Below are 72,089 nucleotides of genomic sequence, written 5' to 3'. Positions count from 1 at the left end.
AACGCAGATCATTCGGGGCAAAGCATTCACATCGCTGGGAGCAACCGGGTGTCCAGAAAGACTCCCCAGCCTGCAACATGTTAAAGGGAAAGAGAGAAGCACACTGCACTCAGAAATGTGTGTGGATCATCCTGGTCAAATCACATTAATGCCTGCTGTTAATATTTCAATCTGAGCTTTCATATTATTGTTGTTTTTCAGTATGCCATGGTTAAAATGTGTATGTATGTCATACCCTACCAAATAAGACAGTAAAGCCTCTAGCAGTGAAACCCCTGAGACTACACAGTCAGGGAAGGGTGGGATTTGTTGCTTAAAAATGCAACTTTTCATTTGTATGGGACATAATAGTTATCAAAAAGTTATGAAGTGGAGCTTTAAGTGGACATAGTGAAAAGAAAATATGAGGAACTTAATGGAATGCAACTTACCCCAAAGTAGAATCCGTCGTACTGGCAGCCACAGCGTTCCACAGGGACACACTGGCCTCCACTCCTGAGATAACCCTCATCACAGAAACAGCCCTCGGAGCACACTTGCTCGCAGCTAGCATCAATGCTGCTGGCACATGTGTGCCCGCAGTCTGTGCCACAAAGCTCATAATGGCTGTTTGCTGGACAATCAAGCCCTGCGAGGGAGAAAGTGAGGACGGTTTAGATACTGTTGAGTAGGCATGTTTCATACTTCCTATAAAGTAGGCTTGGCTGATAAAGTACTTCCAGTAACGAAGGCTTGTTTATTCTTCCGTCTGAAGGTATCTCAAATAAGCCTTGTCTGACTGCATTTGTAGATTTTGTACTGATATACTATAAAGTAGGCTTGGCTGATAAAGTACTTCCAGTAATGAAGGCTTAATGAAGGCATGTCTCTAGCATCTTAATAAGCCTTGTTTGACTGCATTTATACTGATATACTGATATAGCCCGCCTTCCTAAACGGGCAGGTGAGGAAGGCGGAGAGGGGGTGGAGGAGTTGGCTAAGGTGCGTACAACGAGGAAGCTGGATGCCATCATGGAGAATCCCTCCCACCCCCTCCACCTAGATATAGTGGAGCACCTGAGCAAGAGAGGAAATAACAAATTCACCTCCCCGGGGTGGAACTGTATGAGACAGTTGCCAGTTGCTTCGAGGATTTACAACGAGACACACAATGGTCGCTCTGCCAGGTTTACCGTAACAAAACTTGGAATATTAGATGTGACAAGGTCTCTGACCTCTAATGACATTCTTAGGATATGGTTATTGTACTTTTTTTCTCCACTGTAAACACTGTCACTTTCTTTTGCGTTGCACTGATTGAAATGGACACTTTTTCTGATTGGCATTGCACTGACTGTGGGACGGGATACGATGAGACACTGTAACCTAGTATTGTTGCTTTCCTGCATAGTGCTGGAAAAGCATTGCACTGACTGTAATGGACACTTTATCAGTGTATATACTGTACTATACTGTCGTTCTGTTCTGCTTCTTGTTTTCTTGTTCTTGCCTTGTATTTCTGTGTATACAACAGTGCTTTCTTTCTCTTTACCTCTCTTAACCTCTTTACCTGTAACTCTGTAACTCTTAACTGCTGTGTGCCTCTGGGCGACACATTTTCAGCTACTGTACATCATTATCTAGCTACAGTATCCATATACTATAAAGTAGGCTTGGCTGATACAATACTTCCAGTAAAGAAGGCTTGTTAAAAAAACCTGTCTGTCAGCATTTGTACTGATATTCTAAAGTAGGCGTGGCTGATTAAGGACTTCCAGTAAAGAAGGTTAATTTATTCTTCCGTCTGATGGCATCTTAATAATCCTTGTCTGACTGCATTTGCACTGATAGACTGATACGTACAGAGCCAAGAACAATATTTTACAAACATTTTGACCAGATGTCTTGGGTGCCAGAGTAAACCCATTAAAAGCGGGAAAGCATCTTTGTCATTTTAGATTTTAGCGTTGGCTATTCAGAAATAGCAGATATACAATCTCACAGCACTTCCCTTCGTGCCGTGCAGCGAGCTTGTACATCTGCTATTTTTGAACATTTAATGGTCTTAATGGTTTAACTTACTGCAGGTAGTGTTCTGCCTCCAAGGGTAGATTCTAACATTGGCAGACTGACAGGCGCTGACGTAAGTCTGGATAGCTCTGCACAGCACATCTTGGTCTCTGTTCCCCGTAATGCACACATCAAACACACAGTCATTGAAGTAAGGCGTCGGGTCCACCTCGCCGTGGCAGAAACTGAGGGGGCCCTCAGAGGCTCGGATCACCTCACATTGGGCCCTAAAGGGCGCCTCGTTGGGACAGCGCGGGCAGGACGCGCCGCACCCTTCACTGCAGGTGTGGTTGCTGGGCACCTTCCAGGCATTACCAAACTGAGTGGCAGATGAGGCCACAACTCCGTCGGCCGCGAGGAACTCGTCATTCCGGTTCCCGTTGAAGTTCCCACACAGTCCGCATGTTTTGCCACTGTTTTTGAAATGAGTGAAAACAAATGGTTTTAATCAGTAGAAAGATCTACTGTACTTTGTCTTGCAGACATTGAAAGTGGCAACAAAGTGTGATACCAGACAAAACTATATTATTATTATAGTTTTGAGTGACAGCGTGTCATGGTGTGTCAACGTGTGCAGCGAATAATGAAAAGAAAGATTTCAACTAGCAGCAGGAGATGCTAAATATTGAGCAACTACATGACCTATTTATTGGCTAAAATGAATAGGTTGCTAACAAACAAGCTGCAAGAGACTAGCAGCAGATTGTCTCTACTTCTCTTCCGCACATATCAGCTCTCTTATCAGGGCAGAGCATACGGTGCAGGTGAGGTGAGGTGAGGTGAGGTGAGGAACACAGCGACCGGAGCTGTCGCTGCTCCCATAAAACTGGGGATTTATGTAGGTTTGTGTTGTTTCGTTGTCTGTTGCTAATGTTTGCTAAATACTTTTACAGACTTGAATTGTTATTGTTTAAACATAGAGAGCAAGACATTTAATTAACAGCAAAAATATACGTGAAACATACCTATAGTTTGAGGGTACAGAGATGGACACCCAAGTTGACCCATCATAGCTGACACTGAGCCCAAAGTCAGTATCGACAAATGTGCGATGTCCACTTAGATAGATAGACACACGACCACCATCCAAGAGAATGGGCAAGTTTCTAGACTCGCCATTCACCTTAAAGGAAAGTTGAAATCATTTTGATTATTAACATTTTGGAAAAATAATATTAGAATAATAATTAAAATAATTCTAATGAGTTCTGTAATGGTACAAACATTGCAATTCCTCACAACTTACCTGCACCTCTCCACGTCTACCCCTTGACATGTGCACCTGGTAGCCCCACACACTGACAAACACTTCAGCCGTGATGGAAACACGGGAACCTCGCCATGCCTCATTCTTGGCATCTACTTGAAACTGGTGCAGACTGGTGTCATTGCACACGGTCGCCAGAACGTAGCGGCAGGTTCCCTGGAAGTCAAACGCTTTGCCATCAAAGGTGAGGTAGTGAGGGTCCCCAGAGGCAGAACAGGTGCCATGGGGACTTGGGTGGCAGCCATAGTCACCGTCTGTCACCCGGCAGGATTCCTGGGGAGCGCAGGTTCTGGGCGTACAGTGGACCGCGCCGGTGCGGCCGTTACAGCTACAGTAGCTCTGACACTCCTCTCCAGCCCAGAAGCTCTCACCGGCTTGCCGATAGCGGCCCTCATGCTGGCATCCACAGCCGATGGTTGGCACACACTGGTTGCCACTGAGGAGAAAGCCATCATCACACTGGCACCCTTCCTGGCACACGGTGGCACAGTAAAAGGGGAAGGACAGACTGGGGCAGGAGGAAGGGCAGGAGGTTCCACACAGTTCATAGTGGCTGTTAGATGGACATGTTTGCACTGGAAAAAGAGAAAAGCACATAAGTCATGAACATGATCAATATCAAATGAACAATGTAGTTGAAAGGGCAAGAACAATGTTCTTACCACAGCCTGTGGTGTTCCTCCAGTCCCCTAAGGTGATGCCAGTTTGTTGGCACAGCAGTGCATAATCACGCAGAGCCTCGCACATAGCTACAGTCGGATCTCTAGCCTCCCTCATGTCCTCCACACACTCCTCTACATGGTCGCGTGGGTCCACCCTGGCCTGGCATACGGCGAATGGCCCACTTGTCAATGTCATGACACCACAGTATTGAGTGGAATTGTAATTTGTTGCGTTGTTCGGATTCTCACGAGTCTGCCTGCCGCTTTCCACACAGTGTGCTGACAGGGAGCCGTCCCGCCAACTGTCACCAAAACTCTGAGAGCTGTTGACCAGAATGCCATTGGGTGTACGGAAGTCATCATGGCGATGACCGTTGTAGTTACCACAGAGTCCACCGAGTGAACCGTTGTAGACACTGGGCGCGGTGACACGCACCAAGTGAGGCCAGTCTGCTTGTATGACCACATCAAAAGAGGTGTGGATGATGATGCTGTTAACGTTGCTGTGGAAGATGCGGATTCGATTGGACGCAGTGGTAAATGGAAGTCCAATGACCTGACCATCAACCTAAGCAAAAAACAATATAAGAGGTTGAGTGTAAGGATTCACAGGGGGAATAACTTATTCAGGCATTACTTAAGGCAAGGACTCTACAAGCCCCTAAATATAATAATACAAAGCAGAATATGTCATTATGTTCTAAATACAACTGAAATGCTCACCTGTACTCTGCTGCTACCTCCTATGTCAATAGACACCTGGGTCCCCTCAGCCTCAAATTTCAACAAGCGCTCGAAACCATCTCGGCCTCTGGGGACCTTCTCTGCTGTCACCGAGAAGTGAGGGTGCTGGGACAATCCCATCACCCTGGCGAGGGTCAATCGACAAGCTCCAGGATACTCGTACGTCAGTCCATCAAATGTGCGATAGGACCGTGGTCCCTTCACCCAGCATGTTTCGTAGCTGTTAGGTCTGCACCCCCGTTCTCCATCCTCCACCCTGCAAGACTCGAGTGGACTACATCCGTGAGAGCGGCAGGTCATGGAGCCATGACTGCAGCGACAGCTCCTCCCGCAGTCATTGTCCAGGATGATAGCTTGTCCGGAACTGTAGTAGCGGCCTTCAAATGTGCAGCCACACTGAACGAGAGGGACACAGACCCCAGCACTGAGGACGTGTCCTGAGTTGCAAATACAGCTCTCTTGAGAAGGAATGGGGCAATTGTGGGTGGCATTGGGGTTGACGCAAGTCGCAGGGCACCCAGTGCCGCGTGGCTCAAAGTGACTGTTGGCTGGGCAGGAGATTTCTAGACAAATTAAGACAATCATTTATTGAGATTCATATCATTGACATGTTGCCCCAAGGGAAAACATTGTTGTGTGGTTGTGGTTGACATAATAAGTAGTTCATACATACCACAGAAGCCGCGTTGCCTCCAGGTGTTCACCTGGATCCCATGCTGTTCACACTGTCTGGCATAAGCACTGAGGCCCTGGCACAGGATAGGCTGGTACCCTCCTCCTATACAGAGATCATACACACAACTGTCCACATATGTCTGTGGGGGAATCTGTCGATGGCAATTAGCGAAGGGTCCGGATGGGTTCTGGAGGATGCCGCAGTGGTCATCGTTGCCGAAGAGATTTGTCTGAGCCGAGGTGCATGCAGCACAGTTCAGGCCTCCGCATCTGGGTCCACAACCAGGATCGTCATCCCCTGACGCCTTCCAGCTATTAGCGAAAACAACATCGGAGCTCACAACCTGGCCTTGGCGGGTCCGGAAGTCATCCTGGGCGCGGTTGTTGAAGTTCCCACAAAGGCCACAGGTGGCATTCTGGTAATCGTAGGGCACTTGGATCGTGACATAACTGTAGGCATCATAGGATACCAGCAAGCCAAAATCAGTGCTCACAACCACGGAAAATCCTGACTGGTAGACTTGGACGCTGTTGTTATGGAGGGAGAACGGTGTGGCAGTATAGCTTCCATTCACCTGCAGGTAAAAAAAAAATTGGATTTTTAACTGAAAATGTGCTTTTCAAATTCTTCGAGCTAAAAAAGCTTAACAAAATGACTAACCTTTGCCTCAGCACGGTGGCCCTTGACAAGCTCAATAACTTCATCATAGACAAACACTTTGACTAGTCGAGTCCACGACACCCGGGTGCTGCCCCTGTGTTCATTCTTGCCCTCCACACGATAGTATGGCAGATCACGGCCACACTGCTCAGATAGGACATAAGTGCAGGTGCCCTGGAAGTGAAATACTTGACGATCAAAGGTGTAGTAGTGAGGATCGCCAGCGATGGTACAGGTGCGTCTCTGTACCGTCTGGCAGGAGAACTGGAAAGAGTCACGACGGCAGATTTGGGAGAAGGAACAGGGTTGGTTGTGGCACTGCAGGCCCGCTGAGGTACAGGTGCACCTCTGATGGCAAGTGTTGTCACTCCAGAAGGAGTCACCCAACTGGACAGGGGAACCTTGAAAAAAAATCAAAAGGACAGGATAAGGTCAATCAGGTTTCATAACATTAAACAGACAACCTTGTATGTGGTAGATGGATGTCTAATGTCCAAAGCTAGGATTAAATCACTGACAAGTGACAATGTATTTAAAGTGGAATACATAGCCTACATCACACTAACATTCACAGTATATTACATAATCATCAGTGTTGGAACGCCAACTCAGTAGTAATAATAATAATAATAATTATAATAATAACAATAATAATGATAATAATAATAATACTGATAATAATACATCAAATTAATAAAGCGCTTTTCTTGGTATTCAAAGTCGCTTTACAAAACAACAAAAGAAACAACTTTATTAGGAGAATAACTAGTTAAAAAGCTAACAACTATAAGCAAAGAAAACGTTCAAATTAAAAGGCAGGAGGTAAGTAAGTTGCTTTCAGATTTGGGCAGAAGTTAGGCTGTGATTGTATTTGTGTATTCTCTTACCATTAAACGTACAGCCTCTGGATCCCTGGTCAACACGAAAAGCCCAACGACCAGCAACGCCGACATTGCTGCCGTAACGTAAATTTGAGAAGCGGTCAGTGTGGTTGTTGTTGTGAAAGGATGATCCAGGAATGGTGAAATGGTGTGTGGAGTTGATCGTGTCGTAGCCAGCCTGGGAATTCACATACAAATTTTAATTGGTTGAAGTTTTGTACAGGTGAATATTATCACTAATGTGCACACAGGTTCTGAACTAGGCGCTCATGTGTTGCTGACAGCAGCTGTGAAAGCAGAAAAGTAATTAAAAAAAGGAAAAATAAATAAATAAATAAAATAAATAAAAATGTAATTGTTCTACCTGTATACTGCGAGAAGTATTGGCTATAGTTCCATAATTCATCAGTAGAAATGAGTTCTGATCTCCAGAGATCAACACTGCTTGGAATGTTGTGCGCTGAAAAAAGAAATATTTCATATGTCATATTTTGTTAAGTAAATACATTTGTCATTAATTTATACTTGCCATTAAATCTGCCCAAATTATGATTGGTTTCTTCTACATTTTCATGATTGATACAGGAGGAGTATGAATTTTACCTTTCATGCAATTAATAATAATAATAGTAAAAATAAGGGTAATAATAATAATAATAATAATAATAATAATAATAATAATAATAATAATAATAAATGTAATAATAATAATAATAATAATAATAATAATAATAATAATAATAATAATAAAATACTTACAGATCCTGATCTGGGATAGTATGCCACCTCATACCATGTCGCAACAAACACCAAACGGGCAGAGAAACCCAGGCCTGGGAAGTATTGATTCATATCTTGTGTAGCCTGATTAAGGATACTGCCACTGGTGTGTTGCTGATGTGTGATTTCACCATTTCCTCTGTTGTCCAAATCTGTCCAGAATGGAGCAATTAGATCTTTCACCCCATACGGGAACCTTCGAGGAGTATACGAGCTAAAAGGATTGTTAAAGGTAAGGTGTCCATTGTGGTTAACCTGAAAACAAATTAGTGGATAAAACAAACATTACAAACACAATTAATATTTGACAGATGTGGCTGTGCTATTTTACATCAAAGACACATCCTATTAAAAACTGAAATATTTTACTTAATTAACACAAGTGTGTGCAGTGTACTGACTAGAACTGACTACAATACACTGCATTTAATGGCTTTATTTCCTTTTTTACATAATGTACACATTTTTACAACCCAATTTTAGTAGGCTACAGGAAGTTATTTGCTGATCACCTCCTGTAATCATTGAATACACAAAGAAAACATAATAATACTGTCACTCTTGACAGCAGGTCCCATACAAAAAATATAATGTTGCAAATTGCATAAATTGTATACGTACGTATATCTGATCATATCTTTGTCCAAAGTAGAAGAAGTGTCTTTGTAGGGCAATGACAGAAGAGCTCCCATCATCCACTCGCCGGAGTATGGTTCCATTTCTAGGGTAGAGTGGTACTAGGGTGTACAAAAATGAGGTGATATCACAATTAGGCTAATAACTTGATTACAAATATCTAAGTTTAGTATAGTGCTGAGTTGGGAAAGCTCTATAATACCATTGCTAATACGGTAGATACTACTGTTTTTGTACAAATCTATACTGTAACTTACTCAATATTGCATGGATGCCTAATTTCTTATTTACAGAGGAAATCAACATGATTCTTTCCTTGTTCATGGCTAAATCTCAGGCTAATAGATTGCAGTCACCTGTGTCTGATACCCTATCTGTGAGAATGTGTTGCTGCAGTCCCACAAACATCTTGTTACACCAGTTAAAATAATTCATCAAAACAAAACTTGCTTCCTCATATCCACATTTCGATAAAGGCCTGATCAAAATCCAAAACCAAACTTGCTTGCACATAACGTTCGGAAGAGGGAAATGTATTTTGAATGATAAATGTGAAAATAGTAACAATATACACTGTAAGGGTTAGGGTGACAATTTTGTATTTAATTTAGTGTTTTCCGCCCATTTCACCCCCAATTTAGTAACTTCCCCATGTGTGCTGCGGTTCCTATTGCTGTCAACCCCCACTGTTGGCCTGGGGACAGAGTAGCCTACCACGTGCCTCCACTGAAACAGTTAAAGTCTTATTTTTTAACCAAGCAAGACGTTTCACTGGGGAGAACCATGCACATACTTAGGTTCACACTATCTACCCCAGATCCCCAAGCAATCAGCAGGGGTTAGTGCAGTGACAAGTACAGTACATGATCACTTGCCAGCTTTCCAGGCGTGAATATTGAACATGGCTCTTTGCAGTGTTTGTACCCATCATATTTAACTTTGAACTGCTATAACAAGGAAAAGATAACATAGTGCTCCTACAACTGAACATTGTTGCCTGTCTGTTTTAGGATACTACTGATTACTTTTTGATAACTGTACTACTGTAAGTATGTATATACCGAGTATCAACTGTGATATGGATCAGTATATACATACAGGCATGTGTAATATATTGGTATATAAAGTATATTGGCATGTGTAATATATTGGTATATAAAGTATATTGGCATTGGTTCACAGAGTAATTTAACTCTGAGCGTGTACTGGAACCAAATCCAGTACACGCCCTAAATATAGGGGCAGGCCAACCAACCAACCACTTTCACACACTTATAAGGCACTTCATGACCTTGTACATTAAATTGTACATTAAACCTGCTTGTACAGGTTGTACATTAAATTGTACATTAAACCTGCCCCTATATTTATATTTACATTTATACTTAATTACTACCTACCAATACCACTATACTGTATATACCAATATACTACACATGCCTGTATGTATACTGATCCATAACATTTGATACGTGGTACACCTACCACAGTATATGCCCTTTTTACTGATGATAGATTGCACATTATACCACATACATACACACACACACACACACACACACACACACACACACACACACACACACACACACACACACACACACACACACACACACACACACACACACCTCTATTTCTATCTATCTAGCTATCTTATCGAAATGCCTTTCCATAATTTTTTTTTTAATGTTACTGTTTGATTCCCTTGATGTATATATCTTAATACATGTAATATTTTATCCTGTGCATAGTTCTGCTGGAATAGATTTCAACTTACCAGAGGCCACCATACCTGCAAAGTAAAGAAATAAATGAATAAATGAAAAGAAAATACACACCAATAACAGTAGTTTACTTTTCCAGAACAGTCAATAATGTACTTACTTATTATCCCTAAAAGCAACACTGGCAACATGATTGGTAGAATTGCAGCCTATTCACCAGCCTGCCAGAACATAAGTGTTCAAATTATTAGAATACATATTTTTGTTAGCATAGATCTTATAATCGAGGCTTTCAAAGCTAGCTCACCATAATTAGGGGATTGTCTCATTAATGTCTGCTGGCCATTGAGAGGTTTGAGACTATAGTTTTGAAGTATTCCACAGGTTTTCTTTTAAAGGTAGGGTAAGTGATTTTATTTTTGTTCAAATAAGTGTTAAATTGTTATATATTCTGATAATAATCATCGCTATAGAGTTGTTTGTTCACTAACAGGGGTCTCCCCGTCTGTCCAGCTCTTTGGTAAACAGAAAATGCTTTTTCAGGTCGGGATACGAATTTCATCCAATCAGGAGAGAGAACTCATACGGGATAAAGGATTAACAAGTGAAATTGAAGCGATGACACAAAATTGGAACTGGAACATTATAAAATGTAAACTGATAAATGGGTTCCCTCTCCTGATTGGCTGTAATTTGCAACCCACCTGAAAAGGTATTTCTTGTTTATTAAAGAGCTGGAGAGATGTAGAGACCCCTTTCACTGAACAAACACTCTATCACAATGATTACTATCAGAATATAGAGCTTTAATGTTTTAACAAAAAAATAATTTGTTTTAACCCCAAAATATCCCTTACCCTACCTTTAAGTGCCTCCAAGTGATGCTGCAGCTTTGATGGCTTCATAGATATATTTGACAGCACTATCATCAGTAATGATGAACAACTTGTGGCATAGAACAATAGTAATAATAATAATAATAATAATAATAATAATAATAATAATAATAATAATAATAATAATAATAATAATGATAATAATAATAATAATAATAATAATAATAATAACACTTACTACAACAACAACAAGAATTCATACATTAATTTGCTTTTCTCAGGCTAATAATTAAAGAGCAGTTACCTGTATTGTGTTCGAGTGAGCAGTCTTGCAGCCACTGAGCTGACAGAGCATTTTATAATAGCAGGTGGAATGCTACAGTCGCACAAACATCTTGCTAAACCAGTAAGAAGAATTCATTATAGATTCTCATCAGAAGGGATTATCGGAAACAAAAGCCAAATTTGCTTCCTCATATTCAATTCCCGTAAAGGCCTCACGAAAATCCAAAACTAAACTTTCTATAGTTCAAAATGTTCAGAATGAAATAAACAAATGTGAAATTAATGTGTAAATGTAATTTTAAGTATAGGTACTCAAGTACTCAAATTATAGATCGGTAGATTAGTGTGTGTGTGTGTGTGTGTGTGTGTGTGTGTGTGTGTGTGTGTGTGTGTGTGTGTTTGCGTGTGTGTGTGTGTGTGTGTGTGTGTGTGTGTGTGTGTGTGTGCGCACACATGTGTGAGCGTGCGCGCGCATGCGTGTGTGTGTGTGTGTGTGTGTGTGTGTGTGTGTGTGTGTGTGTGTGTGTGTGTGTGCGCACACACACAAATTTGCGTCCACGTGTGCTGAGCCAGCCTATGTGTATGTGTATGTCTTAAAGTGGCGCATGTGTTGCACTGTCTCCCATTTGTGTTTAATGAGTGTAATTGGTTACATCTTTGTGTTGCAATCAGGTGCACCGTGCAGCTGTTGATGCCGTGCTCGGACATAAGGACGGACAAACACACTCGGTCAAATGTAGAGCGGCTGGCACCGCTAAAAACACTTGGTGTAGAGGTAGGTTTTCAGAAGTGACTATAGCTGCACCGGCAATGCATTTCACAGCCTATGTGCCCGGGAGACAAAGGCCTGAGGAGGGCCTCATCTGAGGATCTAAGGATTCGCTCAGGCTTATGAGGGGTCAGCATATCAAAGATATAACTGATACGAGATGTATTTTCTCTGCTGGAGGTGCAAAAACAGAGAGGGACTTTTATCAATGTTTTTCCTATTTTTTTACGAACTCTCATTTACATGCTTTGGTCATGCAGTGTTGAGTCATCATTCTGGCACTCAGTTGTGAATGCAGTCCCACCTTGCTAAACCTTCTCGGACCTCCTTCATGGCCACGCCCCTTCCCGCTCCCTCAGGTCTAGCATGACGTTTGGGAAGTCTGCAAACATTTGTACACAACAGTGATTAGACTGAAATGCATTATATCCATTTCCTTTTATTTTCTCCCTCTTCTATCTGCACCTGTTTTTCTCTGTTTTTCCTTTCTCATTTTTCTTTCTGTCTTTATTCATTACTTTCATCATTAATAGATATGCAATATATTTAAAATTGCATATACTGTATACAAATTATGTATTGCTATTATAATTCTTAGTTATTATAGATTATATATGATTTGGCAATTATTGTAATGCATTTTTACTAACAAAGGCAGCTAGTAAGGATCCTACACAACAAACCTGTCCACACAATGGTGTCCACCAATGTGTGGATATGCCCTGGCGCTTGTCAACTACTGTCCCAGCTATAGGTAATAGGTAGTGTGAAGACCTATTGAAACTGCAATGATTATTAGGGCCCGAGCACTGCACAGTAGTGCAAAGCCCTATTGAAACTGCAATGATTATTATTATAATTCCGCTTCCCGATAATGAATCGGGAAAAGGAGGGCCTAAACGTACTCAAAAAGTTACGCAACATTGGACACACATTACCAGTGGCGAAAAATTACGTATTTTAATCGCCTCAAAAAGGGGCGTGGCCTAATGGCTCAATAGCGCCCCCTACAAACGTTTGTGCTTCAAGCACGACAACAACACAGTTTCACCTACATGCATGCAAATTGGTACACACCTGTATCATGTACCGACTGACAAAAGAATCTCTTGGAGCCATGACCTAAACCGTTCACGCCATTTTCACATGTTGTACTTCAACGAACTCCTCCTAGGCGGATTGTCGGATCCGCCTCAAATTCGCTCAGCGTACATAAAAGACCTTAACAATGAAAACGGCGTGACCATGGCGAAGCGTCAAACTTCAACGCCTAACGGGAAGTGAAAATAGCCGATCTACAATTCCTATTGGCTGGGCTTTAAACAGCCATTACTCCACTTCCCAGCATCAAAAATCTACTAAACTTGCAAGGCACATAGGGACAGCTGTAATTGCTTAAGCTATGTAGCCTAACTTTTCAGCTGATTGCCATACAGACTTTATCATGGACAGAGCTGCAAGAGCCGTTCATCGCTGCTTGCAGCTTCAATTAAGATTGGACTTTTAAGGACTTTTGACACAAAAATACACAATAGATTTTTTTTGTCACATTTTTGGCATCTATTGTTAACCACTCTGAGACTGCATGACTGCAGAGTGGGTGATGGTTGATCGAACAATAATAGTCTAATAATAAAGCAGTCACACCTGGCGTGAGTAAAACTAATTTGACTCTGAGCTGGGTGTGATTGCACACAGGCTAAATCAGGGGAACATGAGGGAACATAGCGCAATTAGCTCAATTAGACCCTGGCAACTACCGCCCTATTTCTATTCTTAGCTCCATCTCGAAAGTCATGGAAAAAATGGTCTATGAACAGGTCGATAAGTATCTTGCAGAGAAAAATCTAATCTACAAATTCCAATCGGGTTTCAGAACAAACCACTCCACTGACACATGCCTTCTCTATTTGAACGACTCTATCAAACAAGATGTCGACAAGGGCAAATATTGTGGCATGGTCATGCTGGACCTCCAGAAGGCCTTTGACACCGTTAATCACCCAATTATGATCAATAAGCTCAAAGCAATAGGTTTTGATGATACGTCAGTGAACTGGATGAGATCCTACCTGGAAGGGAGGGAGCAAGTGGTGGAAGTAAACGGCACCCAGTCCCCCCCCTCCCTGTGACTTGTGGTGTCCCACAAGGAAGTATACTAGGACCTTTACTGTTCCTGATATATGTGAATGACATGTCATCAGCCTGCGACTGCAAACTGTTCCTGTTCGCAGATGACTCTGCCCTGCTAGTCTCGGACAGGGACAGGCTGCAGGTTGAGAAAACTCTCAGCTCCGAACTCAACAAGATCTGCATCTGGCTCTCTGACAACAAACTTTCATTACAACTGGGTAAAACTGAATCCATCCTCTTTGGGTCCAGTCCTAACCTTAGCAAGGCAGAGAGTTTCATGATCAAAGTGGGTAATGATGTCATCAAAAGAAAGGATGAAATGACCTACATGGGCTCCATCTTGGAGGCAAACCTCTCTGGTAACAAAAACGCTGAAAAAGTGATCAAAAATGTCAACCAAACAACACGCTATTTGTGGAGGATTGATCGTTTAGTCAGTAAGAATACTCTGAAGATTCTTGCAGGGGCCCTCATCCAAGGTCATTATGATTATGCATGCACTTCATGGTATCACAACACCTCCAAGGCCTTAAAAACAAGGCTCCAAACATCCCAAAACAAACTTGTAAGGCTACTTCTTGGCCTCAATCACAAAACCCATCTAACCCCTGCTCATTTTGCTAGGATTGGATGGCTTAGGGTTGAGGACAGAGTACAGCAACTTGCTATGGGCCTGGTCTTCAAGATACACCACAACATTGGGATCCCCCTGTATTTGTCAAAATACTTCCAAAATGTTAATGAAGTCCATGATCATAACACCAGAGGCAGCTCCACAAATCATGTTCAACCCAGATTTGGCTCAACTAAGGGAATGAACTCGTTCTCATGCTATTCATCAAAAATGTGCCCTACCAAAAGGAGTAAAGGAGTGTAAAACCCTACTCACTTTCAAAACTGCCCTAAAGATACACCTTCAGGAGGCTGCAATTCGAAAATGGCCCCTGTCTAAGTCTTAACCTACCCCCCCCTACCCCCCCCCTCCCTTCATTTTCCTCTTTTGTATATATATATTTGTTTCTCTCTTCATACCAGTAACCTGAAAGCTGATTGTATGACATTCTGTATAGTAGTGTGTATATCTATCTGCCTCTTATATGTCATCATGATTTGTGTGCATGGGGTTCTCATCTTAAACAAGCTCAGTGCTTAATGAGAGTTCCAGTTTAGTAGACCTTGTATTGTGAATTTGTACTTCCATGTACTGTTATGTACTGTCATGTACTGTTCTCATGTCTTACTAAATAAACTACATCAATCAATCAATCACTCCTGTTTGATCTGTTCTTTATTTCTTTTTGGTGACAACTAGTCCACACGTACCTGGGTATTTTAAAAAACGTAGCTATATATTGGCCCATGTAAACGCATCTTTTTGAGAACTCCGGCCTCAGTGTAGATTTTTAAAAACTCTGTTTATGCGTCGTCGTGTGGACGACATAAATGGAGCATTTCACATTATAAGCATGCGCAGTGGGAGTAGGCTACTGTAATATAATATAATATGATATAATAATTAGCCTATAGCCTATATCATTTATTTAATATTCCTCACTGTCATTGCATGTTGACTGCATACACTTGCATTATAGTAGGCTAAGTTCTATAGCAACGAATTATATTCTGAATAAACAAAATTGCGTTTGTGGCAAGAAACATTTAGCAAAATTAATGTTACTCTCTCAATCATAATTAAATTAACAATCAAATCAAACGTGTAGACTCATCGCCAGGCCTGGAATTTCATCTTTTTAGGGGCAAGGCCACTTGGCCTTTGGCCTTGTAAATGTTTTGAGGGCACGAAGGCCAAATGCAAGGACAGTAAGGCCATCAAATAAAACACTGATATTAAGTCCACTGAAATGCCACATTTAATTTAAGGGTTAAGAAAGAATTTGTTTTAAATATGAAGTATAACTAGCAGTGAAATAAATATTCTTTTGTACAAACTCCTGAAAAGGAGTTCAGAAGTTCATACTGAGAGTCACTGGACTGGTTTGAGGATGGGGATGAGAACTGAGGAGGAGTTAAGAATTTAGAATCTTGACAGTGAAATAGATAACTGTAATTCTGTACTCTGTCTGATGACCTTATGTCCTGTAACTGTTGGCCCAAATAGCATCTGAATCATTCGTGCATGTGAGTTTATGTTCTGTTTGTCACGTACTCGGTGTCTCAGAAGTCACATAGACTGTCTGAGTTGTCTTTGCACCTGGCAGAGGACCTTGATGTAACTATTTTTGGTCATCCTTTTTTGTCACCCTTTTTGGCAATCTACGCTCTTGCAAGGGCCTAGTTCAGTTGCATATGTCCCTTTCTGACCACAAACGGTTCATGTCCTGCACGGTTCATGTCTGTGAAGACTACAGGAAAGAGACAGAGGAGAAAACTGTTAAATCAGCTGGAGGGCAGTGTGGATGGGGCATCAAGGCCACTGTGGCCTCAGGGCAGATAATCTTTTTGAGGGCAGAAGGCCAAACTGTGGGGCAGAAGGCCAAACTGTGGGGCAACGGCGGCCATGGCCTTCATGGCCTCCCTGAAATTCCTGCCCTGCTCATCGCTCCAGTAAATTTCATACAAGGACCTTTTCATGCTCCTCTTTTTAACCCAGCACCCCAACAGGTGATGTGCATTCAAATCTGCATTTTACAATTCAAAAATCGCCATTAATAGGCTACCATTAATAGGCTACTGGGTTGTGGGACATGTTGCGCTCCCGGCCCTCATTTATCAAATATTTCCAAGTGACATAATTAGGCCTACAAGCAATTAAAAACAATCTATCATATTTACAATGTTATAATTTAGATGCTTAATCATTCATCCATTTAAACAAATAACAGTCATGCTGAGCTGATCTATACATTTGTAGATTTGGCTCTGTTAAGACATAGGAGCGTGTACAAGCGGAAAGGATTTAGCTGGAACATTTTCATGGAGAGAGCGAGGTCTCTCAACGTGGGTAGCCTACAGGCCTACAGTAGGCTACTACGTCCTTCTGAGGATATAGGTTATGCAACATTGGTTAAGGATATAGACCGACATAAGCGCAGGAGCTCTTCTTCACGTTGTGGGTTTTTGCCCATGCACAGCGCTTCAGCGGGAGATTGGAGATAGGTAACCCCCACCAAACACCAGCCATTATCCATGAATGTTTAAGCATTCATCAATCACTCCATAAACGTTCAGATTGTGACATTCTGGCATCTCTCATGGTGTGCATGGTGTCACGGCTCGGGTACAGCACTTCTTTTTATTTGCAAAACAGCAGCAGTCAGGTTTCCACATAGCACGCACTGCTCTCTGTAATCGGTTAAATGAATATACAAAACGTATTCCATTCAGGACGATGTGATGGTATCATTCTTGACAAAGAAAGTTTATACCATCACAGAATATGGTAATCCCACTGGCAAACACTGTAGGACTATAATCAAAAATCAATAAGGTAGGAAGGTTTGCGATCTTGACCGAAAAGGCTTTACCAAAAGTTACAGCCAGGTGCGAGATGCCAGCAATGAAGTTGAGAAAAAATAGAATATTTTTGCATCCAAAGAGCCGCAACGTATTTTTGTCATCTGCGAACCTCTTCTTGTTTCTATAATTCAATAATCGCCATTTAATAGTGACTGTAGTTGCGGGACAGTTTGCGCTCCGGGTGGAGAGCTGCACATTGGACAGGAGCTAGCCAGTGATGCCCTGCGTCTGGTCGTTCTGAAGTAGACTATGGTAGTTTGTCTGTAAACCATCTATACAGTAGGCAAGGCTAACCAAAAATTGCGTCTGATATATTTAGGCGATAAATGGGCCATGTATTTGCTCAATAGCCACAGCTATTTTCTCCCTTCATCCAATCAGTAGCCTACGTGCTTTACCCTCACCACTTTTGTGGGTGCTATGCTATCAAGCACAGACAAAAATGCAGATTTGAAACACGACCAGCCGGCCCTGAGGAATTTGGTGCCCTGCAGGATTTTACCTGGTGCCCACATGGCATGTGACTGTTGCATGTGCATTGTGTGCACGCATGTTTGTGTACAGTCATGTTATTATACTTTGCTGTACCATGAAATTAATAAACCGGTTTCTGCACATTATCTAGGGATGAATGCAGCACTCCTTAAATTATCTGGAATGCATCCTTCTAACAATACAGGTCGAGTTATTTGCAAATTGAAACGGATTTGAAATGTCAAACATATCAAGCCTCGCCTCTGACATTTTTAAATATAGTTCATCATGCAACGCGTGTGTGTTATTTTTAACTCTATGGTTCCGCCCTCAGATCCATCTTATGGAGGCCGCCATCACCCCTGCCCGCACGCACGCACGCACGCACGCACGCACACACACGCACACACACACACACACACACACACACACACACACACACACACACACATACACACAGCTGACTCACTAATCAATGCACATTCATGAATTTGTTGATCAACTCTAACAGTATATTTTACTCATTGGGTACAATTGTGTAGCTTTACATTAACCTTGGCAATGGCTGCAGATAAATCATTCCCAGGGTCTGAAATGACTTCAAATGAAACAGTGTTAATTTTGAGAGCAAATTCTGATTTAGTCTTAAGTCTTAGTCTTTTGAATAACACACCATTTAGTTTTAGTCCTATTTAAGTCATCTGAAACTGTTTAGTCTTTTAGTCCAGCCTGATCGCCAGAGAATTAGTATACATTGCACGGATCCAGTGCATGTCATTCCGTGCATAGTCGCCTAGAAACCCCGAAATTCCGTGCATATGTACGGCGAGTCCCACGGTGGGCGTAACCAGTCGCAACCCGGGAAAACCCGGAAGCAGAGCAGTCCCCACAACAAAATTTACGATTCTGTGCCTATCGGTACAACTCAAACGGCGCTGAGTAGGCACAAGGGAATGTCGCAACGTTCGGGACGGCAACTTGCTCGCTTTAGCTCGCTCGGTGGCCCCTTACGTGGCGACAGTTCTCTTGAGACTGCGCGCCTCCGAAATGGTTTAGTCACAATGGGGGAGATGCGAGGCGGCTATGCACAGAATTTTGGGTTTTCCAGCTGTCTATTCACGGAATTTCATAAACGTTCAAAGAGAAGGTTTCCTCTGGCGATCGGGTTGTTTAGTCATCAGCAAAATTAACACTGAAATGAAATCATCCTGTTAAAATGACTTGCAATGCAAGTGCTACCCACAGTATCCAGCCGCACACGTGAATCAACACGTAAAATGATTTTTTTGACCTCCCTCTTTGGATACAACAAACCAAATTAACAGATAAACCCAAACATAATTATGATGGTGTGTGAAATAACTAACTATTAAACATAGACAAACAGCAAAACAACACGTGTGAGGGGAAGCAGAGGGAGAGATTAGAGTGCAGCAGTCAGACATACTAGCTCAGTGGTTCTCAGCCTTTTCAGGCAGTGCCCCCCCCCCCAGTGCCAGTGCCCCCACATAATCATATTTGAACTGGGGACCCCCCAAAATAATCATATTTGAACTGGGGACCCCCCAACACAATCATATTTAAAGTGGGAACCCCCTAAAATAATCATATTTGAACTGGGGACCACCCAAATAATCATATATGAACTGTGGACCCCCCACCCTGACAAACACTTGGAATGGTAGGAGTTGAGGCATTATTTAGTTTGACTCGGTTCCACAGATAAATATTTTGAAAATAGCTGATCTACAAGCTCACAACGCCTCGCATTCGTGAGCTTGTAGATTTTCTTATATTATTTGACAATTTGGCCAATGTTTGATCAGTTTTAGTATAGTTTGTTGATAACTTCTGATGCAGTAATGGTCTTTTTTAATTTAATTTATTTTCTTTGTATATTATTTCAACACATTCTCACCCCCAAGGCGTCAGGGGCATGACGCCCTGTCTGTGTTGATCCAGTTGCAAACCAGTAAAAAGAATTCATTACAGATTCTCATCATGAAGGGATTATCGGAAACAAAAGCCAAATTTGCTTCCTCATATTCAATTCCCGTAAAGGCCTCACGAAAATCCAAAACTAAACTTTCTATAGTTCAAAATGTTCAGAATGAAATAAACAAATGTGAAATTAATGTGAAAATGTAAAAAGTACTCAAGTACTCAAATTGTAGATCGGTAATTTTAGTTTGTGTGTGTGTGTGTGTGTGTGTGTGTGTGTGTGTGTGTGTGTGTGCGCGCGTGTGTGAGCGCGCATGCGTGTGTGAGCGTGCGCGCGCATTCGTGTGTGTGTGCGTGCGCACACGCACAAATTTGCGTGCACGTGTGCTGAGCCAGCCTACTGTATGTGTATGTTTATGTCTTAAAGTGGCGCATGTGTTGCAATCAGGTGCAAAGTGCAGCTGTTGATGCCGTGCTCGGACATAAGGACGGACAAACACACTCGGTCAAATGTAGAGCGACTGGCACCGCTAAAAACACTTGGTGTAGAGGTAGGTTTTCAGAAGTGACTATAGAGCGTCGCAGTTCCCGCCCACTTCCTGTTTTTTTGGTGCCGGAAGAAAAAACTCAATGCATTTTTCCATTGACATTTCCAAAAATATTTATATCTATTAATTTAAGCCTCGAATCAAGCCATCACGAGATGACATGAATCATGACCATAAAACGTTTTTTTTCTGTGATTTTTTTTTATTTTATATTTAATTATATGATATACTATATTTAATAAATACCCTTTGTTTTGCCGTTTTCAACAAAAAAAAAATCACAGAATCAAACGTTTATGGTCATGATTCATGTCATGTCATGATGGCTTGATTCGAGGCTTAAATTAATAGATATAAATATTTTTGGAAATGTCAATGGAAAAATGCATTGAGTTTTTTCTTCCGGCACCAAAAAAAACAGGAAGTGGGCGGGAACTGCGACGCTCTATAGCTGCACCGGCAATGCATTTCACAGCCTATGTGCCCGGGAGACAAAGGCCTGAGGAGGGCCTCATCTGAGGATCTAAGGATTCGCTCAGGCTTATGAGGGGTCAGCATATCAAAGATATAACTGATATGAGATGTATTTTCTCTGCTGGAGGTGCAAAAACAGAGAGGGTCTTTTATCAATGTTTTTCCTATTTTTTTTACGAACTCTCATTCACATGCTTTGGTCATGCAGTGTTGAGTCATCATTCTGGCACTCAGTTGTGAATGCAGTCCCACCTTGCTAAACCTTCTCGGACCTCCTTCACGGCCACGCCCCTTCCCGCTCCCTCAGGTCTAGCATGACGTTTGGGAAGTCTGCAAACATTTGTACACAACAGTGATTAAACTGAAATGCATTATATCCATTTCCTTTTATTTTCTCCCTCTTCTATCTGCACCTGTTTTTCTCTGTTTTTCCTTTCTCATTTTTCTTTCTGTCTTTATTCAATTCTTTCATCAATAATAGATATGCAATATATTTTAAATTGCATGTACTGTATAAAAATTATGTATTGCTATTATAATTCTTAGTTATTATAGATTATATATGATTTGGCAATTATTGTAATGCATTTTTACTAACAAAGGCAGCTAGTAAGGATCCTACACAACAAACCTGTCCACACAATGGTGTCCACCAATGTGTGGATATGCCCTGGCGCTTGTCAACTACTGTCCCAGCTATAGGTAAATAGCATGGGCAGATGATAAGCACTGCACAGTAGTGCGAAGACCTATTGAAACTGCAATGATTATAGGGCCCGAGCACTGCACAGTAGTGCAAATCCCTATTGAAGCTGCAATGATTATTATTATAATTCCGCTTCCCGATAATGAATCGGGAAAAGGAGGGCCTAAACGTACTCAAAAAGTTACGCAACATTGGACACACATTACCAGTGGCGAAAAATTACGTATTTTAATCGTCTCAAAAAGGGGCGTGGCCTAATTGCTCAATAGCGCCCCCTACAAACGTTTGTGCTTCAAGCACGACAACACGGTTTCACCTACATGCATGCAAATTGGTACACACCTGTATCATGTACCGACTGACAAAAGAATCTCTTGGAGCCATGACCTAAACCGTTCACGCCATTTTCACATGTTGTACTTCAACAAACTCCTCCTTGTCGGATCCGCCTCAAATTCGCTCAGCGTACATAAAAGACCTTAACAATGAAAAGTTATCAAAAGCTTGAGTTTTTGTAAAACGGCGTGACCATGGCGAAGCGTCAAACTTCAACGCCAAACAGGAAGTGAAAATAGCCGATCTACAATTCCTATTGGCTGGGCTTTAAACAGCCATTACTCCACTTCCCAGCATAAAAAATCTACTAAACTTGCAAGGCACACTTAGACGGCCTATAGGGACAGGCTGTAATTGCTTAAGCTATGTAGCCTAACTTTTCAGCTGATTGCCATACAGACTTTATCGTGGACAGAGCTGCAATGGCCGTTCATCGCTGCTTGCAGCTTCAATTAAGATTGGACTTTTAAGGACTTTTGACACAAAAATACACAATAGATTTTTTTTGTCACATTTTTGGCATCTATTGTTAACCACTCTGAGACTGCAGACTGCAGAGTGGGTGATGGTTGATCGAACAATAATAGCCTAATAATAAAGCAGTCACACCTGGCGTGAGTAAAACTAATTTGACTCTGAGCTGGGTGTGATTGCACACAGGATAAATCAGGGGAACATAGCGCACTCCTGTTTGATCTGTTCTATATTTCTTTTTGGTGACAACTAGTCCACACGTACCTGGGTATTTAAAAAAACGTAGCTATTCATTTGCGTTTGGGAGGGTTCATCCACACACAAACACGTTTTTGGCCCATGTAAACTAAACGCATCTTTTTGAGAACTCCGGCCTCAGTGTAGATTTTTAAAAACTCTGTTTATGCGTCGTCGTGTGGACGACATAAATGGAGTATTTCACGTTATAAGCATGCGCAGTGGGAGTAGGCTACTGTAATATAATATAATATGATATGATAATTAGCCTATAGCCTACATCATTTATTTAATATTCCTCACTGTCATTGCATGTTGACTGCATACACTTGTATTATAGTAGGCTAAGTTCTATAGCAACAAATTATATTCTGAATAAACAAAATTGCGTTTGCGGCAAGAAACATTTAGCAAAATTAATGTTACTCTCTCAATCATAATTAAATTAACAATCAAATCAAACGTGTAGACTCATTGCTCCAGTACATTTCATACAAGGACCTTTTCATGCTCCTCTTTTCATGCTTAATCATTCATCCATTTAAACAAATTACAGTCATGCTGAGCTGATCTATACATTTGTAGATTTGGCTCTGTTAAGACATAGGAGCGAGTACATGTAAGCGGAAAGGATTTAGCTGGAATATTTTCATGGAGAGAGAGCGAGGTCTCTCAACGTGGGTAGCCTACAGGCCTACAGTAGGCTACTACGTCCTTCTGAGGATATAGGTTATGCAACATTGGTTAAGGATATAGACCGACATAAGCGCAGGAGCTCTTCTTCACGTTGTGGGTTTTTGGCCATGCACAGCACTTCAGCGGGAGATTGGAGATAGGTAACTCCCACCAAACACCAGCCATTATCCATTAATGTTTTAGCATTCATCAATCACTCCATAAACGTTCAGATTGTGACATTCTGGCATCTCTCATGGTGTACATGGTGTCACGGCTCGGGTACAGCACTTCTTTTTATTTGCAAAACAGCAGCAGTCAAGTTTCCACATAGCACGCACTGCGCACTGCTCTTTGTAATCGGTTAAATGAATATACAAAACGTATTCCATTCAGGACGATGTGATGGTATCATTCTTGACAAAGAAAGTTTATACCATCACAGAATATGGTAATCCCACTGGCAAACACTGTAGGACTATAATAAAAAATCAATAAGGTAGGAAGGTTTGCGCTCTTGACCGAAAAGGCTTTACCAAAAGTTACAGCCAGGTGCGAGATGCCAGCAATGAAGTTGAGAAACAATAGAATATTTTTGCATCCAAAGAGCCGCAACGTATTTTTGTCATCTGCGAACCTCTTCTTGTTTCTATAATTCAATAATCGCCATTTAATAGTGACGGACAGATGCGGGACAGTTTGCGCTCCGGGTGGAGAGCTGCACATTGGACAGGAGCTAGCCAGTGATGCCCTGCGTCTGGTCGTTCTGAAGTAGACTATGGTTGTTTGTCTGTAACAAACATATTTAGGCGATAAATGGGCCATGTATACTCTAACAGTATATTTTACTCATTGGGTACAATTGTAGCTTTACATTAACCTTGGCAATGGCTGCAGGGAAGTCATTCCCAGGGTCTGAAATGACTTCAAATGAAACAGTGTTAATTATGCCTATTTAAGTCATCTGCAATTGTTTAGTCTTTTAGTCATCAGCAAAATTAACACTGAAATGAAATCATCCTGTTAAAATGACTTGCAATGCAAGTGCTACCCACAGTATCCAGCCGCACACGTAAATCAACACGTAAAATGTTTTTTTTACCTCGCTCTTTGGATACAAATGGGAGACACACCAAGGTTACGTTGCCCATTAACAGATAAACCCAAACATATTTATGATGGTGTGTGAAATATCTAACTATTAAACATAGACAAACAGCAAAACAACACGTGTGAGGGGAAGCAGAGGGAGAGATTAGAGTGCAGCAGTCAGACATACTAGCTCAGTGGTTCTCAGCCTTTTCAGGCAGTGCCCCCCCCAACATAATCATATTTGAACTGGGGACCCCCAACACAATCATATTTAAAGTGGGAACCCCCTAAAATAATCATATTTGAACTGGGGACCACCCAAATAATCATATATGAACTGTGGACCCCCCACCCTGACAAACACTTGGAATGGTAGGAGTTGAGGCATTATTTAGTTTGACTCGGTTCCACAGATAAATATTTTGAAAATAGCTGATCTACAAGCTCACAACGCCTCGCATTTGTGAGCTTGCAGATTTTCTTATATTATTTGACAATTTGGCCAATGTTTGATCAGTTTTAGTATAGTTTGTTGATAACTTCTGATGCAGTAATGGTCTTTTTTAATTTAATTTATTTTCTTTATATATTATTTTCCTTTTTTTAGGTATTAGGTATTAAAAGTCCTTAAATTGTCACTTTACTGTCATCTGTGGGGACCCCCCTGGGGGTCCTGACCCACAGGTTGAGAACCACTGCACTAGCTGGCGCACAACCACAGGTGTTGCAGGTTACGTGATCAGTCTGGCCAGTGCCAGGCTAGTTCCAGGTTACGTGATCAGTCTGGCCAGCATAGACATATAAAGGTAGACGCCTCCTTCGGCTCTGAGGCATTGGTATCTCGGGCACCATTTTAGAGGAGGAAAGCTTCCGCGTGTGTCACAGAAGGGGGCGTTCGGTAGGCCAATCAGAGGCAGGTGGGGGCGGGTCTTTTCGTAAGAGGCAGCCGCGCAGCAAAAGTCAGTTAGATGCGCTGTGATTGGCCAGTAGTCAACATGCTGTGATTGGCCAGTAGTCACTTTGAATGGTAGCTTGCCTCCTCTAAAATGGCGGCCACGATACCAGTTGCGCCAACGAACTGCAGAGGCCAATGAGGTATCTAGGTTTCTATATCTATGCATCTATGCAGTGCCAGGCTAGTTCCATGTTACGTGATCAGTCTGGCCAGTGTCAGGCTAGTTCCAGGTTATCGTATCGTCCAGCCACCTGCAAAGGAACATACAGGCCATACAAGCCCAGATGACAGCACGGGTCATCGCAGATAGCCATAAATAGCTTGTTCTGACTCTGAAGTATTGGAGACATGACGCCCTTGTCACCCTATCTTACCCCTTATGCCTAAACTTTTTTGGCATTTTTTTACCATTTTGAAAAACATTTTAAAATAGTGAAAATAGCCGATCTACATCCACACGTTGTGAGCTTGTAGATCGGCTATTTGAACTAACCGATAGATAGACATCGGGAAAGCCTGTCAGCTACGCCTAGTGGCCTGGCACGGTATTACCCACTGACAAGTCTATTTATAGGCCTGTGACAAACTGCCAAAAAGGGCTATAGTTTTCGAGATACCCCTACCGGAGGTAGAACCAAACACAACATAGTTTTTCTTCATCTCTAAGGCCTCCCATACATGAAATGGATTGTTGTGTAAAAATATTTTACTACAAAAGTGGTGAAATTGATATATAAAGTTATACACCCCAAACAAAAAATAAAGCCTGGCCGTCTGGGGGTTGAGGCATAAAAATTCATGTAGATTCACAATGGAAGCTCTGATAGGTTTAAAACTTGGCATAAATTAAGTCAGGACATTCCTCTACATTCTAAAACAAAGAAGAATGTCAATATCTGAATGTAAATAGGAGATACAGTCATTTGAACACATGCCTACATAGGCGGAAATGTAAATCTATGTAGAATGTTCTCTTTACTTTGTAGTGACTCTGACATGGATTGTCATGGCAGGACCTACCGATGTCTTATTTGAAAGGTGTGGTTCTACTGAATCCAGCAATATCAATTGTGTAAAAGTAGCTTTAATACTCATGGAGTTATGTCACTAAACGTATATGGTGTCCCAAATGGGGAAAACATGAAACAGTCCTAATGAAATCTACAGTATCACACAGATAAGTTTTATTTTCAATTCACTTATCAAGGGTGGAAAATATTAGCAAATTCACTTGAGTGGAAGCCCCTAAAATGTATGAAATGTCCCAAAGTTGATAAAATTTGAAAATATTATGCAACTTCAACAAGAAAAATTCAGGCGTACAGTAGAACTACAAAGAATTATTTAGCAAACCTGACCGAGGGAAACCAAGCTCCACCCATTTGATGCTCAAAGTTATCCTCATAACAGCAAGTCATTCACTTCTGTAGAGTTTATATCATTTAAGATATTTGGTTACAGGTTATACTATTGTATTTGGCTCCACCTGCTCTGTCTGCATCGTATTGCCTGCCTACATGCTTCTTCATAAACTGATAGGTAAATCATTGCAAATACTTTGGAAAGTGAAAAGATGAGAAGGACCTTGCCAAATCAAGTACTGTAGCTAATCAGCTAGCTGGAGAGTGACCTAGCTTAAAGTTACATTTAGTGTAACAGAGCCTGTCCAGAAGCCTGGTTTGGACCCTGATGACTTTTCTAACTACCGGCCAATCTCCAACCTTCCTTTCCTCAGCAAGACCCTGGAAAGAGCAGTGCAGTAGCTGCACAGCTCCATCAGCACATGTCCAACCATGAACTCTTTGAACCTCTCCAGTCTGGCTACAGAGCCCACCACAGCACCGAGACCGCCCTGATTAGATCACTAACGATCTCCTAAGGGCTGCTGATTTAGGCCACATCAGTATCCTGGTTCTTCTGTATCTCTGTGCAGCCTTTGACACCGTCTCCCATTCCATCCTCCTCGACCGCCTTTCCACCCACCTCAGACTCACCAGATCCGTTCTCTCCTGGTTCCGCTCATACCTGTCCAACAGGCAACAGTGTGTCTCCATAAATGGATCCAGCTCCCACCCAGCCCCAGTAAACCATGGTGTGCCACAGGCTTCTGTACTTGGTCCCATCCTTTTCACCATCTACATGCTCCCGCTTGGTCAGATTATCCACCACCATGGTCTACGTTTCCACTGCTACGCTGACGACACCCAGCTGTACCTCAGCACTACACCAAAGCCCTGCCCTGGACAGACCTGCCAGAGTACTCATCCGCACCAAACGCTGGCAGCACATCACCCCCACCCTCAAACACCTCCACTGGCTTCCGGTTAAATTCCGTATCACCTACACAAAACTGCTCCTCCTCACCTATAAAGCTCTCAATACCCTAGCCCCGTGGTACCTGTCAGACCTCCTCGAGGATTACTCCGCAGTGCGGAACCTGAGGTCTTCTGACTCCTCACCACCCCTCACAGAAATAAGCGGACGCTCAGCGATAGAGCTTTCAGTGTAGCAGCCCCTGCCCTCTGGAACTCTCTCCCCATGGAGATTCACCAGACGCCAACACTGGACTGTTTCAAGTCCACACTGAAGAGACACTATCATTATTATTAGAAGCTGCACATCGCCAAGAAAAAAAACGAAGAGACAGAAGACTGTGAGACACAACAGCCAAGATCTCTCTGAGAGGCAAATACTACATAGAGCGGCAGATATATTGAGACAAAGCATGGACCAGTTTCTTAAGTATGTCATCATAACCCTTAGTTTAGAGTCATTAAAATTTCTTTAGAGAAAACAGTTTTGTCAATTACTGCAGTGAGCTTAATAAAAGCTTTGTCAAAGGTACTGGTCTGCTGTTCTGATTATTTATGTTTTATTTCAGTTTGGCAGCTGCTATATTTCGTTTAGAGATTTTATGATGTTTGGCATCATACACAAAGACATCCGGGTACAATCAACCGTTCTGATGCTGCATGACAGACTGTGTCTCTGGTACTCTTACTGTACCTGTCCCAGTCTTAATGTCAGATGTTTTTGTCTTGTATGGCCTTCCCACAAATGAAACAATCTTTCCGTATGTTAAACAATGTTGTATTAACCCGACTCAGTCTTCTTGATGAGCCTGATGCAGGTATTGTTTGCTCTAAGATACCATTATTTTTGAAGTAAAGTATCTCATCTGTATCTGTCTGTTGAGCAACATTTAGTATGCTTTGAAGGCCTTCTGCTGTGGGCTTTTTGACATATGGATCTTGTTTCTTTACTTTTTCTGAATGTTTACCAAGGATGATACAATGATTTGACGAGATATTGACATGTTTGTTCATCACACTCCATTCTGGTAAACAAAAAAAAGAAAAAGAAAGAAAGAAACACTTCAGAATTGGTACAGTGTCTATGTTGTAAGAACACTATTGTTAGGCTATATGTACACTAACCATATTGTTACCAGTGATACTATAAGGCTCTGTTCCAATCTGGTGAAACTGCTATTGTGTGCTGCTATTGTCAATGTAAGCTACTGGACAGGCTCTGTTACACTAAAGGAACTTTAAGCTAGGCCACTCTCCAGCTAGCTACTTGATTTGACAAGGTCCTTCTCACCTTTTCACATTCCAAAATATTTGCAATGATTTACCTATCAGTTTATGAAGAAGTCCATGTAGGCAATACGATGCAGACAGAGCAGGTGGAGCCATACTAGTATAACCTATAACCAAATATTTTTAAATGATATAAACTCTACAGAATTGAATGACTGTTATGAAGATAACTTTGATCATCAAATGGGTGGAGCTTGGTTTACCTCAGTCAGATTTGCCAAATAATTGTTAATAGTTCTACTGTAGGCCTGCATTTCAAGTTGCATATATTTTATAAATATTTTAACACTTTCTCAACTTTGGGACATTTCATACATTGTTGGGACTTCCACTCAAGTGAATTTGTTATATTTTTCCACCCTTGATAAGTGAATTGAAAATAAAACTAATCTGTGTGATACTGTAGATTTCATTAGGACAGTTTCATATTTTCCCCATTTGGGACACCATATATGTTTAGTGACATAACTCCATGAGTATTAAAGCTATTTTTACGCAATTGATTTTGCTGGATTCAGTTGAACCACACCTTTCAAACAAGACATAGGTCCTGCCATGACAATCCATGTCAGAGTCACTAAAAAGTAAAGAGAACATTCTACATAATTTACATTTCCGCCTATGAAGGTATGTGTTCAAATGACTGTATCTCCTATTTACATTCAGATATTGACATTCAGTCTTTTTTTAGAATGTAGAGGAATGTCCTGACTTCATTTATACCAAGTTTTAAATTTGTCGGAGCTTCCATTGTGAATCTACATGAGTTTTTATGCCTCAACCCCCCGACGGCCAGGCTTTATTTTATGTTTGGGGTGTATAACTTTATATATCAATTTCACCACTTTTGCAGTAAAATATTTTTACACAACAATCCATTTCATGTATGGGAGGCCTTAGAGATGAAGAAAAACCATGTTGTGTTTGGTTCTACCTCCGGTAGGGGTACCTCAATTTTTTGGGGCCATTGTCGTGTTTGACACATGCAGTTAGACACGACTTTCTCTCTGTGTTTCTGTTCTTGTTCCTTGACTTCTTGATTTGTGTGTTCATGAAACTATGTAGCCTAAGTACATTATTTTAGGTCCTAAGTGTTGTTCCGTAAGTTATATTATATCTGACACTCTGTATATTACTTTATGTGACTTTATATGCTTAATTGGCAACACCTGTTAATTTGGCTAGTGCTGTTTAGCTCCCCACTGCCTGCAGTTCGTTTGCAAACCCTTTATGGTGTATTTTTGGTACTCATGTGATGACGTTTATTTACTTTACAGTTTATTTACTGTATCTTATGATATTTGGACAGTTTGGTGTTTAATTTTTTGAGTGAGTGTTTATTGTTTGCCTTATGACACTATGCAGATAGCCTGTTGTTAGGGATTGCATCATACATGCCAGTGATTGCATCAAAAATGCTTGATCTCATGTTAATGCTAATATGTTTTTCTTTATTGTTATTCATTTCAGACCACACACATACACGTTCACCCCACCCACTCAAACACTATATGTACAATAAATCACTGGAAATCCCTTCTCCAAATTCCCCTGATTCTCTGACCGGAATCTAGTTCATATTCGCTGCCTCAACCAGTATATAACTGCTCCTAAACTGTCTTTTTCTGAGGCAGAGTAAACCACACTAGGACTGATGTTCACAAGGGCTTTTTATTTCTCCCAAGAGAGACACCGTGAAAAACTGTGAATGAAATTACATAAAACCAAATAATATTTTTTAACCACAATGAATTATAAACGTCATGAATTGTAAATGTCCATGTTCATTTTAAGCGTCTGTATTAGGCTATCAATGAAATGTCCATATTGCAGTTACATAATCACACACAACACAAACAACAACAATGACTGAACAGACCAACAAAATTAACAGGTGAAATACTGTGTGCGCCTTCTGCACAGAATATCTAGGAGTGTTATGTTCTTATTTATCTGTATTCATATTTTGTAGACTCTTCTTGGCAGAAAGACCTCCTTTGTCTTTCACCTCTGAAAGTGTTTGTTCTGGCCTGCTCAAACCCAACAGGTGAACTCAATGCTGCTGTGATTAGTGTCACGTGATATCTGCTACAGAAGGCCACAATGCAGAGAACAGTAGAAGGCACAACAGTATATCACCATACTCCATACACATACAATACAGTATATTACCCAAAATAACAAATGTATTCACAATTTTCAGAAAAATAAAATTCAACCCAACTCTGGGACAGCTACACAGTATATTATTTTAAAGTAACCAGAGGTGTCCCCCTTCCTTACAGTCTACCATACAGTCAATTGTTAAGATTGAAAATAATTTGTAGCACTGAGTCTGAGTATGAAAGACAAGCCCTATGCTATGGTATTAGCAAGGGGTATGATGAAAAGACACTACTACACAACTGCATGTCTAGAGTTAAGACTGTGGACAGGACTAGCCTTTTTATTCAGAAATCCTGTGTGGCAAATACATTTTATTGTCTACTACATTTTCACCTACCTCTCAATCTATTAAGCAAGTTAGAAGCACTAGCTGGCATATACATTCAAGTGATCCTGTGGTTGGTAAGGCCTTTTCCAATTTCCGCTAATAAACGTGCAAAAAATCTGAGAGTAAACGATACCTACTACAACCCCAAACACTTCCTGTTCACCTTACCAGTGTAACAATTGTATCAATTGTAATGCTATGATTACATCCTCATACAGGAAAAAAGATAAAGTTACAGGGGAGGACAGATCAAGTATGTTGTTTATGTGCTGAAATGTCCTTGTGGTTTTTGCTATGTCCTAACCTGACTCCAAGAAGCTTGCTTCACACTTGTTTCACAACCTACTTCCATCTGGTATCTCGGTAGCCCAACCACTGAAGAGGGCGGTCCCTTTTCTTGAGCTACTTGGCAGGTGATTGGATGGTACCGTCTGTCTATCACCGTCTGGGCGTGTTAACTCCACCAATCATATTGACATGTCTACAGACGTATTGTTATTTTGTATACTAGTCAACCATGATGAATAGTGAAAGAACTACAAATTGTAGTTCTTTCACTATTCATCAAATGCAACAGGCGCTTCTCGATGGTGTCACACCCGATCTCGCCAAGATCCCGCCCATAGCTGCCGCTAATTGGTTCGACTGGGCCTGGGTCGGTTTAAACTCCAATCTCTGAGCGATCCCAGATGGAGGCTGTATTGTGAACTTGTGAACTCAATACTGCCCCATCTGGCAGAGTCAGGTTAGAAAAATCTCTGGTTGCTAGGCATTTTAATGCCACAGGTCATGAAATCTGTAGGCTCAGATCTCAAGGAATTGAAGATCCCAGATCTCAGACTGGTAGGCAACTCGCTTCACGTGCTGCAGCAGTGAATCTTGAGTTGATGGAATGTGTTCCAAACTTCCATCATTTTGTTCTTCTGGCCGAAGAAGATGCCTAAACCTAAACTTATTTCTAACCTTATCCTCAGTAAAACAAATACAAGAATACAAGAACCGCTGGTCCGCACATTTTTTGGAGCGAGTATTCCGATTACCAACACAAGCCGTCACCCTGGCCGGCTGATCTTTTAACAGTAATCTTTTAATTACAGTACATTTAAGGCCCAATATTTCCACACATCTTCCTATATTAAAATGTCCTTAAGGGAGGCTGGGCAGACGTACGAACCATATTGTCAAGCTCATGTCACCATCATCTGCCATAACCATATAAGGACTTTGCAATGCAGCTACAGACAAATATGGACTGTGTCTAACCTCAATGTGTCATCATGGCATCAGGCCCTAACAAATCAGTCAGCATAATGTGCCCATAAAACGGACAAGGAATGACATATCTCCATATATGGCAATATCAGTTGGATCACTGGTGCACACTCACATACATGAGGTGGATGTGAGATGTGAGGTAAACGCTAGATGTGAGGGCCGCAAAGCGGCCCGAACTTCTAGTAGTTAGAAGCACTAGCTGGCATGTACTTTCAAGTGAAAGTGGTTGGTAAGGCCTTTTCGCTAATAAACGTGCAAAAAATCTGAGAGTAAACGATACCTACTACAACCCCAAACACTTCCTGTTCACCTTACCTGTGTCACAATTGTATCAATTGTAATGCCATGATTACAGGCGACTCTTTCTACTGTACATCCTCATACAGGAAAAAAGATAAAGTTACAGGGGAGGATTACAGACCAAGTATGTTGTTTATTTGTTGAAATGTCTTTGTGGTTTTTGCTGTCATGATGTCATGATGATACTTGGTGAGCAGGGCATGGAACTTGCCGGAGGATAACGATCACTCTGTATCCATAGTGAGTACCAAGCAGGTAGAACAGCCATGCTCCAGGGTGAATCAGTATCCTGGTGTCGGCCTCTTCATGGTTACATGGCAGCATGGAGTGGCTGGTGTCTGTGCCGACCACTGTGATGCCAGATGTAATGAAGACCAGCTTGCCCTCTGGCCAGGCAGTATAGATGCAATCTTCCCGGAGTCTAGGGTAAAGCGCTATTGCTTGTTCAAACGGTCATGCAGGAAATCTGACCAATTCCCTGGTAGCTTGTTCTGATCAACCACCTTCTGTCATATCCCTTTCCTCTTCTGCCTTATTTCACAGCCGTAGTTTCCCTCTGTCAGATAGAGAGGGAGGTTGTTAAGATTTGAAGTTCAAACTGCAGCCACAAACCACCAAGGAACCGTTAATAAGGAGTTTGCTACAGTATGCAATGTTTAGGATCCAATACGATTGGATGGATGCTGTCATGGTCGAGGGACCCTTAAGTCGACCTCCCACTCTAATGAGACCAAGATCAGGGTCATATCCAGGCTTTGCGCCGGCGTCTAATCACCCTGTCAGGGTTTTTTTCTCAACGACCCATTGTGTTAATCCTCACCGTTCATTATCCCTTGCTTATTATCTTATCTTCCTTTTTTTTTCTTTTTTTTTTTTAGCCAATTATTTTAATTTTTTTGTAATAACTTTCCTTTTACTTTTTCTTTTTTCCACAGAAAGTTTGACATAAATTGTATTCAAATAAACAAACTGGGATAATATCAATTAAAGACATACAATACATGGAGAACAAACAAAAACACAAAAAAGAAACAACCAAAAACACATAACAAATAAAGGGAGGGCAAGCAGCATACTTCAATGACATAAGACTATAGATGCACACGCCGATGGTCTGCTAGTCGACTAAGCGCCGTGCGAGTTATGTACCGATAGGCACAGAATCGTAAATAATATTGGTGGGGACTGCGTTACACAAACGCAGCACACTCCCAAAGCTGGCGCCGCCTGCAGCTCCGCGGCAGCTCCGCGGAAGCTCCGCGGAAGCTGCCGCTGCCGGAAAATGCACTCGCTGTCCCTCGCCATATATCCATAAAGTTATTTTCCCTCCCTTTTATTTTAGCACTGAGTCTTTCCATCGGAAGTACTCTATATATTTCTCTATACCAACACTGAGTCACTGATGGAGGTTTCTCGTGAATCCAGTTGAATAAAATGGATTTTCGGGCCACACAGAGGAGCTTATTAAGAAGCTTAGCTCTTCTTTGGATGGCAGCCCTAATGAAAATTGCCCAGGATCTTTACAGATCTTAGCCAATTATTTTTACATATGTTTCTCCCCAATTTAGATATAATGCTAATGAATTACGCCACACATCTTTTGTGTTGCTGTTGTGCCCTACTCGGCTGGCTCACCTGCCAGCAAGGAGCCCCCAACAGCGCCTCTATCCTATCCGCCTCTGTTCAACGTGGCTGACAAGCTGTCAGATTCTTCTCAAATGTACAGACCCGCCAGAACATTTGTAAACATACTGATTTCTTAAATGTAGGCTACTGTAAGGATTATGTGCAGCGACAAAGACCACCCTCCCCACCTGGGCTTATACCTCCCCAACATGACCAATATTGTGTTTGTATAGACTGTGTATATTGACCAAAAACAGATGCACCACAGTGAACACGATCCCCTAGACTCCGCAGATACGGGGTATTCTACCAGTGTGCCACCGACATGAAAACCTAATAGTCTGGTTCCTTATGCTTAGATTTACAATGTTGTCGGATTTTTTTGAAGATTTGCAAAACTATACATTTTTGGAAAGGTTATTGTCTAAGGAATCAGAAAATCAATGTTTGCATTTGCCCAGATGTGTATATGGCGGCCATATTGGCAATTACAAAATGGCCACCCTAAAATGTACGTTTTTTAATATCTCGGCCTCTAAATAAGCTGGAACATTGATTTTAACTCCTAAACCTACATTTTCAGTGTTGAGGAATCCAATGGTGGTAATTATAAAGCTACAAAACTTTACAATATTAACCCTTAGATGCATGACTGAGTCCAAAATGACCAGATGTGGTTGTTTTCTTGCAATATCTTTGTAATTAAAAAACATTTATCAATTCATATTGAAGATTTGCAAAACTATACATTTTTGGAAAGGTTATTGTCTAAGAAATCATAAAATCAATGTTTGCATTTGCCCAGATGTCTGTGGCCATATTGGAATTGACAAAATGGCCGCCGTAAAATGTATGTCTTGTAATATCTTGGCTTCTAAATAAGATGGAACATTGTTTTTAATGGCTAAACCTACATTTTCAGGGTCAAGGAATCCAATGGTGCAAGTTATCATTTCATTTTTTGTATCATCCCATTGACATAATCCATCATATGGGTAAAAACAGCACAGCCCAGGCAGTCAGTCAGATACTAACTCAGTGTTCTTTTTATTTCTTTTAACTGTGAACTTTGGATGTTTGTGTAACCATCTTAAACATCATGACATGTGTAATCTTAGACAGTCTATGCATCATCATAATCATCATCATCATCATCATCACTTTCGTGCGTCACAGCTTGGGAATCGTCATCGTTCTGACACTGGCTGCTGCAATGACACATTTCAGTATAGGCTAAGTCCTTAGCTTTGCAGGAACATCTGCCAGAAGAACAGTCAGATTTACACTTGCATTGAACCATCTCAAGGATGGCCTTTTGGGCTGGGAGGACCTCTGTGGTCGTTGGTTTCAGCATGCCATCCAAGTGTTTGAAGTACCCATTTTGCAGGGGATGCAACTGTGGATCCTGCATATTAATGGCTGCTTGTGCCCATGCCCTTGTTTGGACATGGATTCTCAAGATGTGCTGCTTCAGAGCTCCAGGTGTTGGATGGAGCTTGTCACTTTCTGCCCTGTGTTTGCAGAACAGATGCCATCGCAGTTCAGGGATTGTCTTGATGTTGATACCCTTGGGTGAGTAAGCTGTAAGGACTCCAGTGTTGACAGCATTCCTTCCATCACTTCTGCTTCATCCAAAAGCATCTGTAGAGCATTGATAACATCTTCATCCGTTTTGAGGTAGACCTGCAGCCAGGTTGCCTTGCCTACCATCAAACACATCCCGATGAGCAGGTTCCTCTCCCATGACAAGACGAAGGCTGATCTGACTGACTATCTTGATACCAAAACACTAGAGTACAACAGGGGATCCTCCAAGCTGATCATCACGTCTGCTTCTAGATACACCAGGAGCAACAAAGACCTGGTCTTTGAAGAAAATAACCACGAAGAAGCAGACACACTGCTGATCCACCAGGCTGTGCTGGCTTCACAGCGAAACCCACCTGATGCACCGTTGGTATTTTTCTCCCCAGATACGGACGTTTTAGTGCTAGTCACAGCAAACTATGACCTCCTGCTGATGAACACGTCCATTTCTATGGCCTCTGGTGTTGTGCAGATTGAAGATTGTGGCGAGCTCTAGGTAAAGAAAGAGCAAAGGCTTTGCCAGCCTTCCATGCATTCACTGGGGCCGACAACACAGGGAGGTTCTCCCGTATAAGCAAGGCAACCTGGCTGCAGGTCTACCTCAAAACGGATGGCGATATTATCAAAGCTCTGCAGATGCTTTTGGATGAAGCAGAAGTGACAGAAGGAATGCTGTCAACACTGGAGTCCTTTGTATGTGCAGCTTACTCACCCAAGGGTATCAACATCAAGACAATCCCTGAACTGCGATGGCATCTGTTCTGCAAGCACAGGGCAGAAAGTGACAAGCTCCCTCCAACACCTGGAGCTCTGAAACAGCACATTTTGAGAGTCCATGTCCAAACAAGGGCATGGGCACAAGCAGCCATTGCTCTGCAGGATCCACAGCTGGATCCCCTGCAAAATGGGTACTTCAAACACTCGGGTGGCATGCTGAAACCGACCACAGAGGTCCTCCCAGCTCCAAAGGCCATCCTTGAGATGGTTCAATGCAAGTGCAAATCAGACTGTTCTTCTGGTAGATGTTCCTGCAAAGCTAAGGACTTAGCCTGTACTGAAATGTGTCAGTGCAGCAGCCAGTGCCAGAACGATGATGATTCCCAAGCTGTGATGCACGAAAGTGATGATGATGATGATGATGATGATGATGATGATGATGATGGATAGAGACTGTCTAAGATTACACATGTCATGATGTTTAAGATGGTTACACAAACATCCAAAGTTCACAGTTAAAATAAATAAAAAGAACACTGAGTTAGTATCTGACTGACTGCCTGGGCTGTGCTATTTTTACCCATATGATGGATTATGTCAATGGGATGTTACAAAAAATGAAATGATAACTTGCACCATTGGATTCCTTGACCCTGAAAATGTAGGTTTAGCCATTAAAAACAATGTTCCATCTTATTTAGAAGCCAAGATATTACAAAACATACATTTTACGGCGGCCATTTTGTCAATTCCAATATGGCCACAGACATCTGGGCAAATGCAAACATTGATTTTATGATTCCTTAGACAATAACCTTTCCAAAAATGTATAGTTTTGCAAATCTTCAATATTAATTGATAAATGTTTTTTTAATTACAAAGATATTGCAAGAAAACAACCACATCTGGTCATTTTGGACTCAGTCATGCATCTAAGGGTTAATATTGTAAAGTGTTGTAGCTTTATAATTACCACCATTGGATTCCTCGACACTGAAAATGTAGGTTTAAGAGTTAAAATCAATGTTCCAGCTTATTTAGAGGCCGAGATATTAAAAAACGTACATTTTAGGGTGGCCATTTTATAATTGCCAATATGGCCGCCATATACACATCTGGGCAAATGCAAACATTGATTTTCTGATTCCTTAGACAATAACCTTTCCAAAAATTTATAGTTTTGCAAATCTTCAAAAAAATCCGACAAAATTACATAGTGAACCAGACTATAATGAGAGATTTTGTACATCAATGGTTAGGCCTCTGGGGTTCTGGTTACTAGGCATGTAATCTGAGTTCCCAGAAGTTTTAGCCAGCTCGGCGAGGAACTAGGCATGGGACAATAGGAAAATATGAATGTCAAGATTTTCAAAAAATAATTGTGATTCATGATATTATCATGATAATCGTCAAAAATGAAAATGCAAGGACACATTTTTGGTGAACATCCTTTTTTAGTGATAAACCAATCTGGGAACCCAGGTTTAAAAAAAGGAAAAACAGCGCCCTCTGCTGTTTTTACAGCTCTGAAACTGTTCTTGAGAGATTAAACAAACAAGGTCTCAGGTCAGGATATCCAAGCATTGACATGATTCAATTAGTTATGTTGTAAATTAATAACTTGTTTTGTTTTCACACAGACAGAACAAGGACAGAATCCAAAAACCACAATCTTAAATAATTAAAAAGAAGTCAGAGAATCAATAGCAATACAGCTTTTTCAAAGCACTCGTGCATAGGGGAATATTAATGACTATCCCGATAACTGAAATTCACTTCAACAAAATTATCTTGAGTGTTAATCATGATAAAATATAAAATCTTATATATTCCCATCCCTAGTCCCTAGTTTTCCCCATACTCGTGTAATTTCCATCTGTTAAGTGTTCCACAAAAATGACTGAGTAATTAATAAATATCATAACCACTTAAAACCTTATAGTTGTTGAATAGTTTGTCAACCCCCTGTCCGTTTTCTGCTCTACACCCAATCTCTTCGCCAATCTCTCCAAGCTCACTATGTGTCACTTTGTGACAAGTTGTGAGCTTGTAGATCAGCAATTTTCATGTAATGTTTGCCTATTTTCATATTAAAGCAAATATAATTTCATTTTATTATGACATGCTTGGAAATAAATAGGAATGCTAGGGCTCATTAAGTTAAAAGTGCAATTTATTTTTCACACTGAAGAATTCACTTGTGTTCAGAAAAAGAAATCAAAAGTTTAAAATGAAGAGTTGTGTCTTTTACATTATGACTATTGATAAACATTTAGACATTTCCTGAGTAAAAAGAATCACTTCAAATGCATGGAGCAGATACATCATATCATCATTATAGCATGAAGGCATAACCACTACGAGCAATGCTGTCTTCAGTGGTTTATCTTGTGCTGCCCCCTACTGTTGCTTTTCCTTCATGAAACAAGTACATAATAGTCATAGCTACTTAAATGATGTAACAATTAGAGAATAATCCCAACTTTTACTTCCTTCATCAACATCATCATCATCATACAACAATTTCATTTCACATTTTATCCCAAATTAAAAACAGGTTTGAAAATAACCGTATTGGAATGATTAAAAAAATAATTTATCATATCTGTACTTCATTTTATCATATTTGTACTTCATATTAAGCATACAGTACATCAGTAACTGTGTGTTTGCGTGCATGCGTGTGTGCATTCTCTTCTTAAGACAGGGTTGCAACAGTCAGTAAAGTGACTAGCAGGATCAGCAGGGATGCAAAGTGACTGGGAGTGCCACTCCTTAACACAGACCTCACCAGCCGTTCACCTGGAAAAAGCAAAAAGCAAAATACTATTAAATCTCTACAGTAAATACTAGATGTATGGGATTTATACATTTATGGTGCTGTATGGAAGGTTCTGGGGTGAATTTACCATGAAAAGTAAAATAAATGTACCCCAACACTGCTGTATGTCATATCTGAGAAGTGTCATCAAGATAAGATAACTGTACCTCCACTCGGCTTGAAGGTTAATGGTCCCAGCCCCAGTGAGACACCTGCAATGTCATAGCCATAGGACATCTCCCTGCGTCGTCTTTGGTGGTAGCCAGGGTAGCAATGCTGCAGGAAAGTAGCATTCATATTTGAAACATTTAGCCGATGCTCATAGACACTTATACAAATGTATAATTTGTTGCAAAACTGTGTCTCGCGCACACACACACACACACACACACACACACACACACACACACACACACACGCACGCACGCACGCACGCACGCACACACACACACACACACACACACACACACACACACACACACACACACACACACACACACACACACACACACACACACACACACACGGATACATACAGCAGTGCAGTCCTGCTGGCCTAGCAGACACAAGTGGATCTGGCAGTGCAGGAAGATAGTGGAGTAGTTTTTGAAGGTGAACATCCTGAAGGAGAAACGTGCCACGTCGGAGACACCATTCATGCCCAGTTCTACTGTAGTGTCCTCTTCATTGGGACACCTGGACCACAGGGAAGAATGTTGCAATTATTACAAAACAATCTAGCAGGTAGATCAAGGAGTTAAATACTAGTAGGACTGAAAGAGAGAAGACGAGTGTTTGAGGATGTTATAAATTGCCTTGGGATATCTGTACTATATTACAATGTAATGGTTTGTTTTAAAACACACAAACTCACAGTTAAAATAACACTGATGATTTTACTGTGCAGGAGGTGCAAGGGATCAGTTACAGTGTTAATACTCATCACATTAAATGGCACTATGGCAGATGGTCGCGCCCACCCAGAGCCTTGTCCTAGTTCAGTGATTCCCAACCTTTTCTGGATGAAAATCTTGAAAGTGTTTGCGGCCCACCGTGACCCACCTGATGGGTGGGCTGTGTGCGTTTTCAGAGCATTTTATTTTAACGATCAATTAATTGATTGTGTTCCGGCTTGGATCAATGAAACTAACACAGTATACTTTAAGAAAACATATTATCACATTTTAAGGCCCTGAGCATATCATTGTCATAGTATGAAGGCTTAACCACAATGAGCAATGCTGTCTTCTGTGGTTTATCATGTGCTGCCCCCTACTGTTGCTTTCTCTTCATAAACAGGTACTATGAAATACATCCTCTGGCAGATGGTCGTGCCCCACCCAGAGCCTTGTTATAGTTCAAGTTCAGTGATTCTCAACCTTTTCTAGATGAAAATCTTGAAACCTGATGGGTGGGCTGCGTGCGTTTTCAGAGCATGTTGTTTTAATGATCAATTCATTGACTGTGTTCCGGTTTGGATCAATAAATAACGTGGTACACTTTAAGCTCCCATTTATCGGTGAAAGAATGCCATGTAATTTTTTTACATCGTTTTTTTTAAATATAATTATCAATCATTAAAATCTTGGTATTTTGCCAATTATTTGGGGGCCACTTGCAATACCCTCACGGCCCACCAGTGGGTCCCCTGCCAACAAGGCTTCTGCTTTACAGTAATATGTAACTTGTCATGAGACAACTTGTTATGATTTGGCACCAGGCCTGGAATTTCATCTTTTTAGGGGCAAGGCCACTTCGCCTTTGGCCTTGTAAATGTTTTGAGGGCACAAAGGCCAAATACAAGGACAGCAAGGCCATCAAATAAAACACTGATATTAAGTCCACTGAAATAATTTAATTTAAGGTTTAAGAAAGAATTTGTATGAATTAAATATTGTACAAGCTCCTGAAAAGGAGTTCAGAAGTTCATACTCACTCACTGGACTGGTTTGAAGATGGGGATGAGAACTGAGGAGGAGTTAAGAATTCAGAATCTTGACAGTGAAATAGAAACGGTAATTCTGTACTCTGTCTGATGACCTTATGTCCTGTAACTGTTGGCCCAAACAGCGTGTGTATTATTAGTGCAAGTGAGTTTGTGTTCTGTTTGTCACGTAATTGGTGTCTCAGAAGTCACATAGACTGTCTGAGTTTTCTTTGCAGCTGGCAGAGGACCTTGATGTAATTATTTCTAATCATCCTTTTTGTCACTTTTTTGGGAATCTACGCTCTTGCAAGGGCCTAGTTCAGTTGCATATGTCCTTCTCTGACCACAAACGGTTCATGTCCTGAATGGTTCATGTCTGTGAAGACTACAGGAAAGAGACGAAGGAGAAAACTGCTCACGGCCTCAGGGCAGATCATTATTTGAAGGGTAGAAGGCCACATTGTGGGGCAACGGCGGCCATGGCCTTCATGGCCTCCCTGAAATTCCTGCCCTGTTTGGCACCATAATAAAATTGAACAAAAATTCTTAAATCACTTACTCTCTAACAAGGAGATCCCAGCGGACAGGATAGTCGGCGCTGTTCACAGGCGTGGCCCAGCAGGAGTCCAGAACAGTGGCGATCTGTTGTCTGTCCACTCCCTCCGATCGCACCTCGATGTACATCCTCTGGTCTATTTCCACTTCCATGTTACTGTCGCCGGTGTAGGGGTAACGGTAGCCGGCGTCCAAGAATCCGATCATCCTCATACGATAATGGCCCATCCCTGATGGAAGTCTCCTGGACACAATGCTACAGAAAAAAACAACCAAAAAAATTATATATGGTGATCAAAGTTAAAAGGAAATATTGAAAACCGACTAATTTGACACAACACAACACTTGTGTTTAATCAGTAGGCCTATCAGCCCTTGCAAAAAAAGGTAAATGCATCAGTATTTCTATTCAAAACTAAAAAATATCAGGAAATGTCACATTCACACCCCAATGAAGCTGAGGCCAACAGTCAGAGATGTTAGCTGGCACAAGGAGTAATTCATGTATAGAGAACAGACTAACTCAAAACACCTTGGTGCCTTCCAATGGGAGGATTTGTGGGAAATAAGGGGGTTGTGGTGGAAAGGGTCATGGATAATGGGATGGTAATGCTCTCACCTCTCTACGGGGTTAATGCCGACAGCCATAGACAGAGACTGGGTCAGAGGGTACTCGCAGCTGAAAGGCAGGTGGATGTTCCTCTGACGACTGATGATCGTGTCATGGGGGTCCACCTCACCCTGGATGACATTCTTGTACATGAAGTAGGACCCATTGCTCTGTCAGGGGAAATGACAAACGTGTATTAGGGATGCAAATTTATACTTAAAACGAAAGGGTCATGTGATGAAGCATAAATTAGCATTAAGATTAAAAGTATAAGCTGGCGGGGTTGTTTTTTTTTTAGGTTAATTTAATGTGTTCATCAAATGCTGAATACATTTGAATTTCCTTAAAGCCTTGAACTCGAGCCAATGTACTAAGTAAAAACTATACACTTTATATAGCATGAATCCTATCCTAGACAGGTACCTAGTGCAGGGGTCATCAACATGTCCGTACATGGACAAACATGTCCGTGGCTAGACTTGTCTATGTCCGTGGTACTTTTTTTCTTTTTTTAGGAAAAATATTGTCTATAATTGCGTCACTTTTTTTTATATCCACAATCTAATCTTCAAAAATGTGTTTGAATAATTTTAGTGACTCATAAAGTGTCGGGATGACATGCTCATTAATATGTTGCAGGAGATTTGTAGTATTGTACGTGATACCTGTAGGCTACTGTACCACGTATGTCGTACAGTATGTGAGTCAAGTCAACGGTATGACCACAGCGGAAAAGAGCAAAAACATGGCATGTCATCTGTTCAGAAGGAGCTATTTGCTACCAAGGCAAAGAAGGTAAGTAAAGCTAATTTTCGTCAGTTGAGAGAAACTGTTTAATAATAACAATAACAACTCAATTATAATAACACTCAACAAGCATAATCCATGGAAACCCTTGATCCACAGCCTCACCACCAGACCTCCCCTCGCCTCTTATCAAAGTTAGGCACCTTTGCATCAAACTATTGTGACACTGCAATTCCTTTAAATCCTGCCATGCCCTTCATGGACCACTCATCATGTACATACCGTTTTCTATTGTTCCATCTGCATACTTTCTCAAAATTTTTGAGTATGTTCACCGTATGGAAACCACAACCATTGAAGCTATACATCGACAAACTATAAAACTAGTTTAGCTGGTAGATCTTCCTGTCACCTCCTCTCCTCAAGTAACACTGTCCTCTGAAAAGCCATCTGTCTATATACTGTAATAACCATATGAAGTATAATACGCACCCATTCACCTTTGCAACTAAGTGGCCCTTTTGCTCCTACAATGTAAGATGGAAGCACTGTATGTACTGATAAGACGCAAATTGAAATCCCAAACATGGAATATACTTGGACCATGCCACATTTAATGCCTGTCTCAGGACTGCCCTGCCAGTACAGTGCATAACTTCCCAGTCTCAGGTTTTCTAAAGTATAGCTAATCACTTTAAGTCTGACATCCCAATTTTGGGCATGCCATTTTAGGCTAAAAAGACAATAGAATTGCTGATCTACAAGCTCACAACATGCCGTGATGTGTTGTGAGCTTGTAGCTTTGTTTCCCAAAACAAATCTAAGTGGCTCGTTTTAAAATGTGTAGCGCCGTGGAATAGAGTAGACACTATGGCACATCAAGAGTCCATAGTACTGTATACATTTGGGCTAGGCCTATGTATGTGTTTCTGGTAATATTATTGATCACTTGTTTTGCATGTCCGTGGTAAGAATAAAATACTGATGGAAATGTCCATCACAAGCTGGCATGGTGATGACCCCTGACCTAGTGCGCTGATAAAAGTACTGTAACTACAACATTCTAGACTTTGGGCCTTTTTACCGTGAGAACTGTCCCACACTGCTCGGCATTGTTATCGAAGTGGAACACCAGCCTTCCGTCCTGGAGAGTCCCATTGCAGGATGAGTCCTTGAGGTGGAGGACCTCAGGATGGAAGCCAGCTTCAAACAGCTGGCAGCGGGACAGGGACATGTTGCCAGCACTACTGGCACAGGAGACAAATGAATCTACGTACGGGGAGAGAGATCAAAATATATATTATATTTTATAATGTAATAATACAAACAAAAACAACTGCTACAACTAGAAAGGTGTGTAGAGCACACATCTCTACCTTCCTCTGACAATCTTTCAAGGCAATTTTTATATTGTAGTATTGCTGCTTTAACTTACAGTAAGTAAGAATTCTGAGTACTTCTTCCACCACTGCACACGTCCAAAATAAATGCAAGAATCTCCTGTTGAGGATTAATAAGGACTCTACACTCTACTGCATTCAGACCCCATCATGTCATTAATAAAATGTCATACTTGAGTGTTTCAGACTCCTAAACCTCTACTCCCCAAGTAGATTGTTCCCAAGTCTCAGAGCCCTGATGGGCTGACTTGGCATGCAGTACAACCACTGTCAGAACAACTGCATTCATGTAATTAACAGACAATCCATACAGCACTGTTAACCTATCATATGTTGAAAGACGGTTTCATCATGGTTGTTCATTGTGACCTGTACCGTACCGTAGCTCTCGTTGTTGCGGCGATGGTGGTTCTCATCACAGAAGCAGCCGTAGACGCCACCCTTCTCCCCACACCACTCATGCTCGACACAGCCCAGCTCCTCACAGGGGTCTGTCTCCGCTGGAGACATGGAGACATAAAATAAACAAGACAGGGTAAGAAAAAGTGGAAAATACCTTTACAGTCCAATCTGGGACAAGAGTTTTTTTCCCCAAACCATTAATCTTTCTTTGTGTTATCTTGGCAATTTGTCAAAGCAGTGTCTACGTACCACACTGCAAATCAGCACGCCACTGAGGGATTTCCAGCCCCAAGACTGCACAGGTTGTCTCATAGGACGAGACAGCGCTACACAGCATGCCATTGGCCGGCGTGTAGAGGCAGAGGTCATAGACACAGGAAGTGAAGAATGGCTGAGGGTCAGAGTGCAGGTGGCAGGTGCTGAACGGGCCAGTTGTGTTGGTGATGATGCTACACAGCCGTGAGTACTCCTCATTGAAGCGACAGTTCTCTACGCCGCCACCGCTACGGTCATCTGTGGCCCCACATCTAGTAAGGATATGGAGAGGCTCAGGTTAAGCCTAATCTATATTTCATCCTACAGCCGTGTCGCTTGTCCAAAAGTACCGCGATATGTCACGTTTTAATTGGAAGATCAGCACTTTTTGTAATCGACGCTGTTGTGTGATGAATTAGCTTTTATACGTCTGCTGTCTAAAGTGTTGCTTTTTACTTTTACTTTTGTTTTCTTTCTTTTTTGGGGACTCTCAAACACAGTCTAACGCTGTGTCTCACAGTCTCACATCGTTCTACGTGATGCAATGTGTTGACAGAAAATATCAGTTGATACACTGGCTCACCCAGAACGGCTTGTTGGAGACTTCCAGCCATCACCAAAACCGTTGTCAGTCTGTGCCACTGTGCCGTCGGGCAAGGCTTTGTCATCTGCAGGGTCACCGTTGAAGTTACCACACATGCCAACAACTCTGTTGCGGTGGTTCTGACCCACTCTGACCAACAGAGTACTACGGCCATCAAACTGGACGATCACATCGCGGGTGTTGACCACTACATAAGATCCAGCACTTTCCACCTGAGCTAGACTACCAGCAGTGGCAGGAAGAGATACATCAGTGTTGTTAACCTGGAATATAAGAGAGAGACACATTGATAATGAATATTTAGCTAATTATGCTTACACTGATATAAGTGCTCACAAATAGATGTAGATACCCTATTAATACTCTTTGAAGCTACAATCCTGTTATTTATTAATTAGTAATTTTAATGAACCAATGAACCAATCTGTACGGTAGAGTATGTTAATACAATAACTAGCAGCTGTGTGGCTGTGTCCCAAGCTCAGTCTAGTCCTTTAGATTACTTTTACACTTTGGTAGCAAAAAGAAAGTCACTAAAGTGGCATATGGTTGAGTTTCCCTTTAGCAATGAATTTACCTTCACTATCCTGTTGGCTCCAATCCTGATATAGGCTGTCTCTTGTTGATTTGACAGGTATATGTCCACTGCTGACACAAATGACACGCGATTGCTGCCACGGTGATTGTTAGTCGCGACCACTCTGAACCCAGTTTCAGTGCCAGTGCGATTCACACTCTCACTGATGATGTAAGAGCACGTGCCCTGGAAATGAGCCAGTGCACCATCAAAGGTGACATAGTGGGGGTCCCCCCACACAGTGCAGGTGGTCAACGCATCAAAGCAGCCCAGTTGGCCGTTTTTGATAGTGCACTCTTGCGTGGGGGCGCAGGACACAGCAGAGCAACGCAGATCATTCGGGGCAAAGCATTCACATCGCTGGGAGCAACCGGGTGTCCAGAAAGACTCCCCAGCCTGCAACATGTTAAAGGGAAAGAGAGAAGCACACTGCACTCAGAAATGTGTGTGGATCATCCTGGTCAAATCACATTAATGCCTGCTGTTAATATTTCAATCTGAGCTTTCATATTATTGTTGTTTTTCAGTATGCCATGGTTAAAGTGTGTATGTCATACCCTACCAAATAAGACAGTAAAGCCTCTAGCAGTGAAACCCCTGAGACTACACAGTCAGGGAAGGTGGGATTTGTTGCTTAAAAATGCAACTTTTCATTTGTATGGGACATAATAGTTATCAAAAAGTTATGAAGTGGAGCTTTAAGTGGACATAGTGAAAAGAAAATATGAGGAACTTAATGGAATGCAACTTACCCCAAAGTAGAATCCGTCGTACTGGCAGCCACAGCGTTCCACAGGGACACACTGGCCTCCACTCCTGAGATAACCCTCATCACAGAAACAGCCCTCGGAGCACACTTGCTCGCAGCTAGCATCAATGCTGCTGGCACATGTGTGCCCGCAGTCTGTGCCACAAAGCTCATAATGGCTGTTTGCTGGACAATCAAGCCCTGCGAGGGAGAAGGACGGTTTAGTTCATACTGTTGAGTAGGCATGTTTCCTACTTCCTATAAAGTAGGCTTGGCTGATAAAGTACTTCCAGTAACGAAGGCTTGTTTATTTTTCTGTCTGAAGGTATCTCAAATAAGCCTTGTCTGACTCCATTTGCAGATTTTGTACTGATATACTATAAAGTAGGCTTGGCTGATAAAGTACTTCCAGTAATGAAGGCTTGTTTATTCTCATGTCTGATAGCATCTTAATAAGCCTTGTCTGACTGCATTTGTGCTGATATACTGATATAGCCCGCCTTCCTAAACGGGCAGGTGAGGAAGGCGGAGAGGGGGTGGAGGAGTTGGCTAAGGTGCGTACAACGAGGAAGCTGGATGCCATCATGGAGAATCCCTCCCACCCCCTCCACCTAGATATAGTGGAGCACCTGAGCAAGAGAGGAAATAAGAAATTCACCTCCCCGGGGTGGAACTGTATGAGACAGTTGCCAGTTGCTTCGAGGATTTACAACGAGACACACGATGGTCGCTCTGCCAGGTTTATCGTAACAAAACTTGGAATATTAGATGTGACAAGGTCTCTGACCTCTAATGACATTCTTAGGATATGGTTATTGTACTTTTTTCTCCACTGTAAACACGGTCACTTTCTTTTGCGTTGCACTGATTGAAATGGACACTTTTTCTGATTGGCATTGCACTGACTGTGGGACGGGATACGATGAGACACTGTAACCTAGTATTGTTGCTTTCCTGCATAGTGCTGGAAAAGCATTGCACTGACTGTAATGGACACTTTATCAGTGTATATACTGTACTATACTGTCGTTCTGTTCTGCTTCTTGTTTTCTTGTTCTTGCCTTGTATTGTTGTGTATACAACAGTGCTTTCTTTCTCTTTACCTCTCTTAACCTCTTTTCCTGTAACTCTGTAACTCTTAACTGCTGTGCTGCCTCTGGGCGACAAATTTTCAGGTATCTAGCTACAGTATCTATATACTATAAAGTAGGCTTGGCTGATACAATACTTCCAGTAAAGAAGGCTTGTTAAAAAACCTGTCTGTCAGCATTTGTACTGATATTCTAAAGTAGGCGTGGCTGATTAAGGACTTCCAGTAAAGAAGGTTAGTTTATTCTTCCGTCTGATGGCATCTTAATAATCCTTGACTGCATTTGCACTGATATACTGATACGTACAGAGCCAAGAACAATATTTTACAAACATTTTGACCAGATCAGAGTAAACTTGTTAACCCATTAAAAGCGGGAAAGCATCTTTGTCATTTTAGATTTTAGCGTTGGCTATTCAGAAATAGCAGATATACAATCTCACAGCACTTACAGTAGCGTATGGTGGGTTCTAACGTTGACCGGGCCAGATTCTTAAGTCACAACAATAATGAAATGTGGAGCAATTCTTTTTCTGGCCCCTCTTTAAACTGTTTACCTGGCAAGATAACCGGTTTGACGGAGAAACCGGTTTTTAATGACCACTTATTAACAATTCGGCCGAATGCAAATAAGCCCGATTTGAAAACAAAGGCGACTTTCTGTGGTTGGCTACAACAGAATAGGGTGAGAAGCTGCTAATGTTGTTATGTTGATATTTTGGATTTTTTTCCCCCTGGGGGAGCACGGTTTTACAGACCGGGCCATGGCCTCGTTGGCCCCAAAGAGCATACGCCCCTGAGCACTTCCCTTCGAGGAGGGATTTGTAGAATCGGCCTCAGGTCTTAACGGTTTAACTTACTGCAGGTAGTGTTCTGCCTCCAAGGGTAGATTCTAACATTGGCAGACTGACAGGCGCTGACGTAAGTCTGGATAGCTCTGCACAGCACATCTTGGTCTCTGTTCCCCGTAATGCACACATCAAACACACAGTCATTGAAGTAAGGCGTCGGGTCCTCCTCGCCGTGGCAGAAACTGAGGGGGCCCTCAGAGGCTTGGATCACCTCACATTGGGCCCTAAAGGGCGCCTCGTTGGGACAGCGCGGGCAGGACGCGCCGCACCCTTCACTGCAGGTGTAGTTGCTGGGCACCTTCCAGGCATTACCAAACTGAGTGGCAGACGAGGCCACAACTCCGTCGGCCGTGAGGAACTCGTCATTCCGGTTCCCGTTGAAGTTCCCACACAGTCCGCATGTTTTGCCACTGTTTTTGAAATGAGTGAAAACAAATGGTTTTAATCAGTAGAAAGATCTACTGTACTTTGTCTTGCAGACATTGAAAGTGGCAACAAAGTGTGATACCAGACAAAACTATATTATTATTATTATAGTTTTGAGTGACAGCGTGTCATGGTGTGTCAACGTGTGCAGCGAATAATGAAAAGAAAGATTTCAACTAGCAGCAGGAGATGTGAAATGACTAAATATTGAGCAACTACATGACCTATTTATTGGCTAAAATGAATAGGTTGCTAACAAACAAGCTGCAAGAGACTAGCAGCAGATTGTCTCTACTTCTCTTCCGCACCTATCAGCTCTCTTATCAGGGCAGAGCATACGGTGCAGGTGAGGTGAGGTGAGGTGAGGTGAGGTGAGGAACACAGCGACCGGAGCTGTCGCTGCTCCCATAAAACTGGGGATTTATGTAGGTTTGTGTTGTTTCGTTGTCTGTTGCTAATGTTTGCTAAATACTTTTACAGACTTGAATTGTTATTGTTTAAACATATAGAGCAAGACATTTAATTAACAGCAAAAATATACGTGAAACATACCTATAGTTTGAGGGTACAGAGATGGACACCCAAGTTGACCCATCATAGCTGACACTGAGCCCAAAGTCAGTATCGACAAATGTGCGATGTCCACTTAGATAGATAGACACACGACCACCATCCAAGAGAATGGGCAAGTTTCTAGACTCGCCATTCACCTTAAAGGAAAGTTGAAATCATTTTGATTATTAACATTTTGGAAAAATAATATAATAATAATAATAAAAATAATTCTAATGAGTTCTGTAATGGTACAAACATTGCAATTCCTCACAACTTACCTGCACCTCTCCACGTCTCCCCCTTGACATGTGCACCTGGTAGCCCCACACACTGACAAACACTTCAGCCGTGATGGAAACACGGGATCCTCGCCAGGCCTCATTCTTGGCATCTACTTGAAACTGGTGCAGACTGGTGTCATTGCACACGGTCGCCAGAACGTAGCGGCAGGTTCCCTGGAAGTCAAACGCTTTGCCATCAAAGGTGAGGTAGTGAGGGTCCCCAGAGGCAGAACAGGTGCCATGGGGACTTGGGTGGCAGCCATAGTCACCGTCTGTCACCCGGCAGGATTCCTGGGGAGCGCAGGTTCTGGGCATACAGTGGACCGCGCCGGTGCGGCCGTTACAGCTACAGTAGCTCTGACACTCCTCTCCAGCCCAGAAGCTCTCACCGGCTTGCCGATAGCGGCCCTCATGCTGGCATCCACAGCCGATGGTTGGCACACACTGGTTACCACTGAGGAGAAAGCCATCATCACACTGGCACCCTTCCTGGCACACGGTGGCACAGTAAAAGGGGAAGGACAGACTGGGGCAGGAGGAAGGGCAGGAGGTTCCACACAGTTCATAGTGGCTGTTAGATGGACATGTTTGCACTGGAAAAAGAGAAAAGCACATAAGTCATGAACATGATCAATATCAGATGAACAATGTAGTTGAAAGGGCAAGAACAATGTTCTTACCACAGCCTGTGGTGTTCCTCCAGTCCCCTAAGGTGATGCCAGTTTGTTGGCACAGCAGTGCATAATCACGCAGAGCCTCGCACATAGCTACAGTCGGATCTCTGGCCTCCCTCATGTCCTCCACACACTCCTCTACATGGTCGCGTGGGTCCACCCTGGCCTGGCATACGGCGAATGGCCCACTTGTCAATGTCATGACACCACAGTATTGAGTGGAATTGTAATTTGTTGAGTTTTTCGGATTCTCACGAGTCTGCCTGTCGCTTTCCACACAGTGTGCTGACAGGGAGCCGTCCCGCCAACTGTCACCAAAACTCTGAGAGCTGTTGACCAGAATGCCATTGGGTGTACGGAAGTCATCATGGCGATGACCGTTGTAGTTACCACAGAGTCCACCGAGTGAACCGTTGTAGACACTGGGCGCGGTGACACGCACCAAGTGAGGCCAGTCTGCTTGTATGACCACATCAAAAGAGGTGTGGATGATGATGCTGTTAACGTTGCTGTGGAAGATGCGGATTCGATTGGACGCAGTGGTAAATGGAAGTCCAATGACCTGACCATCAACCTAAGCAAAAAACAATATAAGAGGTTGAGTGTAAGGATTCACAGGGGGAATAACTTATTCAGGCATTACTTAAGGCAAGGACTCAGGACTTTACAAGCCCCTAAATATAATAATACAAAGCAGAATATGTCATTATGTTCTAAATAAAACTGAAATGCTCACCTGTACTCTGCTGCTACCTCCTATGTCAATAGACACCTGGGTCCCCTCAGCCTCAAATTTCAACAAGCGCTCGAAACCATCTCGGCCTCTGGGGACCTTCTCTGCTGTCACCGAGAAGTGAGGGTGCTGGGACAATCCCATCACCCTGGCGAGGGTCAATCGACAAGCTCCAGGATACTCGTACGTCAGTCCATCAAATGTGCGATAGGACCGTGGTCCCTTCACCCAGCATGTTTCGTAGCTGTTAGGTCTGCACCCCCGTTCTCCATCCTCCACCCTGCAAGACTCGAGTGGACTACATCCGTGAGAGCGGCAGGTCATGGAGCCATGATTGCAGCGACAGCTCCTCCCGCAGTCATTGTCCAGGATGATAGCTTGTCCGGAACTGTAGTAGCGGCCTTCAAATGTGCAGCCACACTGAACGAGAGGGACACAGACCCCAGCACTGAGGACGTGTCCTGAGTTGCAAATACAGCTCTCTTGAGAAGGAATGGGGCAATTGTCGGTGGCATTGGGGTTGACGCAAGTCGCAGGGCACCCAGTGCCGCGTGGCTCAAAGTGACTGTTGGCTGGGCAGGAGATTTCTAGACAAATTAAGACAATCATTTATTGAGATTCATATCATTGACATGTTGCCCCAAGGGAAAACATTGTTGTGTGGTTGTGGTTGACATAATAAGTAGTTCATACATACCACAGAATCCGCGTTGCCTCCAGGTGTTCACCTGGATCCCATGCTGTTCACACTGTCTGGCATAAGCACTGAGGCCCTGGCACATGATAGGCTGGTACCCTCCTCCTACACAGAGATCATACACACAACTGTCCACATATGTCTGTGGGGGAATCTGTTGATGGCAATTAGCGAAGGGTCCGGATGGGTTCTGGAGGATGCCGCAGTGGTCATTGTTGCCGAAGAGATTTGTCTGAGCCGAGGTGCATGCAGCACAGTTCAGGCCTCCGCATCTGGGTCCACAACCAGGATCGTCATCCCCTGACGCCTTCCAGCTATTAGCGAAAACAACATCGGAGCTCACAACCTGGCCTTGGCGGGTCCGGAAGTCATCCTGGGCGCGGTTGTTGAAGTTCCCACAAAGGCCACAGGTGGCATTCTGGTAATCGTAGGGCACTTGGATCGTGACATAACTGTAGGCATCATAGGATACCAGCAAGCCAAAATCAGTGCTCACAACCACGGAAAATCCTGACTGGTAGACTTGGACGCTGTTGTTATGGAGGGAGAACGGTGTGGCAGTATAGCTTCCATTCACCTGCAGGTAAAAAATATATAGTGATTTTTAACAGAAAATGTGCTTTTCAAATTCTTCGAGCAAAAAAAATCGTAACAAAATGACTAACCTTTGCCTCAGCACGGTGGCCCTTGACAAGCTCAATAACTTCATCATAGACAAACACTTTGACTAGTCGAGTCCAAGACACCCGGGTGCTGCCCCTGTGTTCATTCTTGCCCTCCACACGATAGTATGGCAGATCACGGCCACACTGCTCAGATAGGACATAAGTGCAGGTGCCCTGGAAGTGAAATACTTGACGATCAAAGGTGTAGTAGTGAGGATCGCCAGCGATGGTACAGGTGCGTCTCTGTACCGTCTGGCAGGAGAACTGGAAAGAGTCACGACGGCAGATTTGGGAGAAGGAACAGGGTTGGTTGTGGCACTGCAGGCCCGCTGAGGTACAGGTGCACCTCTGATGGCAAGTGTTGTCACTCCAGAAGGAGTCACCCAACTGGACAGGGGAACCTTGAAAACAAATCAAAAGGACAGGATAAGGTCAATCAGGTTTCATAACATTAAACAGACAACCTTGCATTTGGTAGATGGATGTCTAAAAGCTAGGATTAAATCACTTAATGTATTTAAAGTGGAATACATAGCCTACATCACATTCACTAACATTTACAGTATATTACTGTACATATAATCATCAGTGTTGGAACGCCAACTCAGTAGTAATAATAATAATAATAATTATAATTATAATTATAATTATAATAACAATAATAATGATAATAATAATAATACTGATAATAATACATCAAATCAATAAAGCGCTTTTCTTGGTATTCAAAGTCGCTTTACAAAACAGAACAAATAAAAGAAACAACTTTATTAAGAGAATAACTAGTTAAAAAGCTAACAACTAAGCAAAGAAAACGTTCAAATTAAAAGGCAGGAAGTAATTAAGTTGCTTTCAGATTTGGGCAGAAGTTTGGCTGTGATTGTATTTGTGTATTCTCTTACCATTAAACGTACAGCCTCTGGATCCCTGGTCAACACGAAAAGCCCAACGACCAGCGACGCCGACATTGCTGCCGTAACGTAAATTTGAGAAGGTGTCAGTGTGGTTGTTGTGAAAGGATGATCCAGGAATGGTGAAATGGTGTGTGGAGTTGATCGTGTCGTAGCCAGCCTGGGAATTCACATACAAATTTTAATTGGTTGAAGTTTTGTACAGGTGAATATTATCACTAATGTGCACACAGGTTCTGAACTAGGCGCTCATGTGTTGCTGACAGCAGCTGTGAAAGCAGAAAAGTAATTAAAAAAAGGAAAAAGAAATAAATAAATAAAAATGTAATTGTTCTACCTGTATACTGCGAGAAGTATTGGCTATAGTTCCATAATTCATCAGTAGAAATGAGTTCTGATCTCCAGAGATCAACACTGCTTGGAATGTTGTGCGCTGAAAAAAGAAAAGATAAATACTATTTCTGTCATATTTTGTTAAGTAAATACATTTGTCATTAATTTATACTTGCCATTAAATCTGCCCAAATTATGATTGGTTTCTTCTACATTTTCATGATTGATACAGGAGGGGTATGAATTTTACCTTTCATGCAATTAATAATAGTAATAATAATAATAATAATAATAATAATAATAATAATAATAATAATAATAATAATAATAATAATAAGTGTAATAATAATAATAATAATAATAATAATAATAAAATACTTACAGATCCTGATCTGGGATAGTATGCCACCTCATACCATGTCGCAACAAACACCAAACGGGCAGAGAAACCCAGGCCTGGGAAGTATTGATTAATATCTTGTGTAGCCTGATTAAGGATACTGCCACTGGTGTGTTGCTGATGTGTGATTTCACCATTTCCTCTGTTGTCCAAATCTGTCCAGAATGGAGCAATTAGATCTCTCGCCCCATACGGGAACCTTCGAGGTCTATACGAGCGAAAAGGATCGTTAAAGGTAAGGTGTCCATTGCTGTTAACCTGAAAACAAATTAGTGGATAAAACAAACATTACAAATAAAATTAATATTTGACAGATGTGGCTGTGCTATTTTTACATCAAAGACACATCCTTTTAAAAACTGAAATATTTTACTTAATTAACACAAGTGTGTGCAGTGTACTGACTAGAACTGACTACAATAATTCAAATCACATAATCACTGCATTTAATGGCTTTATTTCCTTTTTTACATAATGTACACATTTTTACAACCCAATTTTAGTAGGCTACAGGAAGTTATTTGCTGATCACCTGTAATCATTGAATACACAAAGAAAACATAATAATACTGTCACTCTTGACCCATACAAAAAATATAATGTTGCAAATTGCATAAATTGTATACGTACGTATATCTGATGATATCTTTGTCCAAAGTAGAAAAAGGGTCTTTGTAGGGCAATGACAGAAGAGCTCCCATCATCCACTCCCTGGAGTATGGTTCCATTTCTAGGGTAGAGTGGTACTAGGGTGTACAAAAATGAGGTGATATCATAATTAGGCTAATAACTTGATTACAAATATCTAAGTTTAGTATAGTGCTGAGTTGTAAAAGCGCTATATAATACCATTGCTAATACGGTAGATACTACTGTTTTTGTACAAATCTATACTGTAACTTACTCAATATTGCATGGATGCCTAATTTCTTATTTACAGAGGAAATCAACATGATTCTTTCCTTGTTCATGGCTAAATCTCAGGCTAATAGATTGCAGTCACCTGTGTCTGATACCCTATCTGTGAGAATGTGTTGCTACAGTCCCACAAACATCTTGTTACACCAGTTAAAATAATTCATCAAAACAAAACTTGCTTCCTCATATCCAAATTTCGATAAAGGCCTGATCAAAATCCAAAACCAAACTTGCTTGCTCATAACGTTCGGAAGGGGGAAATGTATTTGTAATGATAAATGTAAAAATAGTAAAAATATACACTGTAAGGGTCAGGGTGACAATTTTGTATTTAATTTAGTGTTTTCCGCCCATTTCACCCCCAATTTAGTAACTTCCCCATGTGTGCTGCGGTTCCTATTGCTGTCAACCCCCACTGTTGGCCTGGGGACAGAGTAGCCTACCACGTGCCTCCACTGAAACAGTTAAAGTCTTATTTTTTTAACCAAGCAAGACGTTTCACTGGGGAGAACCATGCACATACTTAGGTTCACACTATCTACCCCAGATCCCCAAGCAATCAGCAGGGGTTAGTGCAGTGACAAGTACATGATCACTTGCCAGCTTCCCAGGCGTGAATATTGAACATGGCTCTTTGCAGTGTTTGTACCCATCATATTTAACTTTGAACTGCTATAACAAGGAAAAGATAACATAGTGCTCCTACAACTAAACATTGTTGCCTGTCTGTTTTAGGATACTACTGATTACTTTTTGATAACTGTACTACTGTAAGTATGTATATACCGAGTATCAACTGTGATATGGATCAGTATACATACAGGCATGTGTAATATATTGGTATATAAAGTATTGGCATTGGTTCACAGAGTAATTTAACTCTGAGCGTGTACTGGAACCAAATCCAGTACACGCCCTAAATATAGGGGCAGGCCAACCAACCACTTTCACACACTTATAAGGCACCTAATGACCTTCATAACTCTAGTACTGTAGGTGAGCCCCCCCTTACACTTTTACGTTATTAACTACTTAAGAGTAGTTAATAAGTACTACTTAAGTACTACTTAAGTAGTTAATCCAGCCTGCAGGCAGTAGCCTGCTGGTTGTTCCGTAGACGAGGCTCAAGACCATTAACCATTCATTAGACTTGGATGTCAGGGCTCCTCGGTTCTGGAATGACCTGCCTGAGGAGCTCATCAAGCTTGAGTTGTTGGTTGGTGTAGAATGTACATTAAACCTGCCCCTATATTTATATTTACATTTATACTTAATTACTACCTAACAATACCACTATACTGTATATACCAATATACTACACATGCCTGTATGTATAATGATCCATAACATTTGATACGTGGTACACCTACCACAGTATATGCCCTTTTTACTGGTGATAGATTGCACATTATACCACATACATTACCTATGTTTTTATACTATTTGCCACTTTTATTGGTGACAGGTTGCACACACACACACACACACACACACACACACACACACACACACACACACACACACACACACACACACACACACACACACACACACACACACACACACACACACACACACACAAAATACCTCTATTTTTATCTATCTAGCTATCTTATCGAAATGCCTTTCCATAATTTTTTTTTTAATGTTACTGTTTGATTCCCTTGATGTATATGTCTTAATACATTTAATATTTTATCCATGTTATCCTGTGCATAGTTCTGCTGGAATAGATTTCAACTTACCAGAGGCCACCATACCTGCAAAGTAAAGAAATAAATGAATAAATGAAAAGAAAATACACACCAATAACAGTAGTTTACTTTTCCAGAACAGTCAATAATGTACTTACTTATTATCCCTAAAAGCAACACAGGCAACATGATTGGCAGAATTCCAGCCTATTCACCAGCCTGTTCAGAACATAAGTGGTCAAATTATTAGAATACATATTTTTGTTAGCATAGATCTTATACTCGAGGCTTTCAAAGCTAGCTCACCATAATTAGGGGATTGTCTCATTACTGTCTGCTGGCCATTGAGAGGTTTGAGACTATGGTTTTGAAGTATTCCACTGGTTTTCTTTTAAAGGTAGGGTAAGTGATTTTATTTTTGTTAAAATAAGTGTTAAAATAATTGCTATATATTCTGATAATAATCATCACTATAGAGTTGTTTGTTCACTAACAGGGGTCTCCCCCGTCTGTCCAGCTCTTTGGTAAACAGAAAATGCATTTTCAGGTCGGGATATGAATTTCATCCAATCAGGAGAGAGAACTCATACAGGATAAAGGATTAACTGAGTGAAATTGAAGCGTTGACACAAAATTGGAACTGGAACATTATACATTTTAAACTGATAAATAGGTTCCCTCTCCTGATTGGCTGTAATTTGCAACCCACCTGAAAAGGTATTTCTTGTTTATTAAAGAGCTGGAGAGATGTAGAGACCCCTGTCACTGAACAAACACTCTATCACAATGATTACTATCAGAATATAGAGATTTAATGTTTTAACCCAAAATATCCCTTACCCTACCTTTAAGTGCCTCCAAGTGATGCTGCAGCTTTGATGGCTTCATAGATATATTTGACAGCACTATCATCAGTAATGATGAACAACTTATGTCATAGAACAATAATAATATAATAATAACACTTACTGCAACAACAACAACAAGAATTCATACATTAATTTGCTTTTCTCAGGCTAATAGATAAAGAGCAGTTACCTGTATTGTGTTCGAGTGAGCAGTCTTGCAGCCACTGAGCTGACAGAGCATTTTATAATAGCAGGTGGAATGCTACAGTCGCACAAACATCTTGCTAAACCAGTAAGAAGAATTCATTACAGATTCTCATCAGAAGGGATTATCTGAAACAAAAGCCAAATTTGCTTCCACATATTCAATTCCCGTAAAGGCCTCACGAAAATCTAAAACTAAACTTTCTATAGTTCAAAATGTTCAGAATGAAATAAACAAATTTGAAATTAATGTGAAAATGTAATTTTAAGTATAGGTACTCAACTACTCAAATTGTAGATCGGTAATTTTAGTGTGTGTGTGTGTGTGTGTGTGTGTGTGTGTGTGTGTGTGTGTGTGTGTGTGTGTGTGTGTGTGTGTGTGTGTGTGTGTGTGTGTGCGCGCGCGTGCGTGTGTGTGAGCGTGCGCATGTGTGTGTGTGTGTGTGTGTGTGTGTGTGTGTGTGTGTGTGTGTGTGTGTGTGTGTGTGTGTGTGTGTGTGCGCGCACACGCACAAATTTGCGTGCACGTGTGCTGAGCCAGCCTACTGTATGTGTATGTGTATGTCTTAAAGTGGCGCATGTGTTGCACTGTCTCCCATTTGTGTTTAATGAGTGTAATTGGTTACATCTTTGTGTTGCAATCAGGTGCACCGTGCAGCTGTTGATGCCGTGCTCGGACATAAGGACGGACAAACACACTCGGTCAAATGTAGAGCGGCTGGCACCGCTAAAAACACTTGGTGTAGAGCTAGGTTTTCAGAAGTGACTATAGCTGCACCGGCAATGCATTTCACAGCCTATGTGCCCGGGAGACAAAGGCCTGAGGAGGGCCTCATCTGAGGATCTAAGGATTCGCTCAGGCTTATGAGGGGTCAGCATATCAAAGATATAACTGATATGAGATGTATTTTCTCTGCTGGAGGTGCAAAAACAGAGAGGGACTTGTATCAATGTTTTTCCTATTTTTTTACGAACTCTCATTCACATGCTTTGGTCATGCAGTGTTGAGTCATCATTCTGGCACTCAGTTGTGAATGCAGTCCCACCTTGCTAAACCTTCTCGGACCTCCTTCACGGCCACGCCCCTTCCCGCTCCCTCAGGTCTAGCATGACGTTTGGGAAGTCTGCAAACAGCTGTGAAAGCAGAAAAGTAATTAAAAAAAGGAAAAAGAAAGAAATAAATAAAAATGTAATTGTTCTACCTGTATACTGCGAGAAGTATTGGCTATAGTTCCATAATTCATCAGTAGAAATGAGTTCTGATCTCCAGAGATCAACACTGCTTGGAATGTTGTGCGCTGAAAAAAGAAAAGATAAATACTATTTCTGTCATATTTTGTTAAGTAAATACATTTGTCATTAATTTATACTTGCCATTAAATCTGCCCAAATTATGATTGGTTTCTTCTACATTTTCATGATTGATACAGGAGGAGTATGAATTTTACCTTTCATGCAATTAATAATAATAATAGTAATAATAAGGGTAATAATAATAATAATAATAATAATAATAATAATAATAATAATAATAATAATAATAAATAAATACTTAGATGCTTAAGTATATTACGTAATGATTATTTCATTATAAATCCAGTAAGTCCAGTATGTTGCTGGTGCCGATAATCTACCGGTAATTGAGTATGGGAAAAACGGTCTACATACCTGAATACAGCCAAGTGACTGAACTGGTTTCTTATAAGTAAGTGCTAAGCCGTCTCGTGGAGAGATAACATTTAGACAAAGAACATTCATAATTATACATAATTAGCTCTTAAGAAGTGGCTCAAATGACGTGGACAAATTTTCCCACAGGGATTAATGATGTATAACTTAACTTGGATTCAAAGAAAAATCACTTCCATCTTCTGTATAATGTTCAAATCTAAGTATGTTGCTTTCCAACATTGTGAAAGTCATTAGTATACATAATTGCACTCATTGTATAACCGTGCTGTCTATACTGTATTGAGGTCTGTAATTATGTCGACTTAATGTTTGCAGGCAAGTTTAGGTGGAGGGATGTCTGAGATTGTAAATTCACAAAAACAACACTGTAGTGATCAGTGACCGATCTGAATAATATTTGGGAATTGTGTTCTGATCAGACTAGTAATTTGCAAGATTAGCAACGGACAGACAGACACACACAAACAGACACACAATAATCTCTACCCTCAGCCTGGCGGAGATTAAAAAAAAGGCATTAAAGATAAAGAGTGGAAAGAATAAAATGCAAGGCAATATAAGAATAAACGTCAAAGTGCAATTAGCTTAACTTTTTTTTATTAGTGGAACTTAAAGGGATATTTCACTTTCAAACATGTTTGGGGTAATTTTGTCATCTACTCAAGCTTTTATGAGTAAGTTGCTTCAAGTTGTTTGATTCAGTAATTGGATATTTGATATTCATTTTATCAGACACTCCCTCTTCCAGTATAAATCCATTGCAACTTCAAGCTCCATTTTAGATTCATTGAAAACACCCGTCCTTGGTGTTTTTTCAATTACTTTTTTCATTATTATCTCCGCCAGGTCGAAGCATGGCAGAGACTATGTTTTGCACCGTGTCCGTCCATTTGTCGTTCCGTCTCCGTCCGTTCGTAGCGTATCTCCGGTATGGTTGGCCCGGTCTAACATGGTTAAAATTGAGTTTCAAGTTACAATGGGTTTGTATACAGTAGGAAAGGGGCGTGTCTAATAAAATGGATATGAAATATCTAAATACTGAATCAAGCAACTTAAAAATTGTCTGGGGTGCTCACAAAAGCCTGAGTAGACGTTAAAATTGCCCCAAACAACCCCCCCAAAAATATCCCTTTAACATGGTAAATGGTGTGCCTTTATCCAAAGAGCGTTACAAAGTGCATTACATTCACCCATTCACACGGCAGAGGAAACCATGTAAGGCATCAACAGGCTTATAATAATAATAATAATAAGTGTAATAATAATAATAATAATAATAATAAGTGTAATAATAATAATAATAATAATAAAATACTTACAGATCCTGATCTGGGAAAGTATGCCACCTCATGCCATGTCGCAACAAACACCAAACGGGCAGAGAAACCCAGGCCTGGGAAGTATTGATTAATATCTTGTGTAGCCTGATTAAGGATACTGCCACTGGTGTGTTGCTGATGTGTGATTTCACCATTTCCTCTGTTGTCCAAATCTGTCCAGAATGGAGCAATTAGATCTCTCGCCCCATAGGGGAACATTCGAGGACTATACGAGCGAAAAGGATTGTTAAATGTAAGGTGTCCATTGCTGTTAACCTGAAAACAAATTAGTGGATAAAACAAACATTACAAACAAAATTAATATTTGACAGATGTGGCTGTGCTATTTTTACATCAAAGACACATCCTTTTAAAAACTGAAATATTTTACTTAATTAACACAAGTGTGTGCAGTGTACTGACTAGAACTGACTACAATAATTCAAATCACATAATCACTGCATTTAATGGCTTTATTTCCTTTTTTACATAATGTACACATTTTTACAACCCAATTTTAGTAGGCTACAGGAAGTTATTTGCTGATCACCTGTAATCATTGAATACACAAAGAAAACATAATAATACTGTCACTCTTGACAGCAGGTCCCATACAAAAAATATAATGTTGCAAATTGCATAAATTGTATACGTACGTATATCTGATGATATCTTTGTCCAAAGTAGAAAAAGGGTCTTTGTAGGGCAATGACAGAAGAGCTCCCATCATCCACTCGCCGGAGTATGGTTCCATTTCTAGGGTAGAGTGGTACTAGGGTGTACAAAAATGAGGTGATATCATAATTAGGCTAATAACTTGATTACAAATATCTAAGTTTAGTATAGTGCTGAGTTGGAAAAGCTCTATATAATACCATTGCTAATACGGTAGATACTACTGTTTTTGTACAAATCTATACTCTAACTTACTCAATATTGCATGGATGCCTAATTTCTTATTTACAGAGGAAATCAACATGATTCTTTCCTTGTTCATGGCTAAATCTCAGGCTAATAGATTGCAGTCACCTGTGTCTGATACCCTATCTGTGAGAATGTGTTGCTACAGTCCCACAAACATCTTGTTACACCAGTTAAAATAATTCATCAAAACAAAACTTGCTTCCTCATATCCACATTTCGATAAAGGCCTGATCAAAATCCAAAACCAAACTTGCTTGCACATAACGTTCGGAAGGGGGAAATTTATTTTTAATGATAAATGTAAAAATAGTAATAATATACACTGTAAGGGTTAGGGTGAAAATTTTGTATTTAATTTCGTGTTTTCCGCCCATTTCACCCCCAATTTAGTAACTTCCCCATGTGTGCTGCGGTTCCTATTGCTGTCAACCCCCACTGTTGGCCTGGGGACAGAGTAGCCTACCACGTGCCTCCACTGAAACAGTTAAAGTCTTATTTTTTTTAACCAAGCAAGACGTTTCACTGGGGAGAACCATGCACATACTTAGGTTCACACTATCTACCCCAGATCCCCAAGCAATCAGCAGGGGTTAGTGCAGTGACAAGTACATGATCACTTGCCAGCTTCCCAGGTGTGAATATTGAACATGGCTCTTTGCAGCGTTTGTACCCATCATATTTAACTTTGAACTGCTATAACAAGGAAAATATAACATAGTGCTCCTACAACTGAACATTGTTGCCTGTCTGTTTTAGGATACTACTGATTACTTTTTGATAACTGTACTACTGTAAGTATGTATATACCGAGTATCAACTGTGATATGGATCAGTATATACATACAGGCATGTGTAATATATTGGTATATAAAGTATATTGGCATTGGTTCACAGAGTTCACAGAGTAATTTAACTCTGAGCGTGTACTGGAACCAAATCCAGTACACGCCCTAAATATAGGGGCAGGCCAACCAACCAACCACTTTCACACACTTATAAGGCACTTCATGACCTTCATAACTCTGTAGGTGAGCCCCCTCCCACCCCCACAGTAGCCTGCTGGTTGTTCCGGAACCTGCTGATGCTCATCAAGCTTGAGTTGTTGGTTGGTGTAGATTGTACATTAAACCTGCCCCTATATTTATATTTACATTTATACTTAATTACTACCTACCAATACCACTATACTGTATATACCAATATACTACACATGCCTGTATGTATACTGATCCATAACATTTGATATGTGGTACACCTACCACAGTATATGCCCTTTTTACTGATGATAGATTGCACATTATACCACATACATTACCTATGTTTTTAAGTCTTTATACTATTTGCCACTTTTATTGGTGACAGATTGCACACACACACACGCACACGCACACACACACACACACACACACACACACACACACACACACACACACTCACACACACACACACACACACACACACACACACACACACACACACACACACACACACACACACACACACACACACAATACCTCTATTTCTATCTATCTACTGTAGCTATCTTATCGAAATGCCTTTCCATAATTATTTTTTTGATGTTACTGTTTGATTCCCTTGATGTATATGTCTTAATACATGTAATATTTTATCCTGTGCATAGTTCTGCTGGAATAGATTTCAACTTACCAGAGGCCACCATACCTGCAAAGTAAAGAAATAAATGAATAAATGAAAAGAAAATACACACCAATAACCGTAGTTTACTTTTCCAGAACAGTCAATAATGTACTTACTTATAATCCCTAAAAGCAACACTGGCAACATGATTGGCAGAATTGCAGCCTATTCACCAGCCTGCCAGAACATAAGTGTTCAAATTATTAGAATACATATTTTTGTTAGCATAGATCTTATAGTCGAGGCTTTCTGCAAACATTTGTACACAACAGTGATTAAACTGAAATGCATTTCCTTTTATTTTCTCCCTCTTCTATCTGCACCTGTTTTTCTTTGTTTTTCCTTTCTCATTTTTCTTTCTGTCTTTATTCATTACTTTCATCATTAATAGATATGCAATATATTTTAAATTGCATATACTGTATAAAAATTATGTATTGCTATTATAATTCTTAGTTATTATAGATTATATATGATTTGGCAATTATTGTAATGCATTTTTACTAACAAAGGCAGCTAGTAAGGATCCTACACAACAAACCTGTCCACACAATGGTGTCCACCAATGTGTGGATATGCCCTGGCGCTTGTCAACTACTGTCCCAGCTATAGGTAAATAGCATGGGCAGATGATAAGGGCCCGAGCACTGCACAGTAGTGCGAAGACCTATTGAAACTGCAATGATTATTAGGGCCCGAGCACTGCACAGTAGTGCAAAGCCCTATTGAAACTGCAATGATTATTATTATAATTCCGCATCCCGATAATGAATCGGGAAAAGGAGGGCCTAAATGTACTCAAAAAGTTACGCAACATTGGACACACATTACCAGTGGCGAAAGATTACGTATTTTAATCGTCTCAAAAAGGGGCGTGGCCTAATGGCTCAATAGCGCCCCCTACAAAGGTTTGTGCTTCAAGCACGACAATACGGTTTCACCTACATGCATGCAAATTGGTACACACCTGTATCATGTACCGACTGACAAAAGAATCTCTTGGAGCCATGACCTAAACCGTTCACGCCATTTTCACATGTTGTACTTCAACGAACTCCTCCTAGGCGGATTGTCGGATCCGCCTCAAATTCGCTCAGCGTACATAAAAGACCTTAACAATGAAAAGTTACCAAAAGCTTGAGTTTTTGTAAAACGGCGTGACCATGGAGAAGCGTCAAACTTCAACGCCAAACAGGAAGTGAAAATAGCCGATCTACAATTCCTATTGGCTGGGCTTTAAACAGCCATTACTCCACTTCCCAGCATCAAAAATCTACTAAACTTGCAAGGCACACTTAGACGGCCTATAGGGACAGGCTGTAATTGCTTAAGCTATGTAGCCTAACTTTTCAGCTGATTGCCATACAGACTTTATCATGGACAGAGCTGCAAGGGCCGTTCATCGCTGCTTGCAGCTTCAATTAAGATTGGACTGTTAAGGACTTTTGACAGAAAAATACACAATAGATTTTTTTTGTCACATTTTTGGCATCTATTGTTAACCACTCTGAGACTGCAGACTGCAGAGTGGGTGATGGTTGATCGAACAATAATAGCCTAATAATAAAGCAGTCACACCTGGCGTGAGTATAACTAATTTGACTCTGAACTGGGTGTGATTGCACACAGGATAAATCAGGGGAACATGAGGGAACATAGCGCACTCCTGTTTGATCTGTTCTTTATTTATTTTTGGTGACAACTAGTCCACACATACCTGGGTATTTTAAAAAACGTAGCTATTCATTTGCGTTTGGGGGGGTTCGTCCACACACAAACACGTTTTTGGCCCATGTAAACGCATCTTTTTGAGAACTCCGGCCTCAGTGTAGATTTTTAAAAACTCTGTTTATGCGTCGTCGTGTGGACGACATAAATGGAGTATTTCACATTATAAGCATGCGCAGTGGGAGTAGGCCACTGTAATATAATATAATATGATATAATAATTAGCCTATAGCCTACATCATTTATTTAATATTCCTCACTGTCATTGCATGTTGACTGCATACACTTGCATTATAGTAGGCTAAGTTCTATAGCAACGAATTATATTCTGAATAAACAAAATTGCGTTTGCGGCAAGAAACATTTAGCAAAATTAATGTTACTGTTACTCTCAATCATAATTAAATTAACAATCAAATCAAACGTGTAGACTCATCATCGCTCCAGTAAATTTCATACAAGGACCTTTTCATGCTCCTCTTTTTAACCCAGCACCCCAACAGGTGATGTGCATTCAAATCTGCATTTTACAATTCAAAAATCGCCATTAATAGGCTACCATTAATAGGCTACTGGGTTGTGGGACATGTTGCGCTCCCGGCCCTCATTTATCAAATATTTCCAAGTGACATAATTAGGCCTACAAGCAATTAAAAACAATCTATCATATTTACAATGTTATAAGTTAGATGCTTAATCATTCATCCATTTAAACAAATAACAGTCATGCTGAGCTGATCTATACATTTGTAGATTTGGCTCTGTTAAGACATAGGAGCGCGTACAAGCGGAAAGGATTTAGCTGGAATATTTTCATGGAGAGAGAGAGCGAGGTCTCTCAACGTGGGTAGCCTACAGGCCTACAGTAGGCTACTACGTCCTTCTGAGGATATAGGCTATGCAACATTGGTTAAGGATATAGACCGACATAAGCGCAGGAGCTCTTCTTCACGTTGTGGGTTTTTGGCCATGCACAGCGCTTCAGCGGGAGATTGGAGATAGGTAACTCCAGCCATTATCCATTAATGTTTAAGCATTCATCAATCACTCCATAAACGTTCAGATTGTGACATTCTGGCATCTCTCATGGTGTGCATGGTGTCACGGCTCGGGTACAGCACTTCTTTGTATTTGCAAAACAGCAGCAGTCAGGTTTCCACATAGCACGCACTGCGCACTGCTCTCTGTAATCGGTTAAATGAATATACAAAACGTATTCCATTCAGGACGATGTGATGGTATCATTCTTGACAAAGAAAGTTTATACCATCACAGAATATGGTAATCCCACTGGCAAACACTGTAGGACTATAATAAAAAAAATCAATAAGGTAGGAAGGTTTGCGCTCTTGACCGAAAAGGCTTTACCAAAAGTTACAGCCAGGTGCGAGATGCCAGCAATGAAGTTGAGAAACAATAGAATATTTTTGCATCCAAAGAGCCGCAACGTATTTTTGTCATCTGCAAACCTCTTCTTGTTTCTATAATTCAATAATCGCCATTTAATAGTGACTGTAGTTGCGGGACAGTTTGCGCTCCGGGTGGAGAGCTGCACATTGGACAGGAGCTAGCCAGTGATGCCCTGCATCTGGTCGTTCTGAAGTAGACTATGGTAGTTTGTCTGTAAACCATCTATACAGTAGGCAAGGCTAACCAAAAATTGCGTCTGATATATTTAGGCGATAAATGGGCCATGTATTTGCTCAATAGCCACAGCTATTTTCTCCCTTAATCCAATCGGTACGTGCTTTACCCTCACCACTTTTGTGGTTGCTATGCTATCAAGTACAGACAAAAATGCAGATTTGAAACACGACCAGCCGGCCCTGAGGAATTTGGTGCCCTAGGCAGGATTTTACCTGGTGCCCACATGGCATGTGACTGTTGCATGTGCATTGTGCACGCATGTTCGTGTACAGTCATGTTATTATACTTTGCTGTACCATGAAATTAATAAACCGGTTTCTGCACATTATCTAGGGATGAATGCAGCACTCAATTAGCAGCACTTAAATTATCTGGAATGCATCCTTCTAACAATACAGGTCGAGTTATTTGCAAATTGAAACGGATTTGAAATGTCAAACATATCAAGCCTCGCCTCTGACATTTTTAAATATAGTTCATCATGCAACGCGTGTGTGTTCCGCCCTCAGATCCATCTTATGGAGGCCATCACCCCTGCGCGTGCACGCACGCACGCACGCACGCACGCACGCACACACACAGCTGACTCACTAATCAATGCACATTCATGAATTTGTTGATCAACTCTAACAGTATATTTTACTCATTGGGTACAATTGTGTAACTTTACATTAACCTTGGCAATGGCTGCACTGCTGCAGGGAAATCATTCCCAGGGTCTGAAATGACTTCAAATGAAACAGTGTTAATTTTGAGAGCAAATTCTGATTTAGTCTTATAAGGCTTAGTCTTTTGAATAACACACCATTTAGTTTTAGTCCTATTTAAGTCATCTGAAATTGTTTAGTCTTTTAGTCATCAGCAAAATTAACACTGAAATGAAATCATCCTGTTAAAATGACTTGCAATGCAAGTGCTACCCACAGTATCCAGCCGCACACGTAAATCAACACGTAAAATATTTTTTTTGATCCGTTTTTTGATCAGTTTTAGTATAGTTTGTTGATAACTTCTGATGCAGTAATGGTCTTTTTTAATTTAATTTATTTTCTTTATATATTATTTTCCTTTTTTTAGGTATTAGGTATTAAAAGTCCTTAAATTGTCACTTTACTGTCATCTGTGGGGACCCCCCTGGGGGTCCTGACCCACAGGTTGAGAACCACTGCACTAGCTGGCGCACAACCACAGGTGTTGCAGGTTACGTAATCTGAGTTCCCAGAAGTTTTTCGCCTCGCATACAAACGGTAGCGGCGAGGAACTTCTGGGCCAGAGCCCTGGTATTTGTGGGCGGGATGTAACTTACGCTCAGAATCTGAGCGGACACGCCTCTTACCGGTCTGAGAGCTGTGCAACTCGTCTAAAAAGTCTGACGAGAGGCAAACAGCAGTACACAACAATGGCGGCCGCAATTTCTCAAGGGGAAATTGCTTCCCGTCGCTCCTATTTACATGTAACACCCACTGCATGTGGATCCCGCCCCCTTTTCTTCATTGGCTGTTGATTTGAATCAGAACTCAGTGGCCGCGCCCCTGTTGTTCAGGCTTTGAGCCGAAGCCTCCCAGACTACAGGTTACGTGATCAGTCTGGCGAGTGCCAGGCTAGTTCCAGGTTACGTGATCAGTGTGGCCAGTTCCAGGCTAGTTCCAGGTAATCTCTCAAGAACAGATTCTGCTCTGCGTTGGAATCTGTCGTGAAGGTTCGTCATAACGTGTACGCACTGTGTGGGCGTGGGGGCGCCTTCAGATCAGGAAGCAGGCCGCGCTTTACCCAATCAAATGTAGTGGGCGGGATTTACGTGTCCGCTGATCCTTCCCTACTCGAAACAAGCCGAAACTAATTTAACAATAGCGTCCGCGGAGCAGACAAAACCACGGAAAGATATTCACATTTTAACTTGCTCTTTCATCATAGAAACAAGTGGGCATATAACCAAAACGATCCATGTTCTCTGGGAGAAGTGGTGTTAGTGTTCCGTGTAGAAATATTGTTAGTGGGAATGAAAACATAGTCGCACCACCCGAAAGTGGAGCGTGAAGGCAGACTAAAACCCCGGTTTCCTTGCGCACAGGTGCTGCGTCGTCATTGTCCCAGAGCCAGTGAGAGATAGTACAAACAGCAGAGGGCGCTGTTTTTCATTCTCACTGGCTCTGGGTTCCCAGATTGAGTTCCAGGTTACGTGATCAGTCTGGCCAGCATAGACATATAAAGGTAGACGCCTCCTTTGGCTCTGAGGCATTGGTATCTCGGGCACCAGAGGAAAGCTTCCGCGTGTGTCACAGAAGGGGGCGTTCGGTAGGCCAATCAGAGGCAGGTGGGGGCGGGTCTTTTCGTAAGAGGCAGCCGCGCAGCAAAAGTCAGTTAGATGCGCTGTGATTGGCCAGTAGTCAACATGCTGTGATTGGCCAGTAGTCACTTTGTATGGTAGCTTGCCTCCTCTAAAATGGCGGCCACGATACCAGTTGCGCCAACGAACTGCAGAGGCCAATGAGGTATCTAGGTTTCTATATCTATGCATCTATGCAGTGCCAGGCTAGTTCCATGTTACGTGATCAGTCTGGCCAGTGTCAGGCTAGTTCCAGGTTATCGTACCGTCCAGCCACCTGCAAAGGAACATGCAGGCCATACAAGCCCAGATGACAGCAAGGGTCATCGCAGATAGCCATAAATAGCTTGTTCTGACTCTGAAGTATTGGAGACATGACGCCCTTGTCACCCTATCTTACCCCTTATGCCTAAACTTTTTTGGCATTTTTTTACCATTTTGAAAAACATTTTAAAATAGTGAAAATAGCCGATCTACATCCACACGTTGTGAGCTTGTAGATCGGCTATTTGAACTAACCGATAGATAGACATCGGGGGCGGCTGTGTAAGAAAGCCTGTCAGCTACGCCTAGTGGCCTGGCACGGTATTACCCACTGACAAGTCTATTTATATTAGTCAGTGTAGTGTTTGACCAACCCGATCGCCAGAGGAAACGTTCTCTTTGAACGTTTTTGAAAATCCGTGAATAGACAACTGGAAAACCTGAAATTCCGTGCATAGCCGCCTCGCATCTCCCCCATTGTGACTAAACCATTTCGGAGGCGCGCAGTCTCAAGGGAATTGTCGCCACGTAAGGGGCCACCGAGCGAGCTAAAGCGAGCGAGTTGCCGTCCCGAACGTTGCGACATTCCCTTGTGCCTACTCAGCGCCGTTTGAGTTATGTACCGATAGGCACAGAATCGTAAATTTTGTTGTGGGGACTGCTCTGCTTCCGGGTTTTTCCGGGTTGCGACTGGTTACGCCCACCATGGGACTCGCCGTACATATGCACGGAATTTCTGGGTTTCTAGGCGACTATGCACGGAATGACATGCACTGGATCCGTGCAATGTATACTAATTCTCTGGCGATCAGGCTGGTTTGACACATGCAGGGCCAGTTAGACACGACTTTCTCTCTGTGTTTCTGTTCTTGTTCCTTGACTTCTTGATTTGTGCGTTCATGAAACTATGTAGCCTAAGTACATTATTTTAGGTCCTAAGTGTTGTTCCGTAAGTTATATTATATCTGACACTCTGTATATTACTTTATGTGACTTTATATGCTTAATTGGCAACACCTGTTAATTTGGCTAGTGCTGTTTAGCTCCCCACTGCCTGCAGTTCGTTTGCAAACCCTTTATGGTGTATTTTTGGTACTCATGTGATGACGTTTATTTACTTTACAGTTTATTTACTGTATCTTATGATATTTGGACAGTTTGGTGTTTAATTTTTCGAGTGAGTGTTTATTGTTTGCCTTATGACACTATGCAGATAGCCTGTTGTTAGGGATTGCATCATACATGCCAGTCATTGCATCATAAAATGCTTGAGCTCATGTTAATGCTAATATGTTTTGCTTTATTGTCTCCGCCAGGCCGAAAGGCATGGCGAGAGAGTATGTTTTCGCCTCTGTCCGTCCGTCCGTCCGTGTGTCTGTGTGTGTGTCCGTCCGTCCGTGTGTCCTGTCTGTGTGTTACCACCAAATCTCCGGCACCGTTGGCCCGGTCGCTGCGAAACTGTGCACACACACTCCCTGGATGCCAATTCAGAACCTCTGCCTCAAATTTTTC

The 72,089-nt window shown here is 41.5% G+C and overlaps 2 protein-coding genes across 3 annotated transcripts in view; both read right to left on the bottom strand.

The window, feature by feature from the left end:
• LOC308104006 (alpha-tectorin-like) overlaps positions 1-10,285 on the bottom strand; it is an 18,311-nt gene extending 8,026 nt beyond the window's left edge. The window contains exons 1-15 of the mRNA XM_080454253.1: positions 10,240-10,285; positions 10,133-10,147; positions 8,341-8,456; positions 7,699-7,974; positions 7,304-7,399; positions 6,946-7,117; positions 6,059-6,459; positions 5,396-5,972; positions 4,702-5,285; positions 3,979-4,546; positions 3,296-3,891; positions 3,015-3,172; positions 2,062-2,462; positions 432-628; positions 1-70 (exon numbers count right to left, since the gene is read on the bottom strand). The exon at positions 1-70 is cut by the window's left edge and continues 326 nt beyond it. Coding sequence (XP_080310379.1) covers positions 1-70; positions 432-628; positions 2,062-2,462; positions 3,015-3,172; positions 3,296-3,891; positions 3,979-4,546; positions 4,702-5,285; positions 5,396-5,972; positions 6,059-6,459; positions 6,946-7,117; positions 7,304-7,399; positions 7,699-7,974; positions 8,341-8,456; positions 10,133-10,147; positions 10,240-10,270 — 4,258 coding nt within the window. The 5' untranslated portion in view covers positions 10,271-10,285. The remainder of the gene's footprint in view (positions 71-431; positions 629-2,061; positions 2,463-3,014; positions 3,173-3,295; positions 3,892-3,978; positions 4,547-4,701; positions 5,286-5,395; positions 5,973-6,058; positions 6,460-6,945; positions 7,118-7,303; positions 7,400-7,698; positions 7,975-8,340; positions 8,457-10,132; positions 10,148-10,239) is intronic.
• Positions 10,286-39,757: 29,472 nt separating this feature from the next.
• On the bottom strand, positions 39,758-58,185 carry LOC308104004 (alpha-tectorin-like). Of its 2 annotated transcripts, XM_080454250.1 has the most exons (24): positions 58,125-58,185; positions 58,018-58,032; positions 55,985-56,100; positions 55,337-55,612; positions 54,959-55,054; positions 54,613-54,781; positions 53,711-54,111; positions 53,046-53,622; positions 52,352-52,935; positions 51,622-52,189; positions 50,939-51,534; positions 50,658-50,815; positions 49,689-50,089; positions 47,743-47,939; positions 46,991-47,386; positions 46,393-46,676; positions 45,804-46,081; positions 45,533-45,652; positions 44,837-45,021; positions 43,015-43,175; positions 42,400-42,651; positions 40,450-40,609; positions 40,081-40,189; positions 39,758-39,894 (listed from the first exon to the last, which is right to left on the bottom strand). In XM_080454250.1, the coding sequence occupies exons 1-24, from the start codon at positions 58,153-58,155 to the stop codon at positions 39,791-39,793; spliced, it is 6,234 nt and encodes a 2,077-aa protein (XP_080310376.1). In that variant the 5' UTR covers positions 58,156-58,185; the 3' UTR covers positions 39,758-39,790. The 2 variants fall into 2 exon arrangements, with proteins under 2 accessions (XP_080310376.1, XP_080310377.1); XM_080454251.1 differs by lacking the exon at positions 58,018-58,032.
• Between the last annotated feature and the right edge of the window lie 13,904 nt (positions 58,186-72,089).

Source organism: Gymnoscopelus braueri, assembly GCF_963280865.1.
Source record: "Gymnoscopelus braueri genome assembly, chromosome: 17".
NCBI classification, from domain to species: domain Eukaryota; kingdom Metazoa; phylum Chordata; class Actinopteri; order Myctophiformes; family Myctophidae; genus Gymnoscopelus; species Gymnoscopelus braueri.
This window is presented reverse-complemented; position numbering and strand designations above follow the sequence as displayed.

Bases quoted from the DNA above. Each gene is read 5' to 3' on its own strand.
- LOC308104004 (XM_080454250.1), bottom strand. From the start codon at position 58,155: ATGTTGCCTGTGTTGCTTTTAGGGATAATAA. The intron at 53,623-53,710 runs GTTAGTCATTTT...TTTTACCTGCAG, and splicing joins GCCACCGTGCTGAGGCAAAG to GTGAATGGAAGCTATACTGC. The intron at 50,816-50,938 runs GTAAGTTGTGAG...CTTTCCTTTAAG, and splicing joins GGAGACGTGGAGAGGTGCAG to GTGAATGGCGAGTCTAGAAA.